Source organism: Azolla caroliniana, unplaced genomic scaffold, assembly GCF_043228905.1.
Source record: "Azolla caroliniana isolate FFs.n. ecotype wild unplaced genomic scaffold, voAzoCaro1.0.p SCAF_4, whole genome shotgun sequence".
Classification (NCBI taxonomy): Eukaryota; Viridiplantae; Streptophyta; class Polypodiopsida; order Salviniales; family Salviniaceae; genus Azolla; species Azolla caroliniana.
The window spans coordinates 6,758,622-6,829,887 of record NW_028230439.1 but is presented as its reverse complement, the minus strand read 5'-3'; the positions used below and the strand labels follow the sequence as shown (position 1 = coordinate 6,829,887).

Sequence of the window (71,266 nt, the reverse complement as noted above, 5' to 3'; positions counted from 1 at the left end):
TAATGGCAAAACTATTTGGATGTATAATGGAATCAAAGATAAGTGTATGAGCAGAAAAAAATGGTAAGAGAGCTTATAGACAAACTGGTTTTCGAAAACACCATAGCACCATTGATAATCTTGTCACTCTTCGAGTATTAATGGAGGAAAGTCGCCTTAGAGGCAAAGGTTTATATTGTTGCTTTGTAGACTTCAAGAAAGCTTTTGATATGGTACCTCGTGAGCATCTTTGGAGGCGGATGGAAGAACTTGAGGTGCCAAGTGAATATATGCTTGTAATTTCCCGAATATATGAGAAGGTTATATGTTGTGTGCGTATGAAAGATAGACTTTTAGATTTTTTCAATAGCACTATTGGTGTTAAGCAAGGATGCCCACTCTCACCAACATTATTTGGTCTATGCATTGATGAATTAGAAGAAATGGTTACCAAGTTTGCAAAGGAAGAATGTGTTAAAGAAGTTGTCATTGGGAATGTTGTGATTATGCTTTTGTTATATATGTGGATGATGTAGTGCTTTTTGCAAATACTTCAGGAGATGCACAAAAGCTTATGAAGGCATTGGAAAAAAAATTGCATGCATACTAGATTAAGTGTCAATAGCTCTAAAACAAAGATTATGCTTGTGAAGAGTCAAAAAAGAGATAAACCATGCATTATGTACAACAATGAGACAGTTGAATGTGTGGAAAGCTTCAAATATCTTGGCCTTAAAGTTCCTTCAAATCATAAATGGAATGAATGTGCTACACGCCGCTTAGAGGTGGGTAAGCGAGCATATTATGCATTTGAGAACACATGCAATCTTCGAGATATTAAGTGTTGGGTCCTCAAGAAATATCTTTTTGACACTTTGGTGACCCCGGTTCTTCTCTATGGGGTGGAAGTATGGGGCGGTAGCATCCCTAAATCTACGTGGAAAGAGTTTGAAAATGTCCAAAAACATTTTCTTACAAAGTTTCTACAAGTTAAGAAACAAACGCCCTACACCCTCCTCCTCCTTAAGACGGGATCGCTTCCTATTGAGGTCATGGCCATGGAAAGGGTTGTTGAATACATGCTTAAGGTTCAAAAAAGCCCCTCACATTGACTTCCTAGAATTGCATGGGCAGCAAGCAAAAAGATCCAAAAAACGCATAAAAGCAAAATTTTGTGTTCCGGTTAGATGCAAGATTTAGGAAAATGGTTTGATAGATGGGATGCAAGACACTTGCTTCATGATGCGTCACTAGATTCCTCTGTAAATGAGGCCTTTTTGCAACGCCAATGTATCATGATATGGGACAAATGTGGTGGCTCACGCTTCACACATTATAGTACAAATGTTGCACCTAACTACAAAACCATATTCTTCGCGGAACGGGGAAGCCGTACACATCGATACATGTTAGAGCCCATCTTGATATCTGCCATTCGAACCATTGCTTCCATGAGACTTAGCTCGCACGCATTGAGATGTGAGACGGGGCGTCGGGTTACAAGTGATGAGAGTGGCCGACTATGCACACTTTGCCCTAAACAAGTTCGAGAGTCTAAGTATCACACTTTGATACAATGCTTTGCCTTTGATCATATTCGACCATGCTTTCCACATCTCTTCGATCAAGCCCAATCCTTGCATGAATTTCTCTCACAACCACGATGTGCACTCTCGATTGCAACATTCATTGGTAAAGTTCTTGAACATCAAGAGTTGCTACTCACCTTCACACGTATCACATGAAATGTAATATTTTTGGTCTCATAGGTCATATTTGACCTCTGAAGACGATAATATAATCTATCTATCTATCTATCTCTTTTGTAAAAGCACTATAATTGTATGTAAAATCCACTTAGTTACAACACTTCGTAATCTCCTCTACCTATGTAATGCCTATGTATGTAGGGAGAGGGACGTCTTGTAATGCTATTAAAAAACTAGAATATATGCATTTGAGGAAATGATCCCCACATGCGCTAACATCCAAAATTTCCACATGAGAATACCTTTCAACTTCTTTATATAGGCTTTCACCCCATGTCTATTATCAAACATGAAAGCATTACACATATTTCAATTGTGTTGTAGACCCCACTAACGTAAAAATTGGAACAATATCTCCATCTCATCATTTGATCCATTTTAAACATATTCAGAAAAAACCCATTGTTGAGATCTCAAACAACAACGGGCTAAAACTTGCCAAATGTCCGATAAGTACTTCCGAATGGTACATGGCGCACGCTATAGGACATTTAATGAACTTATGTGTACTATCCTCCAATGGAACGGTGCAAAAGAAACAAGTGTCGAACCTAATGGGAGCCCACCAATCATGACTCTCCATATGAATACCTTTACACGAAATGGTAGATGGGAATGCCAACCACATTGCAATATTTTCCACCACCTTGCATCTGACTTATATACATTCCACAACTTCGCTACTTTAGGAGGTAGCCAAGATAATGATGGCATCGCATGATGATACAATATATTTGTAGTGACCTATAACAAGCATGTACCATCTTGTAATTGCCAATCCACCCAAGGTGCAAAATTTGTTTTCAATGGCAAAGATCCTTGCAACAATGGTATATCTTGTAATTTCTCCCAAATAAATCCATAATTTGGGGGAATACATAACCATCGCTTGTCATCGTCAAAATCCAACAACCTTTGAGATTCATTATCAACCACATCTTCCAAATGTACAATCCCCAATTGAAATAAACGATTGAATTGAGATCTCAACTTCTCTTTCCCATGCCAAAACAACACTTGAGAAGAAACAAGCAATTTATTTTGTAATGAATTACAATATTCTCGATCACTTGATGGTCCCCATTCAAAAGAGATAATGCATCTTGCCACGATCTTACCAAATGTTGTCCACAGACAGAATGTCGAATCTTTAGAGGAATACTTCTATTGAGTAATGAACACCAGGATGCTTGAATCTTTGTTTTCCTATGCACCAATCCTTCATGCTCAATAAATATTGCATTATAGATATCCATGGTTGATCTCGTTGACATATATCTCGTAATTGTCACGGACACACCAAGCACGGACTAGAGATGATGGGGCTACGAGCGACGGATGAAATTGGAGCTAAATGTGATGAGGCAAGGAACTCTAGATGTTGTGAGCGACATGAGGGCATGAAGATAGAAATAAAGATCAAGGAGACAAAGATGAGGTAAACGGGAATACTAGATTGATGTGTCAATGACTGGTGTTGAATCCCTTCTGGAAGCACCAATCATTGACACATCAATCTAGTATTCCCGTTTCGCCTCATCTTTGTCTCCTTTATCTTTATTTCTGTCTTCATGCCCTCATGTCGCTCACAACATCTAGAGTTCCTAGCCTTGTCACATCTAGCTCCAAGTTCATTCGTCGTTTGTAGCCCCATCATCTGTGCTTCGTCCTAATCCACGCTTGGTGTGACCGTGACAGTAATAATGCAAATCTACGAGCCATCAAATGTCATTTGAACATTCAAAACATTATGCAATATATTTCTACCTGTAATAAAACCATATTGAGATGGATGAATAAGTTGAGGTAAGAACTTCTGAAGTCTATTGGATAATATATTTGCAAACACTTTGTACAACCCTCCCATCAATCAAATAGGCCTCCATTGATGAAATCCGGAGATGGTACCTTTGATATCAATTTGATTAAGCCCACCTTTTAGCTCTAAGGCATGAAACCAGAATCCCAACATTGTTGAAACATTTGTGTCAATGGACTCTTAAGCATGCCAACATACTTCTTAAAAACTTCATTTGTAACACCATCCCAACCAGGGCTTTTACCATTTGGAAGGTGTAACAATACCTTTTCCACCTTACCTTCTTCAAAATCAGCATCCAATTCTTGACAAATATTTGTATTCATGAAACTCCCAATTACATTATAAAACTCTTGTCGTGCTTTCAACACGTCCTCATTTATAATCAACTTTGGCCCAATCAAATTCTTAAAATGAGTAGTACATAACTCAATAACCTTGGTTGGGTCTACAAAAATGACATCCCCTATCTTAATTTGTACCACATTTGAACGAGCATATAGTGGTCTTAATCCTCCCTCTCTCTCTCTCTCTCTCGGGTGAAAACACACAATTATATTAATAAATGTGTGTAAAAAACACTACTTACAATGGTTGTGACCATGAAGTATGGTCACCCACTAACTAAACTACACTACATGGGTAATGGAACATGTTGAATTGCCAATAGGCAAGACGAACATTCCATCGAGGAAAGGATTTCCACTTGCTCCAATAAAGAAAATTGCCACATTAGTACTCCCCTCAACTTTCGTAGATATGCTTTCACTCCATGTCTACCATCAAATACAAAAGCGTTGTGCATATTCCAATTATGACGCAATCCTCAATATCTCAAAAATAGAAAAACAATCTCCGTCTCTAACTTTGGGTTCACTTGTGTAAATTGTGCAAACACCCACCGTCTAGGTGTCAAATAACACCATGATAAAACTTGCCAAATTTGAGAAATGTAACTCCAAATTTGAGAAGCAATCGGGCATTGTATAAATCGATGAGTACTATCTTCCATTTGAACAGTGCTAAAAAAGCAATTACCCATTGTTATTCCACGACGCTTTAGAGCTAATCCCTGTAAAGAATCAAGAGATGGATTCTTGTGAAGCGGAATAGGTGTGAACTGTGTGTGTGTGTGTATAAGATAGAGAGAGAGAGAGAGAGAGAGAGAGAGAGAGAGAGAGAGAGAGAGAGAGAAGAGAAAGAGACACAGAGTATACGCAAGGTTTAGTATATTAACAAAGGAGAAAGACCCGACATGATACAAGGTGGGAGGAGGGGCTTTATGTAGTCACCCTCTCTCTTCATTAACTACAAGACTCATGGAGCATGGGGAATGTGAAAGCTCATAAGTTATGTGTCATAGAATATGATTCTATGACTCACACTAAATGCTAGGATACAAAGTGGTGACATAATGGTGACTCTTGACCGTTGGAGTGTCTATTCACTCTCAAGGTGAGTTCACACACTAGACCAAGTTGAGCTTGATTCTCAACACACACCCTCAAGCCCAAGTCGGGTCGGTTTCAGATGTTATCCGAAATCCGCTTCAACTCACGTTCTTGAGTCCACGTCGACTCGCTTTATGCGGAGTTGCGGAATCCGTGCTCCAGCTTGCGTTGTGCGAAGTTACGAAGTCTATGCTTCAGCTTGCGTGCGTAGTTGCGAAGTTTATGCTTCGGCTTGCGTCTTTCTTTGCGGCTTTGCGCGGTAGATCAGCTCTTCACTGCTTCGTTGCGTGGTTGCGGAATACACACGTTATTGCGTAGTGCGCGGTTGCAGAATCTACGCGTTATTGCGTAGTGTCTTCAGTACTCCCCCTCAAGCTTGGCAGGTCAGGGATCGTCAATTCGAGATCGGTCATGAATTGTCATAGCTTGTCGGCTCCTAAGGCTTTAGTGAAGATGTCGGTCGTTTGAAGATTGGTGCTAATGTGTTGTAGGTCGACATCGCCAGCCAAAACGCGCTCTCGGATGAAGTGATAGTGCACTTCGATGTGCTTTGTCCGCGGGTGGAACACCGGTTCCAAGCCAGATAGATACTGCTCATGTTGTCGTAGTAAAGGGAAGTCGGATCCTTGATGGGTACGCCCAGATCCTTCAAAATCCTCTTGAGCCATACGGCTGCGCCCCTATATTCTGCCTCCGTACTCCCCGGAAGCTGTGGACGGCACCGTTGAAGACAAAGGACCAAGTGTTGTGCGTCTTCAAAGAACTCCACGCGAGAGTGGAAAGGGAATCCGGCAAGAAGCTGAAAGCGATACGAGCGGATAACGGAGGGGAATACCGGGGGCAGTTCAAGGAGTACTGTCGCTCGAAGGGAATCCGGCTCGAGTTTACTGTGCCGAAGACGCCGGAACTGAACGAGTTGGCCGAGAGGATGAACCGGACCATAATGGAGAGGGTCCGGAGTATGCTAGCACATGCGAAATTACCCAAGGGATTTTGGGCTGAGGCAATGTCGACGGCGACATATGTGATAAATAGATCACCCTCAGTACCCCTGGATGGAGACACGCCACAGAAAGTGTGGACCGGTAAGGAAGTGTCCTACCGGCACCTGAAGGTGTTCGGGTGTCTCGCATATGTGCATGTGGCAAACGACCGGAGAGGAAAGCTAGATCCAAAGACCCGGCCATGCATATTCCTCGGTTACGGCGATGACAAGTTCGGCTACCGAGTATGGGACCCGGTCGACAAGAAGATATTCCGGAGTCGTGATATCATCTTCATGGAGGACAAGACACTCGCCGACTGGGAGTCGGAGAAGAAGATGAAGAGCTCCAAGTCGACCGGTGAGGATCAACTCTACGAGGAGCAGTCCCGACCGGCAAGGGACCGGTTAGCACTCGAGGATCCGGCCGAAGACGGTGAAGAAACAGAACCGGCCGAGGAAGATGAAACTGATACTGGAACCGGCCCCGATCCCGAAATGGATTTGGATGAAGAGGAAACGGAGGAGCCGGTTACCGAAGCTCCGGAACAGAGATATCCTCTAAGAGAGAGAAGGGCCCCCCGGAGATTTCCGGAACCAGAGCACGTGCTGCTAACCGACGAGGGGGAGCCGGAGAGTTTTGAAGAAGCAAAGCTTGACACCCATAGCCGCAGGTGGTTAAGTGCCATGCAGGAGGAGATGGATTCCCTGCATGAGAACCACACATATGAACTTGTGGAGTTGCCGAAAGGAAAGCGGGCACTTCGAAACAAGTGGGTGTTCAAGCTGAAACCGGGAGATGCCGGAAACCCCCCGAGATACAAAGCCAGGATCGTGGTGAAGGGGTTCCAGCAGAAGAAGGGCGTCGACTTCGACGAGATATTTGCCCCGGTAGTGAAGATGACCTCCATCCGGACGGTGCTGAGCATAGCGGCAAGCATGGACCTCGAGGTCGAACAGATGGACGTGAAGACGGCATTCCTTCACGGTGACCTCGAAGAAGAGATCTACATGCAGCAACCGGAAGGATTCGAGAAGAAAGGGAAGGAGCACCTGGTATGCCGGTTGAAGAAGAGCCTTTACGGACTGAAGCAGGCTCCCCGGCAGTGGTACCGGAAGTTCGACTCCTTCATGACCGACGAAGGGTACCACAAAACGCAGTCTGATCACTGCGTGTTTGTGAAGAAGTTCGAAGGAGGAGACTTTCTAATACTCCTCCTGTACGTGGACGACATGTTGATCGTCGGACGGGACCAGGTCAAGATACGGATGTTGAAGAAAGCGCTTCACCGAACCTTCTCAATGAAGGACCTGGGTCCGGCGAGGCAAATACTAGGGATGCACATCATCCAGGACCGGAAGAAGAAGCAGTTGTGGTTGTCACAGGAGAAGTACGTGACAAAGGTGCTTCACCGGTTCAACATGTCGGAAGCAAGACCGGTCGGGTCAACCCTCCCGGCAAACTGCAAGTTATCCGGCAAGCAAAGTCCCAAGACAAAAGTTGAAAAGGAGGATATGATGAAGATACCATATGCCTCTGCCGTCGGGAGCTTGATGTACGCAATGGTGTGTACCCGACCGGACATTGGATACGCAGTCGGAGTGGTGAGCCGGTATATGAGTAATCCCGGCAAGGAGCACTGGAACGCGGTCAAATGGATACTCCGATACTTAAAGGGCACTTCGAACATGTGCCTCCGATTCGGCTCCGGTAAGCCCGAACTCGATGGATTTACCGATTCGGACATGTCGGCTGATGCGGATACCAGCCGGTCTACATCTGGGTATGTAATGACATATGCAGGGGGAGCCGTTTCGTGGCAGTCGAGGTTGCAGAAGACGGTTGCGTTGTCAACCACGGAGGCGGAGTACATGGCGGCTGTTGAAGCCGGCAAGGAAATAATATGGATGAAGGACTTCATTAGAGAGCTTGGTATCCGGCAGGAGGAGTACCGGCTCTACTGCGATAGTCAGAGTGCCATCCACCTTGCGAAGAACGCGGCCTACCATTCCCGGACGAAACACATCCAGCGTAGATACCACTGGATCCGGGAAAGGATAGAAGACAAGGAGTTCGTGCTGACGAAGATCCACACGGACGAGAACGGGTCGGATATGCTGACCAAGGTGCTCACACCCGACAAGCTGGAAGCATGCCGGAAGAGGGTCGGACTGGAAAGACATCCCATGCCGAAGTGAAGGGGGAGTTTGTTGGGATTACGGTCCCTCCTGATGGGATGGTCAGATGTCCGGGAATCGGGAATGAAGACCCGAATGAGGAGTACCCGGTATCGGAACCGGATGATGAAGACCCGGTTACGGAACCGGATGATGAAGACCCGGTTACGGAACCGGATGATGAAGACCCGGTTTCGGAACCGGATGATGAAGACCCGGCTACGGAGCCGGATGACGAATGTACCCGGAGAGAGATCCGGATGCGGGGACGTATTTGTGAATATGTTTTCCAAGAGCCCTTTGAAGCTATATTTGTAAATAGTCCGAAAGTCATATGTGTATAAATATGACTTAGGGCAAACTGTTTAGTGCTGCTGGCTGTATGTTGTTACTCATTTTTCTGGTTTTCCACTTAGTGGGAGCTAAGTGAGCAGCCGAGAGAGAGAGAGAGAGAGAGAGAGAGACGAAGAGGTCGTTGCCTCTGTGTATTACCGCCACCTGTGGCGAAGACAGTGAGCTCAAGGTTGTTGCCTTGTAGCTTCACCATTGTACATCTCTGTTTATAGTGATAGTTGGAGTTTGAGGACTCCCGTGGTTTTTCCCACTTAGGGTTTTCCACGTAAAATATCCTGTGTACTCTTCTCTCTATTGTCTTCGTGCATTTTTGTATTTCCTGTTTTTCTGTGATTTGATCCTATTCCTCGGTTGTGGCCGAGCACTGGGTTTAACACTTCGATGTGCTTTGTCCGCGGGTGGAACACCGGGTTCCAAGCCAGATAGATACTGCTCATGTTGTCGTAGTAAAGGGAAGTCGGATCCTTGATGGGTACGCCCAGATCCTTCAAAATCCTCTTGAGCCATACGGCTGCGCCCCTATATTCTGCCTCCGTACTCGAAAGAGTGACGGTAGGCTGCTTCTTGCTACTCCAGGATATTGCTCCACTGCCGAGGGAGAAAACAAATCCGGAGGTTGATCTTCTATCAACTTTATAGTCAGCCCAATCGGCATCTGTGTACCCCTCGAGTCATATTGGCATCGTGGTCTTATAGAGGATGCCGCAATCCATTGTGCCGCTCACGTAGCGTAGAACTCGCTTAGCGCAATCCAAGTGAGTATCACGCGGTGTTTGCATGAATTGGCTAAGGAGACCGACCGGATAACTGAGATCGGATTGTGTGATCGTGAGGTAGATGAGACTCCCGATGAGTTGCCGATATTGAGTCGGCTCACATGCTTTGGTGCCGGAGTTTGCATCTAGTTTGAGATTACGATCGAGTGGGGTTGCCGCGGATTTGCACTCAACCATCCCGAACTTGTATAACAAGTTGAGGATGTAGTGTCATTGAGAGATCATGATTCCGACCGGAGTCCGAATTACCTTGATGCCGAGGTAGTGGAGCTCCTTCATGTCCGTCATCTCGAACTTGTCGGAAAGGAGGGATTTGACTTTATTGATTTCGACGAGATGCTCACCTCCAATGACTAGGTCATCCACATATAAAATGATGATGATCGGACTTGTGGAATCGCTTCGTATGTAGAGGGAGTTGTCCGATTTTGACATACGGAAGTTGATTTGATGAAGATATTGCGTTATCTTCGAATGCCAAGCACGCAGTGCTTGCTTGAGGCCTAAGAGTGGCTTCTTGAGTCGGAAACAGCCTTCAGATGGGTGCTCGAGTTGAAGCCGGGTGGTTGGATCATGTACACCTCCTCTTCTAATTCGCCTTATAGAAAGGTGTTCTTGACGTCCATTTGATGGAGGTGCCACCCTTTCGCCACGACAATCGCAATTACGGTCCGCACCATCGTCATCTTTGCCACTAGGGCAAAGGTCTCTTCGTAGTCGACGCCATGCGTCTGAGCGTATCCTTTCGCTACGAGTCGAGCTTTGTAGCGGTTTACGGAGCCATCGGTGTTATACTTCACCTTGTAGATCCATTTGCATCCGATCGCCTTTTTGTGTGGTGAGGTGGGAACGAGATCCAACGTCTTGTTCTTCCGTAGTGCCTGCATCTCCTCGTTCATTGCTTCAATTCATCGCGGGTCCTTCGCGGCTTCTGAAAAGGTTTCCGGCTCCCGTACTGTCGCTACCTTCATCATAAAGGTGTAATGGTATGCCATATAATCGTTATAGCCAAATCGGCTTACGAGGTTCTTTTCACGAGGATCGGCGGAGCTTTTCATTTGCAGAGATGAGGGCTTTCTTAGCTCCGATTGGTATCTCGAAACCACTGAACTCACTATCGAGTGAGTGAGTCGATTCATCGTCGTCGAAGAGATCGTCTTCATATTCCGCCATTTTCGCCTTGCCTTTGTCCATCTTCGGGCTAGGCCGTGATGTGCTTTGATCGCTCAAAGGCTCTTGTGGTCCGCTCAGTCGGGTTGTGATCAGACTTTCTTCGAATATGCGCATAAGGCAATCTTCATCCTCGATCTCTTGTTCAGCGAATTCTAGGTCGAGCGGTGTCGGAGTTGGAGTTGTCTCTGGTGCATACCAGGATGCAGACTCGTCAAAAACGACGTCTCGACTTACTCGAGATTTTCGAGTTGAGGGGTTGTAGCACTTGTACCCCTTTTGCTCTAATGAGTATCCTACGAGGATACATTTCTCCGACTTCGGGTCAAGCTTTTGACGCTTCTCGTTGGGGATGTGCACGTACGTTATCGTGCCAAAAATCCGGATGTGCGATAAGTCCGGCTTCTTTCCGAAGTATTTTTCGTGCGGAGTGACCTCGTGCATGCCGGATGTTGTGCACCGGTTCATTAGGTAGACGGTCGTATTTGCAGCTTCGGCCCAATATGACTTGGGCATATGCTTCTCATTCATCATGGCCCGCATTACTTCGAGGATGTGCCGATTTTTGCGCTCGGCTACTCCGTTTTGTTGCGGAGTGTGTCGGCAAGTGAATTCTCGCGGAATTCCTTCCTTTCGGAGATACGTCGTGAAATCGTCCGAGAAGTACTCCTTGCCGCCATCCGATCGAAGGCATCGTACATGTCGGCTCGTGGCTTTCTCGACTTCATTCTTGAAATTTTGGAAGTGTCCGAACACTTCGCTCTTTTGCCACATCGGGTAGAGAAGTCGTTGATGAAGAGCACGTAATATCGGCATCCGCCGAATGTAACCGTCTGCACTGGTCCCCATACGTCGGAATGGACTACGTCAAGTAGACCTTTGCTCACGTTCCGCTCTTTCGGGAATGGGTGTCGGTGTTGCTTGCCGAATTGGCACGCTTCGCATACACCTTCAATCTCCTTTTCTTTGAATGTCGGGAGTTCGATGACGACCCCTTTCGATTTCATTGCTTTTAGTTTGTTGAGATTGATGTGGCCGATTCGCTTGTGCCACAACTCTATGTCGGAGTCGGCTTTCATGCCCTTTGCGAACATGGCCGATTTCATCTCGTGTGGGTCGAGAATGAACATTCGGCCCTCTCTTCGTCCGCGTGCAATGAGTCGGCCCTGTTTTTCGATGAAGCGACCGCCTTGATTAAATCGAACTTGCATACCTTGCTCTACAATTTGGCCGACGGAGACCAAATTTTTCGTAATGGTCGGTACATGCAAGACATTTTTAACGTAATTTTTCTTACCTTCTTTTCCGAACGGAACATTGCCGATGTGCCGAATCGGGTGCGTAGTGTCATCTCCGGTTTCGATATAACCGGGTCGCTCCGGCTCTCGAAGTTCTCGGAACCATTCTTGATGTGATGTCATATGGTTCGAGGCACTGGAATCGACGAACCATACGTCTTCCGGACCAGAGGCACTAGTTGAGGTAGCGGCCGACATAGAGTTTGCTCTATGTTTCATCATGAACATTCCGCCACGGTCGGAGTTGTGCGCATACATTCCGCCACGATCTTCGTAGTCAGAGTTGTGCCCGTACATTTTGCCACGGTCGAAGTTGTGTGCATATATTCCGCCACGATCTTCGTAGTCGGAGTTGTGTGTGTAATTCGTGAGTTGTCGGCTTGTGGAAGCCGATTCACGCATCTTCTTTCGGCACTCTTCTTCGTGGTGGCCGAGCTTTCCGCAATATCCGCATTCGGTTGCGTTTTGACGGCTCGGGCTGGATTGGAAGCTCCCCCTTCTTGCGAAGGTTCCTCATTGGCCTCCTTTTTGCGGCCGAAATTGGAAGTTGTTATCGTAGGTCGGACCTCGTCCGCCTTGTCCTTGGCCGAATCGGCTTCTCACTCGTCCGCGTACTCTTCCTCCATTAGAGTGTGTGTAGAGCATGTGGCCTTCCGACTCATTGCTCCTTGTAGGCCCGTGGTTTTCTTCGATCAATAGCATTGATTGGAGCTCGAAGGAGGGAGATTTCTCCAGTGCTAGAACGACGGTTCACATCGTGCCGAACCGTGGTGCAAGGCCGCCGAGGCATATTTGCACCATCTCATCATCATCTATTCTTACACTTATTGAGCCGAGTGAGTTGCAAAGCTCCTTGATCTTCAAGGTGTATGTCGTGATGGACATGTCCCTTTGTTGAATGTTGTTCAACTCTTGGTGGAGTTGAAGCTTCCTCGCGGTCGTGTTGGCGGTGAAAATCTTTCGTAGATTTTCCCACGCTTCCTTTGGTGTCTTGGCTTCTCGAATGTAACCGAGCATGTGGTCGTGAACACATGTTGCCAAACAATACATCACGCGGCTTGCAGCTTGCGGCTTGCGGCTTGCTCCCGTGTCGCATATCCGAGAGCCGCTTCGGCGGGTCGGTCTTCATGCGCTCCTTTGATGTAGCTCCTTTGATGTAGCTCCAACAAGGTATTGGTGCATCTTGTACTCCCAAGATGCAAAGTTGTTTCGATCCAACTTCTCGGTAGGGAGAGCGCTCCCCATTTGAGTATTCATTATGTCGATTCTTCTTCTTCTTCTTCTCTCTTCGAATGCGAGCTATGTAGTGAAGCTACGATAGTTATGAGCCGGTTCTTGGTCGTGGGCGTAGAGCACAACACACGATCACGATGAGGCGAATGGGCTAGATCGAGCTACCAAATCGCTCTGATACCATGTAAAGAATCAAGAGATGGATTCTTGTGAAGCTGAATAGGTGTGAACTCTGTGTGAACTCTGTGTGTGTGTGTGTGTGTGTGTGTGTGTGTGTGTGTGTGTGTGTGTGTGTGTGTGTTTGTGTGTGTGTGTGTGTGTGTGTGTGTGTGTGTGTGTGTGTGTGTGTGTGTGTGTGTGTGTGTAAGATAGAGAGAGAGAGAAAGAAAGAGACACAGAGTATACGCAAGGTTTAGTATATTAACAGAGGAGAAAGACCCGACATGATACAAGGTGGGAGGAGGGGCTTTATGTAGTCACCCTCTCTCTTCATTAACTACAAGACTCATGGAGCATGGGGAATGTGAAAGTTTATAAGTTATGTGTCATAGAATATGATTCTATGACTCACACTAAATGCTAGGATACAAAGTGGTGACATAATGGTGACTCTTGACCATTGGAGTGTCTATTCACTCTCAAGGTGAGTTCACACAATAGACCAAGTTGAGCTTGATTCTCAACAATCCCAAAGGCAATCCTCCAATCAAAACTCTCCAAATGAAGACCTTTGCTACAAGTGGCAATTTAGAATGCCAACTACGTTGTAAGATTTGCCACCACCCATGATCATATTTGTGTAATCTCCATTCTTCTTCAGCCTTAGATGATAACCCCCTAATAACCATCCAAGAGACTCAATAGAGCAATGATACAAAAGATTAGTAGTCACTTGTAACAATGATGTTTGACGCTTTAAACACCAATCAATCCACGATTGTTCTCCTATTTGTAGAGGTAAGGGACCTTGCACCAATGGAATATTTTGTAGTTGTTGCCAAATAAACCCATAATTAGACGAAATGCGTAATAATTGTCGTGCTTCAACAAACTCCAAAATTCTTTGAGATGGACCCTCAACTATATCTCCCACCTCTTTGACCCCCAAACGAAACAAACGATTAAATTGAGAGTGTAATCTCTCCTTTCCTGGCCAACATAATAACCGAGAAGACACAAGTAACTCTTTTTGCAAAGAATTACAATGCTCTCTACTAGATAATGGTTTCCATACACATAACAAGAGTGCTTCTTGCCATGAGGTAACCAAGTGTTGAACACATGTAGAGCCCAGAATCCTAAGTGAAATACATTCATTTAGTAATTGCCACCATGAAGCCTTAATTGTTGTCCTCCCATGTGTTAAACCCTTGTTCTCAATGAAATATTGAACAATAGATATCCATGGTTGTGAGTTTGAACACATGTCTTGTAATAATGAAAATCTACGAGCCATCATATGCTTAGATAAGTTCAATACTCTAGCTCCCCCCAAGCGCTTAGGAGTTGCTAGATGATTCCATGCAACCCAAGTGATTCCCATCTTATCCCTTTTCTTCCACCACAAATATCGAAGAGGTTGCAAAATAGAATACAAAGCCTTCTTTGTCCATAGCAGCAATGGCAAGTAATATAATATCATAGGTTCCATAATACATTGTACAACCTTCAAACATACATGAAATGGCCAAGATTGTGATTTCCAATACATGAACTTATCCCTCAACTTACTAGACATCTGTTCTATCAATTGACCATTTGTAACATTCATTCTTAATGCATAGCCCAAGTGTTGAAAAATAGAGCCTTTCTTCACCATGGATCCTTGCCATCCTAAACATTCCAAATCCCTTTCAGTACATGATATGAGACTATACTTCCTCCAATTAATATGTAATCCGAAAGCCAATGCAAATTGGTTCCACACAAGCATCCCCTTCTCTCTCTCTCTCTCTCTCTCTCTCTCTCTCTCTCTCTCTCTCTCTCTCTCTCTCTCTCTCAAGCATTGAATGCTCTGTTCTCTCCATGTGTGTGTGTGTGTGTGTGTGTGTGTGTGTGTGTGTTTCCTAGTTATGGTTGGCTTGGCTTGGGTGGCCAAAGGACCCCCAAAAGAGCAAAGATATACATATATATTGGCACATCATCATAATCATCATCATCAATATTAGGGTTAGGTTTTACTCAATGATTGGAAACATTTTCAAGCAAAAGATGATGATTATGAGCACCATATGACTCTAGCTTCCTCTACAAATCAAAGACGTTGTGTTCAACAAAACTTCTTCAACGAAGTTGCAGAAAAAGCTAGGACACCTATGTGTCATTGTGTAGTATTAAACTCTTTGGCATACATTTTGTAGAAAGAGTTATTCTAGTTGAAGATGTCGAAAGGGCCTAAATGCACAAGTCACACTCAAATCACCCAACTTCTTGGAATTGAGAGTAAAATTGGTAAGAATATCACTCTATTACTATTTTAATTTGGTTGACAAACCATATAAGACTTTGGCTACCATGGTACTTGTTGCAAAACATAACTCGTGCTTCACTTCCTACGCTCCTCCACACTAAGTTCTCGTTTCGCCACTGCCACTCTTCACTATTAGTCTCGTGTTTCATAAGTATACACTCTCCTCATTTGTAGACTCTTGATTCTCTATTAGGAACTCTCATTTCATAATTATACACTCTCCTCATTTGTAGACTCTTGATTCACTATTAAGAACTATCATATCACTCCAAGATCTCATGGATGGTAGGCCCTAATTTAACCATTAAATCTTGTTATGTGTGGCAACAACAAGAGATAGGTGTTGTCCCACTTCACCAACATGAATGATGATATGCACTATGTACACACTCCATAGAGATATGTGGCATCATCGAAGTAGGTAGTGGGGGCCACCCAAAAGGAAATTTAAAGCAATTACTAAGGCCTCTATATGGTGAGTGAGTGAGTGAGTGAGCAAACAATTATAGTATTACAACCAACTAACCAATTGTCAATGTTACGAATAGGTAAGAATCCCCCCTTATAACAAACCCGCCACCTCAACTGACTAACATGTTCAATATCTAATATCCTAGTTTCAACTAAATGCCATGTGTCCACATTGTGGATGGGATCACAAAGTCTTAAGAGTGTCACAAGAATAAGAAGAACTTGGGAATAAAACCTATTGTTCTTGGTGACCATTAACAATCAAAGAGTCATCAATAATCTAGCATGACAAGGTTAGAGAGCCCCCACTATAGTTAAGTATAAACCCCAAAAAAAAGAAGTCATGTGTCAGTCTGCGACCACAAAGACCAATGTTGGCATTTGAAATGATACTAGAGGAATTAAAACCAAATATGAAATTGGGCAAGAATGCTCTCTTGGTGCTCCATAGAGTCATCACAACGCCTACTCGCATGGATGCCTGTGCGTAGGAGGTGTCCTTGCAATAGTTGGTTTCTTTCACATCACCACACTTATTGTCTATAATGAGGTCAGTACATCATGATGATCCCTAAGTGTTAATAGTGGCTTATAATGGAGGTCTACAACAATGTTGGTCAACTTTGGCCTTTGATTGTAGGAAGGAAGTAGTGATGTTGACTTATTTCAAGGCCGGGAGCGTATGAAATGATTGAAATTGTGAACCAATTGTTGATGAAGTGGTAAACTATTGAGCTAATTACGGGGGAAGGGAAGACATACGGTTAGTATCTTATAAATTTTTGGACTTTTAAGATACCTCATGATATGTGCAATGTTACCTATTCAAAGAGCCTAGTTGTTGCTTTCTTCCTGATTTCGTGTACCTTGGGTAAAGCCTAAAGCAGCAAGCATTGGATGTTCTTTGAGAAAAGCATATAAGATAGAAAGATGAACAACAAAGCAAAGACTTTAGGTCTAGGCCCTTTTTTCCCTTCGTGAGATGGAGTGAAGAAAATCTTGCTTGATTTAAATGGTAGAGTCGTCAAACTATAGTCTATGAGCTTAGGTTTCAATGTGTAACCTAGGCTTACAAAACAAGTTGCATGGGTCGTGCTCAAAGTGTCCATCCACAACTCTGGGTAAAATCGAACACTTAAAAAAATGTGATCGCCCAAGTCTTTGAGGTGTATTTGCCCCCTCTCTCGCTTCGAATCACTGAATGGGAGACACAAGAGAAGCTATATAGTTTATGAAAATTTTCATAAAAATTGTGATCGCCCAAGTCTTTGAGGTGTATTTGCCCCCTCTCTCGCTTCGAATCACTGAATGGGAGACACAAGAGAAGCTATATAGTTTATGAAAATTTTCATAAAAATTGTGATCGCCCAAGTCTTTGAGGTGTATTTGCCCCCTCTCTCGCTTCGAATCACTGAATGGGAGACACAAGAGAAGCTATATAGTTTATGAAAATTTTCATGTTGAGTGGGGGAATCTCATCTAAGATTTGAAACTTACTGAATGAAGGGCCATGAGCTGAGGGAGTTATATAAAGCGTCAATCTCTGTGGTCATCTGAAAATTTTCATCTTCAGTGGGGAAATCTCATCAAAAGCTTCAAATAACTGAATGAAGGTCATGAGGTGCGGGAGTTGTTATATAAAGCTTCCATCTCTGTGGTGGCCATGGTCATCTCTTCCAAAACTAAATCTTTCTCATTTAGCTCTATCGAAACCAAAGGAAAGCGTCACACATTCTCGGCGAAGCAATCACATTCTTTTCTGCTCCAATACAAAGATATATACATATCAAATCTGCATCGTGAAAGGATCGATTTACCTTGTCACGGAGAAAGGATGTGATGGAATTTAATCCTCATCCTCAGCAAGAAGCTGGAACTTCACGCGAAATTACCCGTTAATTGTGTGGCATTTTGTATGGTTATGGATGTATGATGTATCATAGTTGGGTCAGGGATGGTTGTAGGTATACCATGGATGCATCATAGATGGGCCTGGTTAAACATGTGATCTTGATGGTCGTGGCAGAAATATCCATATCCTTATATTGTTGAAATATCCTATCAAGTCTAAATATCACTGTATTTCATTGCTTTTATTAATTTTAATTAGTAAGAAATCGCTGTTTAACATCCTCTGTATGCATTTGCTTTGGAGGTGGATATGTATTATGTATATGATTACACAGGTCATAGAAGACAACTTGTAGAATAATAATTAGAACAGAAAATTATTGTATAAAAGACTGAATGCAGCGGAGAGACAGAGTGATGGGAGTGATAAATGGAAGAAAAGCAAGTGATGTGAATTATAAAGAACAAAGAGGAGAAGAAAGAGCCAGTAATACTAGCCAGAGGGATGATGACACTATTATTGGGCGTACTTTGGTAGCATCACTCAAGGATTGTGCTAACAGAAAAGATATCCACAAAGGCATCCAAATACATGCTGATATCCATAAAAAAGGTCTTCTCCAAAACAACATCTTTGTTGGTAACTCATTGATCAATATGTATGCGAAATGTGGCGAGCTTTCGAAAGCACGCGATGTCTTTGATGAGTTGAAAGTTCGGACCCTCGTTTCTTGGTCTACACTAATCGCTGGATATTCCCACCATGGATATGGTGAGGAAGCTCTTGTGTCTTTCGAAAAGATGCAAAGAGATGGTTTTTCTCCTAGTGCGATTACTTTTGTGTGTATACTGAAAGCTTGTGGAAACATAGGAGCATTTGATAAGGGCCGAGAGATACACTCCATGATACTCAAAGAGGGTTTGTTGCAAAAGAACAATATAATCGGTAATGCATTGGTAGATATGTATGCTAAATGTGGCGTCCTTGAGAAAGCACAAGAGGTATTTGACGAACTCCCGATGTTGGATGTGATCTCATGGACAGCTCTCATTTCAGGATATGCCATCCACGGACACAACGAGGCAGCATTGAAGTGTTTTTCTCAGATGCAAGATAAAGGCTTCTCTCCGAATGCAGTTACATTTGCATGTGTCTTGAAAGCATGCGGGGCCTCTGGAGATGTTGATAAGGGAGAAGACATCCATGCCAAGGTTGTTAGAGATGGATTATTGGCCAAAAGTAGTATACTTGGCAATGCATTGGTAGACATGTATGCTAAGTGTGGCCTCCTTGGAAAAGCACAACAACTATTTGATACCTTGCCAGACCGAGATGTGGTCTCATGGAATGTGCTCATTTCAGGTTATATCCGGCATGGGCATTCCATGGTGGCATTGAAGTATTTTGTTCAAATGCAATCTGAGGGAGTGTCCCCAGATACAGGCACATATTCATGTAGCTTGAAAGCATGTGGCAACATAGGAGCAACTGAGAAAGGAAGAGAAATACATGGAGAGATTATCAGAAAGCGTCTCACTGGACATATCATGATTGGCACTGCATTGGTGGACATGTATGCAAAAAGTGGAATACTTTCAAAAGCACAAGAGGTGTTTGATGAGCTTCCACTTCGGGATGTTGTCGTGTGGAGTGTGCTTATTTCTGGATATGCTAACCATGCATATGGTGAAGAAGCACTCAATTGTTTTGATCAAATGCTACATGATGGCTTCTCTCCCGATGAAGCAACCTTGATTTCCATCTTGAAAGCATGTGGTAACCTAGGAGCTTCCGACAAAGGCAAAGAAGTACACGCGAGCATTATCAAGGATGGTATGCTAGAAGAAGGTACTGTGATTGGAAATGCATTGATAGACATGTATGCAAATTTTGGAATGTCTGAAGAAGCACAAAGTGTGTTTGATAAGCTGTCAGTGCAGGATTTGGTCTCGTGGACGGCATTAATTGCTGGCTATGCTCTCCTTGGGATGGATACAACCGTTTTTTACATGTTTCACAGAATGATGGAACAAGGTAAGGAGCCAGACATGGTCACACTCACACTTGTTCTTAATGCATGCAATCATTCTGGCTTATTAGATAAAGGTCAGATGTACTTCGAGATAATGAGCACATGCTATGGTGTTATTCGCACTTTCGGGCATCACACATGTATGGTTGATCTCCTGGGGCGAGCAGGACAAGTTGAAAAGGCAATGATGTTAATTGAAGAAATGCCATATTGCGGTAGCCTTACAATATGGCACATTATATTAGGTGCTTGTCAAAAGGGCCTAAATCTAAAGATTGGAAGGTTAGCCTTTGAAAATGCTATACAGTTGGATGAAAAGGATGCGGCAGCCTATGTTTGTATGAGTAATATTTATGTGAGCGCCGGCATGCAAGAAGAGGCCGAAGAGGTAGAAGCTCTAAGAGTCAAGAAAGGTGCATGGAATTCAATGCTTTGATAAAGCAAAAGAGTTTTGGTTTTAGCTTTTGCCTTCATGAAGCCAAACTCATGGAATGTGGTGCTTTGACAATGTAACTTTTACTTTGCCAAACACATTCTCAAAATGTGGTGGAAACTTGATTTTGTTTGCTTATTTTATGAGACTATAGAGATTGGCAATCAACGTGAACTTCTACCCGGGCCTTGGCAATTAAGGTAAACTTCTATTGAATCTTAACAAAGATTCAATTGTTTGTTGTTACTCCCTAATTCTGTTTTGGGGGATGAGGGGGGCTACTGCAAGAGGGAGTCAAATTCCCTACCTGTGGCTTACAAAGAAAGTGACTGAACCAGAAACAGTGGCCAACGTCCCCATCCCAATGCAAACAATTATTGGTTTTCGTATATTATTCCAATACAAGAACCACACCATGGATGGAAACAGCTGCTTGCAAATTATTATCGATCTCATGAGGATGATGGGTATTCATTCTATTAGTAGTAGTCATAGTGGAAACAGGGGAAACAGGGCCATGGCTAATTATACTCCCACCATTATTATTATTGTTGTTGCCATCATCTAATACCCTGGCGTCACTTGCATGGACAATCATGAAGTTTGGGATCAAACTTTGCCGGGCATGTCATACAAATTAAAGCTGTAATGTGTTATTTGTTAAGTTGAGTCCTGTGGTTGAATGCCTCCCCATCTATGGCTTTTAAGTCAAATTTGGTTTTCTTAGATGTCCAGCTTTCTTTCATTTAAGAAATTCAAAATTCAAATTTTTGGGCTTAAGCAACAGTCATGCTGAAGCCCACAAATTTGAAAATTGAGTCCATATAGTTATCATAATTTCCATGATTCAAATCATGATGATGCTTTTTGTTCTAAATGTTAATCCTTCTAGAAGGTATAATTGTACATACATGATACCGCTGATTTCGGCTCCAATTGCTTCTTTTCTTTAGTGTCAACAAGATATAGTTACAGGTTCAAGAATTTAACCACCAATATTGGTAGTTTTTCAAAAGATCTATGCCTATATAACTTCATACTATTGTTCAAAACAAATGCCTGAAAGAAAACACCCTTCATTACGCATAATTCTATATATCTGTAAGGTAATATAAAAAATGATATGATCTAATATCAAGAGTTAGAAAGAAATAGCTTATAAATTTAGTTTCTCCTTTCGTTTAATAGAGGTGCATGGTAAGAGATGGATAGGTCATGGACATGGAAATGGGCAGGAACACAACCAAATGGAGAATGGACTTGGACATGGACATGGTACCACATACAGACAACCCATTTCATCTTCTCAGAAACGAAGATCATTTAGTCATATGCATGCACACAGTATGTTCCAAAATTCCACCACATAAGAAAGAAGAGGAAAAGCAATCTTAAATTGTCTTTTGTTGTCCTGAGTGAAAGAGAAAGAAGAGGAAAAACAATTAGCAGAAACCAAATAACTGTTACAAGTGACCCTTGCTTTCCTTTACATTCTTCTTCCTTCTTCCTTTCATGGATCTGCTGTGTATCCAATCCTAGAACTATGTACATACATGAAGAAACCATTGATTTGGAGATTTTCATCTGTTTGAAGATTTATACACATGAGAAAAACATCACAAGAGAACTGTTGCATTTCGAGAGAGTGCATGGTACCATGTGAAGACCATGGCCTTCTCTTACTGTGCTGAGAGTGCCAAAATCAATCCGATACGATCCGAGTCAGAATTAAGATAAGGGGACGGCGAAGATTATATTAGCAGGATCTGCGGATAACAGCATTAAGGTAGTATAACCTAATATTAGTGTCCAGAAGAAGGTAATTTGTCCTAGAAATCATGTTTCTTGGAGTTCAGGAACAGAAACGCATTTGGAAGACAATGACTTTATCATCTTGTTATTGTGAAGAAGCTGGCTATGGTTCATTTGGTAATCAGGTTGATGAAACTTCACATGCAATTTCGTGCCTGGTTTTCTTGGAGGATAAGAATGGTGGTGGTGATGATGATGATTCTCTTCTTCTTCATCATCAGCATCATCATTATCATCATCTTGAGAATTTTTGCAACTCATAATGTTACCGCTGTTCTTCCTTGATCCTCCTGTTTTGCGTCTCTTTGCCTTCATATTAAATGGATTCTCAGGTTTCGCCAGATCAGCTATGGAAGCAGCACGGCTCATGCAAGAAAATGACTGAGATTTTCCAGAGAAATAGCGAGATAATCCTCTCCTGCAAAGAGGCAAATTATACAAGAAAGTGAAAGCAAATCAGTAATTAATACAGCGCACACAGATCGGTTGCTTCCAAATTAAACTTGCATATGGTCTAGTCAATGCCTGAGTCCCGAGTGAAATGGGATCCGGTAAAAATTTCATCTGATTCAATCACGGTATCATTTAATTAATATCTGAATCAAGAAAACGGCTGCTTGGTACCATCAAGTTCCAGATGAACTGATTGCGATTGCAAAATTGATTAATGAAACTAAAAACGTTGCGCATAAGATTCAAGATTATATAATGCCTCAAAAATGGCAGAATGAGGGTTTGAACCAGAGGACTCACTTGATAGGAAGCGCAGAAGAGAGAGAGTTGAGATTCTCTAGAGGTTCATTCTGATTCTGCTGGGACGGGCATGGAGGAGGAAGGGTTTGTGAAGACGATGACGATATTTCGTCTTCTTCCGAGTCATCATTGGAGATGGAAGACTCGAAACCAGAAGAAGAAGAAGACTCAAACGAGGATGATTCGAAGTTTCGATGATGAATGATGCCAGATAAGGCTGCTGAAGACATAGACTTGAAACCAGAAGACTCGAAACCAGAAGAAGAAGAAGACTCAAACGAGGATGATTCGAAGGTCTGGTGATGAACGATGCCAGATAAGGCTGCTGAAGACATGGACTTGGCAGGTGAAGAATCATGAGGACCTTGGGCATTAATACAGCAGAAGCTAGGAGGAAGGTCATCAGAAGAAGAAGAAGAAGAAGAAGAAGAAGAAGAAGGAAATGATGATGATGATGGAGGAGGAGGAGGTAAGGTGTTGGTGAGAGGGAGAGATCCAAAAGAAGAAGAAGAGGAGGAGGAGGGATGGAGGGATTGAAGAGGAGGAGTGGGAGTGGGAGGGTGGGAGGGATATATGAGGAGGAGGCGGCGTTGCTGAAGCTGCGGGGGGAGGTGTGTGTAGAAGGAATCTGTGGATCTATGATGGCGGCCCTGAAGAGCGGAGGAAGCCATGGGAGCTGGAGACGAAGAAGCAGAAGCAGAAGCAGAAGCAGATGAAGAAGACGAAGCAGGAACAGAAGCAGAGGCAGGAGGCGATGGTGTCATGGGAGCTGTGCGGGCGGCATGGTGAGGGTGAGTATGATAGAAGCCGCCATCGCCATCGCCATCGCCATGGGATGGATGGATGGATGGATGGATGAAGCCTTGCAAGACACAGACAGCACAGAGAAGGGGAGCTGAAGCGAACGCAAGAACAGAAGAAGAGAAAGAGAGAAGAAGAGGAGAAGAAAACCCAACCCCAACGGAATCGCTGTATTAGTTAATGATAGGACACACTCACAATGTATATAATTAATTGTATTAATGTATAATGTATATATATATATATATATATACATACATCTGTATGTATGTATGTAGGCATGCATTTATGCCTGCCATGCCTCCCCCCCCCCCCCCCCCCCCCCCTCCTGTATGTGTATGTGTATGTGTATGTGTATGTGTATGTGTATGTGTATGTGTATGTGTATGTGTATGTGTATGTGTATGTGTATGTGTATGTGTATGTGTATGTGTATGTGTCATGCGTCATGCGTCATGTGTATGGGTCATGTGTCTGTGTCTGTGGAGATAACGTGACTGACGCAAGAAGTTTAGGATAAACTCTTATCCATTTCTTCTTCTTCTTCTTTCATGATGATGATGATGATGATCCACCGTCATCATATCGCCTTATCCAAAACGCGCCCCCAAAGTTCAAACCCACCTCTCTCCATCCACTCCCTCCCTCCCTCCCGATAGTACCGTACCTAACCTATATGTATGTATGTATGTATGTATGTACGTATGTATGTATGTATGTAAGTGCATATAATGGATGGGCGAATGTGCATGTGTGCGCGTGCCTCCTCCCTCCATGTTGGCCCTCGTGCTCGCGCCCATTCTTCATATCAGTCTTTGCGTGTGTCCTTCCGTCCCTGGGCCCGGACCCGTCCTCATGTGAACAAACTCACTCTCCCCCTCCCCGCCCCCCCCAATGACGCCATCAAAGTCTCGCCACACGAGAGGAAAACTTACAACACCACCATCGACAACAAAAAAAACTTGAAGAGTTTTGATGGTTGCTTGCTTCATTTTAATGGTTTGACTTGAACATGTGTGCGCATTTTGCACGCAATATGATGTATACGCACCCATGCCCTTACCTAGCTAGGTAGACAAAAATAGAGAAGCATTCTCGTGAAGTGCTTCCTCCCATTTCATCTCCTCTTCCTCTTGTTTAGCTTACAAAAAAATAACTCCATCTTTGTCATGGTTGGTCTTCATCTACCACTACCTTCACACTTGCACACACCCAAATTCTAGTCTGGATGTATTCGTCTTGTGTGCGTGTGCGTGTGTTGGGGTGGGGGGGTCTCACCTTTCCCTTCTCCTTGGGGTCAATTAAATGTTCTTGTGCTTCGAGCATATACAAAGAGGTTGCAACTTTCATTTCATTGTTCTCATAATACTCACGTGAATTTGCAAACACGGATGTTTTGTGAAGCAAGTCGATGCTATGGAGAAAAGACATAGCATAGCGTCTAGGGGATTACTCATCTTTAAGTTCACCCAAAACTAGGTCAACAATTTGTGCAAAATGTAGGACAGTTGTTCAAAAAGATGTTTGTCAGGTGAAGTTTAACCTTCTCGAGAGTGTACATAATACAAACGCTACATAATGTGTCTATCACTATAAAAATTTCCCCAAACTGTTTTGGTCCCACTCCCAAATAAAGTTTCTACATCTCCGTCTAAGTTAAGGGAATCTTTACTCCATCCCTCCTAGTTGCAAGTCAACTTTCAGGCCCCAAGTTGTAATCCCATCCCTCCTTGTAAACCACGACATTTTCAATCACTCCTAGTCACTTGAATCCATGAGGTTTAACACCATTTTCTAATCTCAAAAGCATGTTCTTTTGCTCCTCTGTGTCCCTCCTAGTTGTTGGTTCCCAAGTTGCAATCCCATCCCTTCTTTCCTCCTTGAAGAGTTATCAGTGGAGAAAGCCCACTGTTGATGTCAAGAGACAAACACATGTATATTAAAATAAAGCTCAAATGACATTAAACACGTATGAAATTATCCAAAAATGCATGTTACGGAAAAGTAAAGATGCATGTGTCTTGAACAACACTCATAATGACATATGTTTTCTCTTGCCCCCACGAGAAAAAACAATTGAATTCCTTGAGTGAACCAACTCATCTCTCAAATTTAAAACAATAGAATCTCGTACTTATGATGCCATAAAGTTGTCGACCATAAGCTTCGTACAAAGGTTGTAATGGAAATTGTAAACATGACAAATCCTTCATTCCTAGTGGTTTTCAAACATTATAAACTATGGTGTGTTTTAAGCATGAAACAACAAATGTTTGTTGATTTACAAAATACATATAAAATAAGAAGCAACTTATTTCTCTCCCCTATACGATGATGCAAAAATGTAATGTGTGTGTATATCCATATATTAAGGAAACACATAAAAAGTACCCAAGTTGTTTATGTTATTTCAAAAATACGACAAAAAATTGTTCATGTATTCATTCGTGTTTATACCGAAGCCAGTTTCAAGCTATCCTATTTCATTTGCCTTTTTGCTCTTAAAATAAAGAAAACGTTAGTTGGAATAGTTCGGATTAGAGCAAACAACCTTTCTAACGTGTGCAAGTTCAAGAATGCCCTCCATAAAAGCAACATTGGTTTATAATTTAGTTAACATATATATCTTTTTCAAAACCATGTCGTTTTTATGGTTAAGTCATTGAAGATTATGTCTCCTAAATGTGTTTTACGACATGGTGTCCCTGGAAATATAGTACTTCCTATCATCCTATGTATACCATCTTCCATACCATTTCCGCTTAATGATTTGGTGCTAAACTAGAAATTTTGTTGGAGCTTTCTTGTTTCCACTAAATATTGAAAAAGATTGTGAATGGTAAAATGTCGCCTCCCTTTGGGTTGTTTAGAAATAATGTGAGAAATATGGAAAAGAAACAAGTCAAGGAGTTACTAACAATGAGGACATGGCTTCCTCCACATATGTCGAAAAACATGCCGTAGTTACTTAGGTGAACTAACTGGTTACTCTAATTAGGTTGTGACATTGAATTAGTTTGACACAATTAAGTTGCTTTATCGAGTTGCATTAGAATTAAGCTCAATCTAATAAGGATGCATCATAACTGACCAAGTTGTATTATAAGTAATTAGATTGATCTAATCAAGATGTGTTATAATCTTAATAGGTTATTGTTATTTGTTTTATTATAATCATAGATATCTCACAATAATCACTTGCTAGCATTACATGTATTTTATCCTTTTTATTAAGTTATAGGCCCATTTCTCTACTCCGCAAAATAGGAGGGATATTATTGATAGTACCCCCCCCCCCCCACCCCCCCCATATACAAGTTGTTTCACTTTTATTAAAAGAGTGTTAGTTTCATGACTCCACTTGTATAAAGTTGCCGCATCAATGCATGCATAAATGATAAGGGGGCAATCGTAATTGACTGTGAGGAAATGCTACAACTTGAGCACTTACTTTGTAGTGCGAAGGTAAGGAGAGGTAAAAATGTAGGCACACCTTATATTCATGGAGTGCATGTTGAAGTACTATCGGATTTCATGAACACGAAGGACATCCTAGAGCCTTACCGGAATCATTAAATGAGTTTTTTTTCTTTGGCCAAAAGGTATTTGGGTCCAAATATTGGAAATTTCAATAAAACATGGAGATGTGTCCATGTCCAAGCTATCTGACCAAATGGGCGAGAATAGAAAGGCTTGTTAAAAACCTACAAAGTAATCATGTGAAATGGGTGAGAGTAAGAAAGATGATGAAACAATAAGAGGAGGCACACATGTGCAATCACTCTTAGGTAATACGAACATGGGAGAATAAATACAAAAGTGATTGGTGTGTAAGCAAGAACACGTGTAGTTTATGGGGAAGAGGCACACGTTCCCTTGAGATTTTCTCCACAACATGAATAATCATGTCATATTATATAGAAGTGTTGATTTGGAGATTGTGGCAAAATTGCTATATTTACAATGTTGCATCCTAAATTCATTGAAAAAATGTATACAACAGGTGCAAAACCCATAGAACATATATGTCGCAACCATGCAACATTTTGTTAGTAAAGCAAATAGATAACTTTATCATAGAATTAAATAAGGTCAAGCCTAATCCTTCGATCCACGTCTCCTTCTTATCTTTTTATTCCAAACTCTTATCCATTTCCACCTTTTTCCTTTTTACAAACCTCAAGACCCCATCCAATGAGGTTGACACTATACCTTATTCACTTTCCTCCACCATAATCATCCCTATAGACATGGATTAACATCTTATGTATGACATATATGTGTGATTCCTCAACCACAACAATACAATAAGACTAGGCATCCCATGTGCATTTGGGATGGGTGAAGTTAGCCAATCTTGCCTTCTTGGTTTAGTATAAGATATATAATTTAGGGTTTGCTAGTTTCATTTATGTGACAAGCAAACAAACTATAAGATGTGTAACATTTGGCCTCATATATGGCATTTGCCTCTTTAGAGGTGCTAATAGCCTTCTTCTTCCCCCTCCCTTTTCTAGTCATTATACCACCCAAGCTCAACAAGTTAAATCCTAATCCCAAACTTTTTCTTTTATCTGAGTTTTGGTTCTTTGAACCATCAATAATCACACTTATCTCACTAGATTGTGAATGTGACAAATGGCTTCATTCTTTAATTCTCTAGTTCCAACTATATTTTGTTCACCTTATAGGGGAGGTGGCAAGGGATATTATTAAATCAACCATATTGTGTTTTTAAATAGAGAAAGGGATATCTACTTCACTAGATCGTAAATGCAAACATTGTACTACCACTAAGATATTGATGCACCAATGCAATGAATGCTAAAATGAAGTCCTCTGATACTTATCACACCATTGAGAGATAATGCATTAAGCAAATAATAATCTTTTTTCATATGACCCTACCATTTCATATTGAACCCTGGGTAGAAAGCAACATCAAAGAATGTAAAAGGAAGAGGATTTAATAGAAAGCGGATTGAAGTTTATGACGAAGGTAAGATAATTTAATGGCATACTCCCCAACATTTTCTTTTACATTTTCACATTCCCATCATAATAGCTTTATTTCGTTTTATAACTTGGTGAGGTTTGTTATTGTGGCTTGTCAAAGATGACATTCATTTTGCTATCTTCCAAACGATGCTGACTCAAAACTTATTCAGCCCCCTCCCACTATCTTCATTGCCTAGCTTGTTATGATTTTTACACTATATAAATATACGACCACATACATTTTATTGTATACATCACTTTCTACTAGCACCACCTCCATACGACTTGAGAGGCTTGAGTTTGGAATGTTTTCGTAAAGATTACGTGTCAGGATATGAAAGTGGAGTTTAATTGAGGTTTTTCTTGCTTCACTTTTCAAGTCTCGAAATAGGAAGATTTTTGGATACCAAGCTTAATAATCACGATTCACATATTTGTAAATTGTAATAGTCTTATCAATGTCAATTCATTGATACATTTACAAACAAGAGGTCACTCTCCATGTTGTCTTTGCACGTGGTGTCTTGTTTGTATAGGCTATATTTGTGAGTGCTACTTGTTTTCCTTCACTATTCTCGAATCGAATGAGATAAACCAATGTCAAAATGGTGCGAAACAAAATCATGATTATATCTATTCGGAAGAAGTGGTTGGCATGCTCATGAGCATATCAAAATAATGATAACCAATTCAATTATTTTCATATCCATAACTCTTTAGGGCACCTTAAAGATTATAAAGATGATCACATTGATCACGATATATATATAGAGAGAGAGAGAAAGAGAGAGGTAGTTTGATCCAGAACTCCTCGGAAATATGTTAATATATTTTATGTATGTGCCTAAAATAGTGTCCCCTAAAAGGATATTCCCAATGTTATATGTTTTGTCGCTGAGAAGAGAAGGGGTTGCACCGTTGGTTGGAACTTTGACATTTAATAACGATTTCAAGATAGTCTCATATTACATAATTAGAAGTATATATATTTATGTTCATTATTAAACTTGTGTCATCCTATGTCTATTGAAAATAGCTCCTTTCAAGTAGTTTGATAGTCTCCATAGGTAACAACATCTTTACCCATCGTTATAAGTTAACATTTTATATAACACACTAAATAGCCTCGTTTTGTAGCCTTACCTAATCTTTAATTGATTACTCAATCCAACTCTTTCAGTTTTTCTCGACTTTTGTTCTATTCACACTTGCTCCTCTACTGTTTTATATTATCCTACTAAGTCATAAATTTTGGTACGGTTTACGTATAATATATGAGTGGCATGGAGGGCGAAATGAAATGAAATAGAAAAAGGAAAGAAGGTGTTAAACAATCATGACAAGACTGAAATCTAGTCTAAGAATTTCGAAAGTAACATAGTATTTGATATTTGATATCTCCACATTTCACTCTCCTTCCTCCCCTAATTTGAAAACATTGCATTTGAAAATCGTTCATTCCTAGATTGTAGAACAATTGTATTTAAGCAAGTCTTTATGGTTCATAGACTGCAAACATATAATAATTGTCACCCTTTTTATAGCAACATTAGCTTGTTTCCTTGTGTTGACATGGGGTGTTTAATGTGCACCATATTCCCAGATAGACATGTAGTGAAGGTTGCCTCACAATGCAATGTACCAGGATGGCATGTAACATCCTCTTTGGTTTCTTGTTCAAAAACGTACTGCGAGATGAACCTTGGGGTGTTGTTTCTTATGCTCAATTTATGGTTGTCATGGGTATACCAAGTTGCATTATGAAGATAATCATCTTGTAAAAGCCCATACCTATCTATCTGTTTATCTATCTACATTATCATATGATATATCCTTCCTACCCAAATGGTGGTGCCATTTAGGATTTGTTAAGCTGGTAATAAAAATGGAATTTGTGATTCTCACTTCTTTCTTTTTCTGAAGGAAAGATGAATTTCTAATCTCCTTTTTTTTGTTTGGATATCGATGTAATGATATCGGTTGCTTGTGGGTTTGCTCTATCTCCTCATTTTGAGGGATTGTGTTTCCTTTGCTTTATTACGTGTCCATTTATGTTAGGAAGAAAATAATACCATGGAGGAAAATTTTCGTAGATTGTAACTCAATCGTGTCAGATCTTAGTATTATGCAATTTGGACACATGATAAGAAATAAAATCTTCTTACACATTTTTTTTACATAATTTGTCCCCATTAATGCACCCCACTATAGATAGGAGACATCCAATGATGTTATGGAATCTTGATTAGCGGTTTATATAATAGGTCTAGATATCACTAACAATCTATGAATTCCTTTCTATGTCACACACATGCCTATGTGCACCGAATCAAAGAGAGTCCAAGGGGTTCCTATGTAAGAGTTAGCCTCCAAGTGATGATTTGTCACCCAAGGACGTATGTTTTATTTAGAATATAAGATTCTTGACGAAAAAATCATGATCTTTCTCTTCCTCTGTTACTGTTTCCATGTTTGTTGACACTATCGTCATCATCATCATTTATTTAAATTACCTCCTTATTTCCACAAGGGAAAAGTAACAGGATACCCCTGGAAGTTCGTCTATTTACCAGAATGCCCTTGGAAGTTCCAAATTTACCAAACTACCCCTATGTCCAAAAAAATACACTTTATAAAGTAATTATACACTCAAATCTACAAGCCCTATTTACTAGAATACCCTTAAACCTAAACTTATTTACCATAATGCCACTATATATGTACCTATTTGGACCAATTTTTACCACTTTTATTTTTCAAAATACATCATAAATCAAACTAAATTATCAAAATTATATTATATATCAGATATTTCAATTGAAAGGTCACCTTAAAATCCAATTCTATGAATTTACACCGAGTTATACTGGTTTAATCCCATAAAACCAAAATTTGTGATTGAAGTGACCAAAATTTAATCTTAAAACCAAAACATTTGATCGCACACCAAATTTTACCATTGGGATGCCATTTTGAAGCCAAAATCCATGAATTTGCGAATTCACAAACACTCGACAATCACCCGACCCGACATCAGTTATTCGGTTGGCGTGGTCAGCCAATATATGCAGAAGCCGACCGTGGAGCACCTTTCGTGTGCGCATCGAATTTTGCGATATGTGAGCGGCACAAAGGACTGATGATTGTTATACTGGCATGGTATAACCGAAGAGCTAGTCGGCTACACCGATGCCGACTAGGCCGACGATGCATCGGATCACCGATCCACCTTCGGCTATATGTTTTCCCTTGGTAGCGTGGTTGTTGCTTGGAGTAGCAAAAAACAGCCCATAGTGGCCCTTTTGAGCACTGAGGTTGAATATCGGGGCACTACCGTTGCCACCTGTGAAACCATTTGGCTTCGACAACTGTTGCAAGACTTGCGGATCGAGGTGCCGACCTCGATCCTGATCTACTGTGACAACATAAGCAGCATGCAGCTCGCCAAGAACCCCATATTCCATGCTCGCACAAAGCACATAGAAGTGCACTATCACTTCGTGCGTGAGCGTGTCCTGAGCGGTGAAGTCGAACTTTGGTATGTTCATACGTATCGGCAAGTTGCCGACATCTTCACCAAACTGCTCGGATCAGACAAGTTGCAACACTTCATCGAAATGCTTGGTGTTCAACATCTCGATGTGCCACACTTGAGGGGGAGAACGGGCAAAGTCAAAGAAACTGTTGATTGCGCCGGTGAGGGAAGAACCGATAAAGGGAGAGACAAGAAGAAGGAAGGAGCCGAGTCGACAAAGGAAGTTGACACATCCGAACAAGTCGGAACAAGCGGAAGTGGTGGTAGAGTCAAGAAGGGCAGAGTCGATCGAAAGAAGAAGGCCAAGACCCGGACATGGTCCGATGTGGTGAAGGGCCTGGAACCGGAAGACGAATCGGGAGCGATTGGTTTAGACAAGAGCTGGAACGAATCAGAGACAATTGATTCGGTTCAACAGACGGATTCGGAGGAACCAGATCAATTCAAGGCCGAAAGGACGAGAAGGCAGCAAAAGTTGACGCCAACACGAAGGAATCGGCGAATCGACAAGCGCCAAAGTCACGACAGCGAGGGAGCTGATTTGGGCATGTTGAGCAGACAAGCCGACTGAGGAGGTTGAAGTGCGTAGAAATAGAAGGGTCACAACAAACGGGACGGGATGGGACGGGACGAGGAGCGCGACCGAGGCGGAGTGACACCAGAAGCAACTGGGTGGAAGGATCGGCTGCCATGGAGACTGACACTACGATCCGACCTCAAGTTGAGCTTGAGGGGGAGTGTTGAGCTACAAGATCAACCGGATCCGGATCGGTGAGCCGGTGAGCAAATGAGCCGGTTAGTTGGATCCATAAGTAACCGGAAGCCTAGTAGCAGCCTAGACTACTAGGTAGTTAATGTCTCATAGTTAGTGTCAGACGCTTGTGTGAGCATTGAAGTACACCGTACTTCTGTAAGTCTGTATGGACTTGTATAAAAGTGTTCACTGAACAGATACATGTACAGATTGAGTATTATTTTGAATTGAGTTTCTGCGTGCTCTCTCTCTCTCTCTCTCCCGCGTACTGTGTATATCCTAAGCTCGCCATTAAACCTACGTTTCTGTGTTCGGTTTTCTATTGCTTCCGCACGCTATTGTTTTACAACACCAATGATTAAATAGTCACTTCCTTCTTTACGAATGTAAAGATTTGGCTCGGCTTGAAGACGCCAAAAATTAATAGACATAAGAAATGTATGGAGCTTGTGGTGCCACATTCGTGGAGATTGTTTCAAACCATACAATGACTTATGAAGCTTACAAACATACTTTGGGAATTTTGAATCTTCAAAAAACGACGGTTGTTGCATGAAAATTTCTTCATTTAAGTCACCATGTAAAAATGTGGTTTCAATATCCAAGTGGTGAAGTTCGAGATTAAATCCGATCGAAAAAGCAAGCATGGTTCGTAATGGAACCTTTTTAGTGTCAGAGCAAATGTTTCTTTAAAATCCACGCTAGGAATTTGTGAAAAACCATGAGCAACGACATGAGCTTTATATCTCGTCACTACACCATGTGCATCCTTCTTCTTTGTAAGCACCCACTTACTAGATATGACATTGCGATTCTTCAGTTGTGGCACCAAAGTCCATGTTCCATTTCACATGAGTGCATCCATCTCCGTTTGCATTGCTGACTTCCACATTTCACTCTTGGGACCATTAAGGGTTGCTTTTGGAGTGAGATTTATGTCTTCAAGTGGAATATCACCGTCATCATCTTCAAACTCGTCAATAGGCTCCAGTCCCAAGTTGGCCATAAGTGCTTCGAATGGACGTGTGGCTTCCATAATTTCGTAAATATTACGAAATCTTTGCTTGATTGGTTGCGGTTGATCATCAAAATCTTCATTTGTTGGGAAAGTATCGAGTGGAGAAGAGGATATATTGATATTAGGTGATGCTTCTAGTGTGAAACCTATATGTGGGTGACTTAAAGTTAGTTGAGAACTATTAGTTACACTTTGTCTTGTGTTAATAGGTATGAATTGAATAGGTATGAATGGGTTAGAAGGTGTTAAAGAATGACGTTGAGCAACGAGTTGCGCAACTGAATTGGAGAAGCGGGAAGAGTTGGCGTGCTCCAAAACCGTGTCTTCAGCTATAAAAGGACTCACTCCACCTCTCGAGTCCTTGCTCCTTCTCTGCGATGGCATTTCCTTTTTGCTCCAACGCTTTGTCGCCACCGCCATCTTGTTGCAAATCGAGCTTCTCCTGTTGTTGACTGTGCCTCTCCTGCTGCTGATCGTGATGTCGATGGCCACGATGTTGCAACATATTCTCCTATTTATCACGAGGTTGCTGATCCTCTTGCTGATAATGCTTCTGATCATGAGGATGTTGATTGTGTTGTTGATTATGTTGATGATTGCGCGGCTGATTGTGTTGCTGATCGTGCTACTGATCGTGTTGCTGATAATGAGGTTGTTGATGGCCGTGCTGATGGACAAAGGGGCTTGCACCCCTATGTATCTACCCTTTTGTAACTATTTAACCCCTTATGGGGTGTTAAGAATTAGGTAAGTAATTAAGTATGGGTTAATTAGTGCCTAATTATGTGATTAAGTTAAGCGGAAGATTATGTGATGTGTGGGTGAGAGGAAGATATATATATATACTTATGAACAACACAAGATGGGGGATGAGTAAACTAGAGTGTATATCATAAAACATCATCAAATACAAAAATACCCACAATGAGGTATATATACATCTCATGTGCAAAGGTGCACATGTGTGAGTAGAATATAGGTACTAATGTATAAGTCCTATATTAAATGTACTTAGGATTTGAGGATCTAGAATATCCCACTTAAGTACAAGGTCCTATTTAAGGCGTTATAGTCAACACTTCTAACTAGATTCTATCTAGGTAACTACGAAGTTACATTGTTGACTAACTAACTAAACTAAGTTGAGCTTGATCTCTCAACACACCCCCTCAAGCTCAAGTGTGAGGCGTTCGACATCCGGCGTTGTCCGGCTTTCGATGTCGGCTTCTGTGTGGCTTCCGTCCGACCTTCGGCTTTCTTCGTTGTGGCAATCTCGGTTCCTCCCCCTCAAGCCAGTGACAAAGGCTTGTAGTGTGTGGGTGAAGGTCGACTACTTCCACCCATCGTGGGTTACAAGCCACTTTGGTGGAGCTCTTGGGCTCTTGTTCGGACGCTACCTTCATCGCGAAGGCGTAATGATGGGCCATGTACTCGTTGTAGCTGTGCTGAGTGACAGGGTTCTTTGCTCTAGATGAGCGTCGAAGTTTTTTGCTCGCCGATGTGAGCGCCTTCTTTACTCCGGGTGTAGGCATGATGAGTGCACCAAACTCACTGTCTAGTGAGGGAGCCGATCTATCCGAATCATTGTTGTCGGGGTGATTGACTTCGTATTCGGGCATCTTACCTTTGCCTTTGTCCAAGTTTGTACTTGGCTGCGACGTGCTTGGGTCGCGTGGGGGCTCTTGTGGCTCACTAGGCTTTGCCGTAATCGGACTTTCTTCGAACATGTGTTCAAAGCGATCTCCATCTTCTACCTCTTGTTCGGCGGATTCCGGGTCGAGCAGAGTCAGAGTCGTAGTTGTCTCTGGTGCGTACCAGGATGCGGACTCGTCGAAGACTACGTCTCGACCTACGCGAACTTCTCGCGTCGACGGGTTGTAGCACTTGTACGCCTTCTTCTCAGATGAGTATCCTACGAGAATACATCTCTCTGACTTTGGGTCAGGCTTCTGTCGTTGTTTGTTCCGGATGCGTACATTCGCAATGCTTCTGAACACCTTGAGGTGCGACAGGATCGGCTTCCTTCCAATGAGGAACTCATATGGAGTTAGCTCATGGACTCCATTGGTGGTGCACTGGTTCATGAGATAGACGGCCGTGGATGCCGCTTCGGCCCAATAGAAATTCGGCATGTGCTTCTCATGCATCATGGCACGTGCTACCTCAAGTATTTGCCGATTCTTCCTTTCGGCGACTCCATTTTGTTGGGGTGTGTGTCGGCATGAGAATTCTCTACGGATGCCTTCACTTTGGAGGTAGGAGGTGAATTCGTCGGAGAAGTACTCCTTTCCTCCATTCGATCGTAGGCATTGAATTTGCCGACCGGTTTCTTTTTTGACTTGCCCCTTGAGCTTTTGGAAGTGGGAGAACACTTCGCTCTTCTTCTTCATCGGGTAGATCCACGCGTAACGCGAGTAGTCGTCGATGAAGGTTACGTAGTATCGGCATCCGCCGATCATCAGCGTTTGAGCCTGTCCCCATACATCCGAGTGTATGACGTCGAGGAGGCCTTTGCTTGCGTGGCTCTCCTTCGGGAATGGGAGTTGATGTTGTTTGCTGAGTTGACACGCTTCGCATACTCGGTCAACTCGTTTCGACTCGAATGTCGAAAGTCCGATGACGACTCGCTTTGTTTGCATAGCTCGGAGCCGTTGGAGGTTGATGTGGCCGATTCTTTTGTGCCACAACTCGATGTTCGTCTTGTTTTTGAGACCTTTAGCGTACATTGCCGATTTCACCTCGTTCGAATCGAGGATGAACATTCGGCCTTCTCTCCGCCCCTTAGCTATGACTCGACCATCTTTCTTGATGAAGCATCCTTCTTTTGTGAAGCGGACTTGCATGCCTTGCTCCACGATTTGGCCGACCGAGACCAAATTCTTTGTTATTGTGGGTACGTGCAAGACATTCTTGATGCAAGTTTGCTCGCCTTCTTTCCCAAATGGGACATTGCCGATGTGCCGAATGGGATGCGTGGTGTCGTTTCCCGTCTCTATAAAGCCGGGTCGATCCGGCGTTCGTAAATCGTGAAACCACTCTTCGTGGGATGTCATGTGATGTGAGGCGCTGGAATCTACGAACCACACGTCTTCCGGATTGGAGATGCTTGCGGAATCGGAAGCCGTCATAGAGTTCGCTTTATGCCGCATTACGAATAGTTCGCCGTAATCCTTGTATTCGGAGTTGTTGACGTAGTTTGTGAGTTGTCGGCTTGTCGACGCCGACTCGCTTCTTTTCTTCCGACACTTCGCCTCATAGTGGCCGATTTTGCCGCAATAATTGCAAGTTGTGGGCCTCATTTGCCGACCTTGTTCGGCTTGGAAGCTCCCCCTTCTTTCGAAGGTTCCTCGATGGCTTCCTCTTCTACCGCCACGACCTCTTCCTCGACCACCGTCCGAATTCGAGAAGAACATTTCTCCTTCTGGTGCCTTGCTTTTGGTTCGGACATGGTTTTCTTCAACCAATAACATCGATTGGAGGTCGAAGAACGAATGAGGGTTTTCTCTCGCCAAGATTGTCGTCCGTAGTGGATCAAATCGTTGTGTCAGGCCGCCCAAGCATACTTGAACTATCTCGTCTTCGTCGACGTTGATGTTGATGGAGCCAAGCGAGTCACAAATGCTCTTGATTTTGGCGGTGTAGTCCGACACAGACATGTCTTTTTGCCGAATGTTATTCAACTCTTGCCAGAGTTGAAGTTTGCGGGCGGTTGTGTTGGTGGCGAACATTTTCTTTAAGTTCTCCCACGCCTCTTTAGGCATCTTGGCGTCTCGAATGTGGCTAAGCATATGGTCGTGGACACATGTTGCCAAGCAATACATTACCCGAATCGCTCCTTGCTCCCACGTTGGGTAGTTGGCGTTTGTGTTGTCGGGCTTGTCCTCGAGTGCGTCGTTGATGTAGCTCCAATACCCTTGGCTGACGAGGTATTGGGTCATCTTGTACTCCTAAGATGAATAATTGCTCTGGTCTAGCTTTTCGCTAGGGAGCGAGCTACCCATTTGTGTGTTCATGTTGATTGTGTTTTCTCTTCTTTTGTTTTTCTTCCTTCGATCACGTGTACGTGCTACGTAGCGGCACTATGGTAGCCGATAGCCGGATTTTGTCATCGGCGTCTCGAACACACAATCACGAAGTCTCGGGTGGGCTTAGTGGATATGCTAAACCACACGCTCTGATACCATGTTAAGGATTAGGTAATTAATTAAGGAATAATTATTACCTAATTATGTGATTAAGTTAGGAGATTACGTAGCGGAAGATTAAGTGATATGTGTGTGTATGTGTGTGAGAGGAAGATATATATATATACTTATGAACAACACAAGATGGGGGATGAGTAAACTAGAGTGTATATCATAAAACATCATCAAATACAAAAATACCCACAATGAGGTATATATACATCTCATGTGCAAAGGTGCACATGTGTGAGTAGAATATAGGTACTAATGTATAAGTCCTATATTAAATGTACTTAGGATTTGAGGATCTAGAATATCCCACTTAAGTACAAGGTCCTATTTAAGGCGTTATAGTCAACACTTCTAACTAGATTCTATCTAGGTAACTACGAAGTTACATTGTTGACTAACTAACTAAACTAAGTTGAGCTTGATCTCTCAACATGGGGAATGAATGAAACAAGGAAGATTTCTCTCTCTGTCTTTTCATCTCTCTTTCTCTCTCTCTCTTCCCTTACGTTGAACCCCCTTGGGAGGTGGGTGGAGCCATTCTAGCCACCATCCTCCACCCCACAATGCTTCTCAATGCACATAATGCTATCACCCTGTAATGCTTCTCAATGCTCATCCCCACAATATCTCCATCACCATATACATTCATCGTCAATCCATCATTGCGGACTCAAGACGACACCGACGACGTTCCAGAGGATTATCATGGAAATATTTGGAGAGTACAACTCGACGTTTATGTAGGTCTTTTTGGACAATTTTGCAGTCTATAGCCGAAAGTAATACGTTAGGGATTGGCAACATGTTGGGTGAAATTGATGGCTTGAGATCTCTAATCTATCGTCACGTTATGAACTTCAAACCAAGGTAATTTGTAGATAATAAGGTAGTGAGAGAATCAAAACAATTACGAGTAATCTCCGCCTGATGTGAGTTGACCCGGGTAACCAATTGATTCATCTCTCTAGGAATCTTGCCAAAGTCGATAGGTCTCCCATCAAACACCTCAACCAAAATAGGAACTTGCTCTCTATAAGAGACATCGATGAAGCAAGATGTTGCAATTGAGTCAATCAATGTGTTACTACAAAGGATCTGGCTATTGTCCTCTACTGAAATAGGAACGTGAAACTTGGCATAGATTAGGATGTAGGGGTGACAACCTTGACAAAGGTGCATCTAGTGTTATCTAGTTGCATGGATCCTATTAATAACAACCAAACAAGGTCACTTTTGGATTGGTTGATTGGATGCATCACCACCACTTGTTGTCAAACCCCATTGACTAGTCAAGAGTGAACCATATGGCTTAGCGTGGCGCAATAGAGGAAGATTATTCATGCATGCGACAATGTTGTCATTGGGCATTTTCCAATGGTTTGAAGCAGGTTTTCTTGACCTTTGTTGAGTTGGCTGGAGGGAAAAAATTAGTCTTACATCAAACATGGTTGGGCGAACAAGAGGCTCATTTTTCTTGGTGGAATTACTTGAATAGTTGGTCGTTGCACTGTGTTGCCTGTTATCTCTTCACTTAGGGTGCCCGACTTAGACAAAATCAATAAGAGGTTCTTAATATCGCCATGAAATCCTCACTAAAATTATCCAAGGAGGGCTTATTCACCCAAATGGACATCACATGCCAACAATGGAAACTCTCATGCATACACCAAGTTTGGTGGTCCCTTGTTTGTCTACGAGGTCTCATCAACTAATTCTAGCTTATCATTTGTCTCCAACCCTAGTGGTACCCTAACAATATCAAGTTGGTGGATCTTATTGTCACTCTCCTAGTGGGGCCAATGGGCTTGGTCTTATCCTTTGATGGTAGAGTCATCATCGTTGTTGGAAGGCTCCTTGTCTTTTTGTTGGAGCTAGAAGCTACTTTCAGTCAAATGGACAAACGGTGGACTACAGTCAATAAACTCTACCACTCTATCACAATATGCACTCTTAATGCTAAGGATTCTTGAATAAAATGCTTTTAGTGATTGAGATGCATCCTAACTAATACCCAACCAACATTGGTCAAGTTGGATACTCAAAGCTTTGTTAACATTTGTAATGGTTCATCTGCCTACTAGTGTCTTGATCTTCTCCTTGGTGTTGATAATCCAGATTCTTGAACTAAACAAGTTCAAGAATGCAAAATTCTAAAAGACCAGATCGAGTTGTGCTTGTTCAATCACAGAATTATTGGACAATAGGGAAATTTTCGCAAAACATGTCAAGCTACAGAAACACATCTACTCTTAAACGTTATGTGAATATAGATCCTTCCATGGATACATAGTTGGGCTACACTTGCAAAACGTATCAGTAAATTCCGATATTGCCCCTACCACAAGCCAGGGGTATATTGGTAAAATTTCTCTGCACATTTCTTTACTAGAAGAAAAATACCCCCCTCACTACGAAACCTTATCTGAGTCCGTTAATGGTTCATTGATCGCCATGGCTGTGCTTCTGTCCTCTGCAGTAACGACTTCTGGGTATGTTCTCTCTCTCTCTCTCATACACACACACAGAATTCTGACATATCTTAAGAGCGGAAAAATCATTTCATTAGCTGGTTTTTTACGTGAGTTCACTCTGTGGGCTCTGATTTTAACCCCTTTCTCAGTCTTCCACTTTTAATTTGAAAAGAGAACCCATTTCAATGTATTTCTTGAAACTTCCGTAGCATTCTGGGAAGATTACATTGAATCATGAAGGAAGAGTGTGGATTGTGTTTGAATGGTTACATGTACAGAGGTAAGTGTTACTCGTATATACGCCAAATCTAGCCTTTTGTTAATAGAGTGAAATAGACAAGAGAGATATGCTCACTGTTAGCTCTTGGATGGCTATTCAAAAAATCACAGTAATGTATGCATAGCTAAGGTTTGGAAACAGGCCTCAGGTTAATTGGTCTTCAAAGGGCCCATATGAACGGAGTTAATTAGAGAAGAGAGAGACCCATTACTTCCTGGACAAATATAGTGTGAATTTCTATGGTATGGACATAGACCTCTGGATAATTTGTATGCAAAGGACTAGTGTAACGTATTACGATCATCCTCTTGGTGACACCTCAACCTGGTATAGCATGACCATGCTTTCCCTCTGTGAAAGAACTCGGGCCTAGCTACTTATAGAACCGCGATGTTCCCTCTATGGGATAGGTGTCGGCACTTGCTACTCATAAAATGAGTGACTGTGTGTCGTGCCGTAAATCTTGGGTCCTTGTTATGTGCCCATATCCTCATAAACTCGATCATGGTTGATATGTCCTTGAGTGATTGGCTCATGAACCTTGCTAGTTTACTGTTAGACGCTCCCATGCCCCTCTTATGGATGTTACTACTAGCTACACTTTACTAATATTTTGTTTATTGATCATTAAGTGAAGTGTAGTTAGTTAGAAGCTCTGATGCATTCATCGTAAATATGCAGCATAATAGGGGAAAACTGTACGCTTATGAAGTACAATATGCTCTAATTTTAATGGTCATCTACTTGGGCTGTCTTTTGTTACCAGTGATCTAAGAAGCACTTTCAGTGGGGAGCGTATCTCATTAAATGCTGGAAATGCGGAATTCAATGGATGGGTCCCAAATGCCGGGTTTCTAAAAATAGAGTGTAAGGAGTCTCGGATTGGGAAGAAACCAGTAACTATTCTCAAAGGAGTGACAGTTACCTTGGACAACCAAACCTTAACTGTAAAGGGACCCCTTGGAGAGCTGACACAAAATTACCCCCGTGAAATCAAGCTTCAATATGACCCCTCTGGAATCATTACTGTCTCTAGAGCCATGGAAACTCGGCGGGCTCAACAAATGCATGGTCTCTTCAGGTCAGGATGTTTTTCCTTTCTTATGTATAACAATTGCATATAATTTTACGCTCTTTTGTTACATCAATAACTTCAAACTACACTTATCACTGGACACATTATGTGGGGAGACGGGGTCTTTGGCATTGCATGAAAGATGTTTTGAGCGTAATGTTCATAACTACAATACAGGGTTTTTAACTATTTTGATGTAATTAAATACAGATGTGTGTTTATATCAGTAATGTATGGTAGATAACTCATGATTCATGATTTCTTGCTCTTATGCTAAATCTATAACTTGAAACTATAATTAAATTTTATAGCCACTTCTGGGAACTGAGGTCAAGTGCCACGTTGTATGGTCTTTACCAATTACTATTCTCATGAAGGGACATAAACTGATACACAAGGGAGTTATAGTGAATTGTATGTTTATATGTTTGATGGATATGCTGATTGATAAGGTTCACGTACAATGCCTTTTGGAGAGCAGATCTTTGACTGACAACATGGTGGTAGGAGTTTCAAAGGGTTTCGAAAAGAAGCTACAATTGATTGGAGTGGGTTATCGTGCGGCAATTGAGAAAAATGAACTAGTCATGAATCTTGGGTTTTCGCACCAAGTTCGCGTACCAATTCCTGAAGGCATTACAGTTAAAGTCGAAGAGAACACAAAATTAACGGTCATGGGAAGAGACAAATGTGCTGTCGGTGATTTCTCAGCTTCTGTCAGGAAGTGGCGCCCTCCGGAACCTTATAAGGGTAAGGGTATCAAATATGCCGATGAGGTTATTCGTCGCAAAGAGGGTAAAGCAGGCAAAAAGAAGTGATCTGTGTATTCTAGCCTCATTCCAGATGATACATTCTCTTGTATTTTGTTTTCCCCGGTTTTTGTGAGCTTCGGTCTCAATGTTTGTACTTACCGGATAATGTATTGATGAACAAGGAAAAGCCAACAATTTGGCTGAATTTAAAGAACCCTTCTTACCAGCAAGCATTTTTCTGTTTAGAGTCGGTGATTCTGGTTTTTTTTGCTCATTTTTAAAGACAAGTGGGCAAAGTGATTCAATTGTTTACTTCTGGCATTGCAAATGGTTGAAGATCATTTTTTGATAGCAAGCTTCTCTAGTGGTTTGATAACTTCATTCATCTCATTGGCAGCAAAGGATGGGCAAGAATGTTCATGATGTGGATTCTTGAACTAGTTTCTGGGGCAATGTGGGAGTAAAGTAAACTTTGGCATTTAAATTTACCATAATAAATAAACAGAAAATAACCTACACAGTGGTGATGCTTAACAAGTAGCAATTGGCAAGAAATGGGTAATGATTCAACAATAGCATTTGATGATGGAATTAGCTACATTAGCATCTTGTTCAGATATGTGTAGGTTAGCATTTCATTATGATTTGCATTCATTATTAAGAGCTGCTGTTAAATCAATGTAGAGCTTGCAAAATTTCATTTACAGGAGAGAAGGGCGCGCAAATACTGGACATACTGTGTTTTGTAACTGCCTAAAAAATTTGGCAATCCAAAATCTTCACACTCAAAAGAATGTGGTGCGTAAAGTAATGGCATTCCAGAATAAATATTCGTAGTTGGAGTACAAGATTGAGCTCTGGACAGAGAAGAAAGACAAATTTTGTTTGCAAATATTGAATCCACTTATTTCGGAATAGTGTGAGACCTTAACCGAAGTGTATGTCTCTACCATCAGTCACTATTGCCCATCTCAAGGCCTATCTACACGTTAGACGCACTGTCATGAACCTTACTCATTGAACATGATCAAAGTGCTAACAATGATGATTAAGATTCTTTGACGAGATTAACAAGACATTACAAGCTAAAGATGATTGTGAGAGTGTTACCCGTCATTTTATCCATAATAAAATTATAACAAAATTAGATTTACAAGTGTGATGCTCTAAAGTTATTTTAACAGGGAAGCCCCGACTCTAGATGTTCAAACATTGCCCTCACTTTTGGAAGTTGCACACATTTTGCGTATGTAAGGCATTTTCGGGCATATATCCTGCCAAAGTGTATGAGTAAAGAAATAAGGATTCATCTTATGTCAAGCAATTATCCACTAAACCCCAACTAAATATGATTTGTCAACAATAGTGCTACAATCAATGAGGTTACGCTCTTATTATTACAAATGCAATCGATGAGTGCTTCCAAACCCCGAGCATGTCTATTCTAAAGAGGAGCAATTAAGCGCGGGGTCTTCTTTGGCCTTCGGGCACGTGTATCGTACGAGGGAAGGGGTGTGGGTGGCAGATGTGCGGCACGAACGGACGGATATGGATGGACGCACATAGACAAGCGAATGGACACAGGCATACGAACGAACGGACACATGGACAGATGGACACACACACAAAGATATGCACATGGACGGGCATACGGGACAAACGGAGAGAAGGACGGGTTGACAGACAAACGGACGGACAAACGGACGGACATATGGACGGACAAAGACACCTGACACCCCCGGCTCCGCGTGATGGGGGGACCGTGGCGATTCGGACCAACCAGAGTCTGCCACGTCCGGCACAGGAGGAGGGATGGATCAATACAGAGTCTAGTCTCCTCCGTCTGCCTGCCCAAGCTCATAATTTTCTAGGGTTTTTCTGCAGACCATGACTCCTGACAGGACTACCCTGGAAGCTCGCAGGTCCCTTCCTCCTCCTGCTCCCGCCACCAAGTCCTTCCTTCTGCAGCAAACTCTGAGGCAGCAGAAGTCACAAGCAACTGAAGAGAAAGAAGGTCTCCTCCTTCGTTTCGGTAACTCCTCTTCCTTTTCCTCTTCTACTTCTTCTCCTCCTCCCTTTGATCTCCTCTGGAAGCTCGCTACCTCCGCCATCGGCGTGAAACCTCCAGATGATGATCGACCTCCCACTAGTTTAGTCAGAGATAATGATCCCTTTCGCATTCATAGAAGCCAGGGGAAAACAAAGAACGAACGAATACGACATGTATTTACATCGGTACCTGCAGTCGCCAATTCTTCTTATGGATTCACGAATAGCTCTTCAAAATTCATCGATGATCTATCATCATTGTCCTCTACAGTTCGGCCGGAGAATTTTGCTACATTTCGCTGGCTCAAATCAGGTCCTTTCGCTGAAGGTTTAGCTCCAGAAATTAGTGTTCCCAGGCCTTCTTACTTTCTGGCAGAAGAAAGCTTGAAACCACAGACGGATATGGTTTTCTTAGAAGGTTCTGCCATACGGACAAACATGAAAGGATGGGAGATAGTCAAGGCAGGAATGGATCACGTTTTTGGTCGTTCTATAGTTCCTAAAACAAATCATAAATGTTTAGCAGCCACGTTTGGTCAATCGAAGAACAAATTGCGAAGTAGAGATGGTCCTGACAGAAGAAATACTCTCTTACCTACCATAATTCATCAAAATGTAGTCGATTCTAACAATGAAAACAAGACTTCAGATATTCCTGCCAAACCAGAGAAACAGAAAGGATATATGAAGCCATCCTTGTCTCAACACAACGCAGTTGCTGGGGCCATGGCAGGAACTTGTGTCAGCATTTGTCTGCATCCAATCGATACTGTTAAGACTGTGATTCAAGCTCAAACTTTTGGACAAAGATCTCTTCTTCACACAGTTTTTAATATAACCTCGAACAGAGGTACGGAGGATGTGACTGTTGATACTAATATGTACTTTAACATACTTCATTGCTTGCAAGATTCCTGACATCTTGGAAGTTCGTTTAGAGAGTTGTTTCTACCCTGAACTTTGATATGTAATATTGGCTTGCAATGTTAACCGAAGTATATTTTGCATCAGGTTTTTTTGGCCTATATAGAGGATTTGCAAGCAATCTTGCTTCTTCGGCACCAATCTCAGCAATATATACCTTCACGTATGAAACGGTGAAAGCAGCATTGCTTCCTCATTTACCCAAAGTATGGAATTTATTTTTACATTTTGGTAGTCATTATCCTTTGCAGAGCATTTTTTTCCTGAATTAGTTGCTTGAATTAGAAGTACATTAAGCATCTTACAACTAGATCCAGTTTTATATGCCTGATGTGTGGGACCAAGAATTGATTTATTGTGAAGGATGCTCAATAATTGCCTTTCCCTACATAGAGCTATTTGCATTTTAGTTTTAGGAATCATTAACTTTCCTTGAAAATCTTGGTGTTGCCAAGGTGGAACTTAAAAGCCCTTTTAAGTCCTCATTTTCACAAAGTAAAGAATTTACATTGGATTTCAATCATTGTTATCGATATGAAGAACTTTGTATCTCCGAATGAGTGCGCAACTTAAAAGTCTATTAAGTGTACAATCACATCTATTTTTAGATGTTCGCTGTATGGAATGAAGAATTGGTCTATTGTTAAGGGAGCTCTATACTCAAAATTTTCTTTGCTTAATTTTAGAGTGCGACTTTTTTCGTTCTCCATTGATATGTTCAGATTTCTCTTGTTTTCGGTCTATAAAGGAGTATCATGCTATAGCACACTGTACTGCTGGTGGCTGTGCAAGTATAGCTACATCGATTGTTTATACTCCTAGTGAATGTGTGAAGCAGAGGATGCAAATTGGTGCCTTGTATCGTAATAGCTGGTAGTAAGTAGCAACCAAATTCACATACTGATGTTTGTTGATTTACAATTACAAGATTGAAAAACCAGAAAGAAGCCTCTGAATTTGTACTTCTCACTAATTGCTATATTATGAGGTTTCAGGCAAGCTTTTCTAGGAATATTGAAAACAGGAGGATTGTCTGTTTTGTATTCTGGATGGCGGGCTGTGCTTTGCCGTAATGTGCCTCAATCTATTATCAAGGTGATATGGATATGTTGAGCCGCAAAAATTAGACTTAAAATGCGTGTAGTTTTTGTTGGAGAAACTCCAAATATCAGAGATTTCAGCCATTTCCAAGATAACCTCAAGCAATTATATATGATATTTTACAAAATATAGGGTCAATTCATCCATTTTTCTCCCTCTCTTGGTTTAACCAGAGGCATTTAAGGAAGTAACAAACATTTATGGGTTTTAAAGTATTCATATTAAACTAAAATTGTTTTTGTGTCATTGGCATGCAGTTCTATACGTATGAAGGCTTGAAACACTATGCTCTGGATGGAACTGTCGCTGGCACACCACTTAGCACATGGCAAATGGTGAGCCTTATCATATTCACTTCAAATGAGTATCGTAGAAAAAGGATCAAATTTGTGGTATATCTCACATATGTGCATACAAAGTAAATTTCGGGTAGTCTGGGTACTGTGACAGTCTTATTTCTTCTGTCTGGTTGACAAGTTTCTGTTGGCAGTTGATAATTTTGTTTTACTTTAGTTGATATGGCAATTCTCATGGTAGATAATGTTCTTAAGCTTTCCCTAGACAATACGTTTGATTTGATATTGGACTAAAACCTATATTATGTTTTCTTTTTTTGTTCGCAGCTTGCATTTGGTGGCATAGCTGGATCAACTGCTGCACTATTTACAACACCATTTGATGTGATTAAAACTAGGCTACAAACACAAGTAAGTGGTGTTTATTAATTTCACAGGGAAACAAATAGTAGACCTGAAACAACTTTATTTGCTATACTCTTGGCAGGTAGCAGGCTCAATCCTCCATCAAAGAGGTGTCCTACGTACATTTCAATGTATTGCTGCAACCGAGGGTCTTTGTGGACTTTATCGGTGAGAATTTGACGTAAAGGAGAATATTCAAATATATTTTTGAATTTCTTGGATTTAATCTAGTTTAGATTTGTTATATAGATGGATTTATAAAGAAAATCATTCATGAATTTGTACATCGACACCCTCCACTTTGTTTTATCGTAGTCCATCATGCTTGGCTATTTTATCTGGTGAGAATTTTCCCAGATAGTTTCAGCACAGTTGGAAGGGAAGGTTGTGGGGCAGAGACCACAAGGTCATGTTTAACCCAGATGCATGGGTTAAATTAAAAACCTTGTTTACCACTAGGGTATAGATAGCCTTGTGTGTGTGTGTGTGTGTGTCAGAGAGAGAGAGAGAGAGAGAGAGAGAGAGAGAGAGAGAAGTGAGAAATCTGGGTTTCAAACCCAAGATGTAGTGCTAGTAGTGTAAACGACTTCACACTAGGGTAAGCTAATTACGAAGAGAGAGAGAGAGTTCTTGTTTTCACACACAGGGGCTTGATTCCTAGGCTGATAATATATATGTCACAAGGAGCAATTTTTTTTACATCGTATGAGTTTTTCAAGCAACTTCTTCTAATGGAGGCCCAAAAAGTGGTTAATGCTGATCGTCAAACCATGCTTCCCCAAGGTGAAGCTATAGGGTCAACATAGATGTATCGGATCTATGAGTTATGAGAAGTCATTCTCTCTTTGTACCTTGTGCCATATCTGTATGGATCATGGAGATTGCTGATGCTGGCATCCATTATTTTGTTTTGGTAGCCTCTTTACTGTAAGTTGTTTTCATTACAACTGTAAGCCGAGTTGGTTCATTATTTTTTTGTGAGAACAATAAGATTTATAAGCCTGCTTCCTCAGTTCCCCCAAATCTTTGTAGAGATTGGTGATTAATTACTAATGGAAATATTTGTTTCGCAGTCATATGATAATGATGTGTGGTGAGAGGAATTTCAATCCTGCCATTGTTGGATGATGATAATTGTCAGAGTAGCAAACTTTACTTATCTAATGTTGCCATTTTCTGTAAGGATTATTATAGACAGTCATGTGGCAAATGACAAAAACTATATAGGTAATGAATGCTTATTCCAAACACCTATTATCCATGCATTCTCTCTTTCAACTTCCTATCATTCATTAGATGGAAGATGTAGAAAAGCATTATCTTTTGACTTGGTACAAAGACTTATCGATTTGTCCTTGCTAGCATATTGAATTTTGATTGGACGATGTGCTTGTGAAAATGAGCTACTCTACAAGAACCTCATTGTGGATTACAAATGGTTAAAAGGGTAAATAGGACATAAATACTTTGCTTGAGGGCATGAGAAAGGAATGGTTAAAGGCTAACCATGAAATAACCCATATGGATCTGTCCCCCCCCCCCCCCCCCCCGGTTGTGAATTTGCTATTGATCTTAATATCAAGTTGATGTTAAAAAGGGCTCAAGGTCTTTGGTAAAAAGCCAAACAATCAGAAGAGCTTCTAGAACAAGGGAGAAGGGAATCTACATACACATAACTGTTATTCACATTTCTAATGGTTGTTGTTCCTACCAAGAATGCATGTATAGAATCATGTTTCAAACAACTTTATGGAAGACTTATGATTAGTTAAGGATGAGAAAAATATTCAACTCTTCTGTGAAGTTGACTCCCCATTGCTCAATGGTTTTGATTTGTCACATCAATAATTTCGCTTACATCTACGTGGCCCAACCAATCATTGAAGACTTTTGATAGTCCAGAACGTCAACAAGCTAGTAGGATCTACTTGTGGTTTTTGTGCCTACATTCATGTTAAGATAGTAGGACAATGCTTTGTACATTTTTATTTGGTTCTTCTAGTCATGTTTTTAGTTGCATTGGAAAGAAAGAAAGAAATATTAACGTCTTCTAAGGCCAAAATTGGCCCATGAGACAATTGGTTTACAACAAAATGAGTATTTATCCAGTCAACATAACTAAAATAAAATGAAGTAAACATAGAACTTAAGCTAAAAGAGTTCTAGTAGTGTACAATACGTGGTATACTCGATAAAGGAAGTGACTTTACACTAAGCCTAATTTTATTTCCACCCAAGCCTCTCGAAAAGAAGTGGGGGGTCAAAGGGTTTTGATGTGGGTGTGACCCGTGGTTTCAATGTAGAGAGTGCCCTAGCCATGGCTTCTAGGCGGTGTAGCTCACGTTCCCTTATTTTCATTATTGTTTCCACACCACGTCGAGTTGCTTCAAAACTCGGCACCCGAGGACATCTGGTTCTTCTTTCGTTTTCTGCCTCATCGAGGGAAAGGCTGAGTGGTGCAGGTGTGTCGACATTCGTTGTCTCCCCCTGTTCCTGAAAAACTTCATTTGTTACATGTTGGTGAACATTAGCAACATTTTGTAACTTATTCTCTCTATGTTGTTTTAGTTCTAGAATGTATTTGCCTAATTTCTTTATATTTTGAGTATCTAATAGTTTGGGGAGGGTGGGAGAGGAACCAAGTATGTCTTGGTATTTTGTCCTTATCTCGGCGTAGGTTGGGCACTTGCATGTAAAGTGATACTCATCCTCTATCTCTATGTGACATAACCTACATATCCTTTCCTCCCTAGGGACTCCATTAGTACGACCATTCTCAATCTCAAGTTGGTGAGATAATATTCTAAGTTGTCCAATGGCAACCCTTAGTGCATGTGGTAAGAATACATCTAGATATTTTGACTGCGTGATAAAACCTAACTCAGAGAAGTGCATGAAGTGTTCGTTATAGTACAACATTTTAGATGGGAGTGGCTCTCATGGGGTGATCCATTTATACCGAGTGTAAATTTGCCATATTTCTTGGCGTATTACTTTATTGCGGTCCTCATGAGAGATTAAATTGTTATCAATCGTGTGGTTGTACCTAAGGGGAGGTAGGTTATTAATGTCTAGACCATTCGCAAGAAGCCAACTCACCATCATGCCATACCATGAGCTAGTATAGCCAAACTCATACTATGATCGAGAGGCCTTAAAGGCTTGATGAGATATTCTATCATGTGGTTGGCTATGTATCCTATGAATAAAGACTACAAGTTGGAAAAGTGTCTCTACTAACATTGGGGGTAACATGAACTCAACCCTAATAATGTCATGTGGTACTGTCGATTTGCTTCGGAGTTGGCGTGATAACATCATCACCAATGGTCTCTCTAATTGCGTCCACATAAAAGATGGTAATCTTGGAGCCCAAACCGTTGATGCATACATGAGGGAGGGGGTCACTAATGAGTCAAAGAGCCACCCTTTAGTCCATGGCTCTTGAAAGTATGCTTGGTGGCATTGTCTCTCTAGGAGTGAGAGGGGATGCATGTCCTCTTGTAAGTCTATCATTCACTACATGTGTCATCGAAAATTTACCTGAGCGAGCACTGAAAGTGAATCTGAGATAGATGTATGATCCAATCACCTCAACTGGGCTATGGGAGATAGTTAGGTGACACTTAGCTCTAACTTGGGCCAATGTGTGGAAGATAAGGACTTTAGTTTTCCCTAGATTCACTACCAATCCTTGTTGTGCACAAAAGTCCTCTAAGGCATTAAGGTGCCTTTGTAGGTCGTGTTCGGATTTAGAGAGCAAAACTATGTCATCCGCATAGAGCAAGATACGAACCTGCGTATCCCCAAGGACTACTCCGTTGCCTCCCTTACGAGCAATAAAATCTGTGATCTCATCAATGTAGATCCCAAAAAGTGTCGGTGATAGGGAGCAACCTTGTTTTACACCAATAGTACTAGTGAAACAATTGGATTGGCCACCTGGGCATCGGACACACTCAGACACTTGTTCATATAGTGCGTAGATGGCCCAGACCATGTCATCTGGTATCCTCAAGCTTTTAAGCCTATCAAACAACGGCTCTCTAGGGACTGTGTCAAAGGCCTTGCGGAAGTCCACAAAACAACAATATAATTTCTTCTTGCGAGCCTTAGTTTGGTCAAGTAAGCATCTAAGTGTGAATATATGATCAATGGTGGAGAAGGCTCGTCTAAAGCCAACTTGTTCAGGTGCACGAAAATTTAGGGTCTCCATATAATCACTAAGTTTTGCTTCCATTACTGCACCATATAATTTAGCAAGGGTATGACCTATCATAATGGTCCTATATGTATTTGGGTTCATGGGGTCCCCCCCTTTATGTATGGGGGCCACTGTGTTCATAGTCCACTGTGGTGGAAAACCCTCTGCAAGGGCACGATTGAAGATTAGAGTTAGCAAGGGAGCTAGGCACTCTCTCGCATATATAATGTGTTCTACTTGCAATCTTGTGTGGTCCATGGACTTCCTATGTTGTAATTTCTTTATGACCTTCGCGACCCTAGAGGTCGTGAAAAGTGTCCTCGTGGTAGGTTGGGGTGTGGAAGGCATTGGAATGGGTGGCTGGTTTGGGATTTGGTAAAGTCTCTCTGTATATGTGTGCCAGGTTTCGGGATCTTCGATGGGTGTTTGTGGTCTTGGCTCTCGTAGTCTCTTCCATGCCGTGGCGCAATCGATACTCATGAGCATATGGTAGAGTTCCCAATATTGGGATGCCTACCACGCTCGTCTCTTACGACGTGTCATCTTGCGCATTTCTTTGCGAGCTTGTATTGAGGTAATACTACCATTGAGTTGTGATACTGTAAGTTGTCTATGTAAGTCCCTACAATCCTCATCATACCATTTATTTTGTGGCATAGATCCAGATCTACCTTGATTTGAGTGTTTTGTATATGGGAAACTGCTAGCTGTTGTGGAGTGAAGGATGTGTGTGAGTTTCGTACTAAGGCTTTCTAAAGGTAGGGAGGGATCAAGGGAGGAGAGATGGGTCTGAACATATTGAGAGTATATGTCAGAGAGCTCATGTGTGAAATGTATTGTGGTGTGATGACGTGGTTGACTAGAGTTGGTGACCATAGAGATATCACATTTTAGCTCGAAGTATAAGAAACTATGGTCTACGCCAATAGGGCATGGGGCCACCCGAAAGGAGTTAATCATGCGGGTAACTTCAGGGCGTCCTATTAGATAATCAACTGTGCTTTCCCCTCCTCCATGTGGGAAACATGTGAGCTCTTCCGAGCCCGGCCACTTGGCTAAACCATTATATATGACCATCCGGTGCCGATTGCCAAGTTCGAGTAGATGATGGCCAAAGCTCGTGGCATCCGCACCTTGATCCTTTGATCTACGTGTGGTGCCTAGTATGTCTTTTCTATTCATATGAAATATTGTGCATTGTCGGGATTGGGTTCTCACATTGAAGTCTCCTACAAGGAATACTTCTCCTTGGGAAGAATATTGGATTATGTCATCCGATAGAGATTTGTATGGGGAAGGCCCATGTGGCATTCCTTCATCGACTAATCTCGCCAAGCCAGCAATATAATAACGGGATCCTTTTGGGGGAAAGTAACAAATGGCGAAAAATACTACCTGGTCCTTGCTTGTGGAGACTTTCACCCACGTAAAATGAGCTTTTGGGTTTGTCCTCAGTATTTCTATCCTATTATGTAGCTCTCTACGAAACAATATCGCGACACCTCCAAATCCCCTAGTAGTGTGTCGACGTGAGGTTTGTCTAAAAGCGAACTCCCAACAGAATCATTCGACCCGTGGGAGTCCTCTATTTGGGCTTTGGTGTGTTTCTACCAAGAAAAGTATATCTTATACCTTTAATATCTCCTCTAGGCGGTCAGGGTGTGTCCAGAGTGCATCGTTACAATTCCATAAGATCATCCTAAGTGCATTTTTTGTCACATGGGCCACACGTCGTCAATTAGTAGTGCGATCATTTATGATCACTCGCCCGTCTCGATAAAAGGCGCGATGCCCTTCTTTACGAGGTTGCATAACTCGTGGCATACAACTCTTGCGATGCTCAATTTGCATCTTAGTGAGGTCTTCATCAAGCGCATAACTCGTGGCATACAACTCTTGCGATGTTCAATTTGCATCTTAGTGAGGTCTTCTGGGTCATATTTAACCTCTAGGGACAATTGCAAAACCCATTCATCTATCACTTACTCATTTACCTATTATGCATGTGTCATATATCTGAGGGAGACATGGGTGGTGTTAGGGGGTATTGTGTATATTGTAGAATTGGGTGAAATATTTTATATCTTCAGCATTCAAGTAATGTAGGCATTTGGAAACATCCCCCTCTCCTCCCCCAACCAAAAAGGAACCACGAAACTTATATATAAGTGACACATTTCTCTTGTCAAATGAATGCATGGTAGAAAGTTTATATTTAGTGGTTCTAGTATACTGATAGAAATTTGACCCCTGGTGGTTGTAGTTTAGTGGTTAGAATTCCATGTTGTGGCCATGGAGACGTGGGCTCGAATCCCAGCAACCACACCAAATATATGTTGTATATTGACTAGTGAAATTTGTTCTAATTGATGTCCTTGGATCTCTAAAAAAACAAACCGAAGATCTCGAACCGATCACGAACAACTCTTCTACGTGGGCGCATATGTTTTCATTTCACTTAGGGTATGTGCGAGTGTGGTATACATAGTAGTGGGGATATTTCGGGTAAACAGTCAGGGAAAAGGAAGTGGAAGAATAGAAGAGGGAGGAGTTCTTTAAAGCATGTCATTTGAAAGAAGCATATTATTAGTATTATGTAATGGAATGGGTAAAATAAATATGGTGTAGAAGGAAGGGTGTCGTTTTATGAGAAAACACATACAAGGTAGAGGTAGGGAAACGTCATATTGGGGCCAAATGACAAAGGAACAAGAAGAAGAAAGATAAGACAGAGAGGAAGAAGACGGAATTGGAATTGGAATTGGAATTGGAATGGGGAGTGAGAGGAGGAATAGCAGTGGTTGGTACACAGAAGCAGAAGTGGCGGAGCATTGCTCGCACTCCGATTGTTGGCTCATTGTGTTGGCCAATGTCCTCGACATCTCTCAACTCCTCACCACCGCCAATTACCCGCCCCATCTAGCCCAGGTTTACAAATTCATTCAGATCCTTTACACCACACATCTTCTCTTTCTCTTTCTCTTGATTTTGATTTTGATTTTGATGGTGGCATTTTAGGAACCTATGATTTTGATGATGGCATTATAGGAATCCATGATTTTGATGATGGCATTTTAGAGACCCATGAATTTGACGATGGCATTTTAGGGACAACATGATTTTGATTCATGATGGCATTATAGGAACCCATGATTTTGATGTTGGCATTTTAGGGACCCATGATTTTGATGATGGCATTTTAGGGACAACATGATTTTGATGATGGCATTTTAGGGACCCATTATTTTGATGTTGGCATTCTGGGAATCCATTATTTTGATTGATGATGGTATTTTAGGGAAAACATGATTTTGATCATGGCATTTTAAGAACCCATGATTTTGATTGATGATGGTATTTTAGGGAAAACATGATTTTGATTAGGCATTTTAGGAACCCATGATTTTGATGATGGCATTATTGGAACCCATGATTTTGATTGATGATGGCATTATTGGAACCCATGATTTTGATTGATGATGGCATTATTGGAACCCATGATTTTGATTGATGATGGCATTATTGGAACCCACGATTTTGATTAAGGCATTTTAGGGACCCGTGATTTTGATGATGGCATTTTAGGAACCCATGATTTTGATGATGGCATTTTAAGGACAACATGATTTTGATGGTGCCATTTTAGGGACCCATGATTTTGATGTTGGCATTCTGGGAATCCATTATTTTGATTGATGATGGTATTTTAGGGAAAACATGATTTTGATGATGGCATTTAAGAACCCATGATTTTGATTGATTGATGATGGTATTTTAGGGAAAACATGATTTTGATGAGGCATTTTAGGAACCCATGATTTTGATGATGGCATTTTAGAGACAACATGATTTTGATGATGGCATTATAGGAACCCATGATTTTGATTGATGATGGCATTATAGGAACCCACGATTTTGATTAAGGTATTTTAGGGACCCGTGATTTTGATGATGGCATTTTAGGAACCCATGATTTTGATGATGGCATTTTAGGGACAACATGATTTTGATGGTGCCATTTTAGGAACCCATGATTTTGATGATGGCATTTTAGGAACCCATGATTTTGATGATGGCATTATAGGAACCCCATGATTTTGTTATTAGCATTTTAGGAACCCATGATTTTGAGGATGGCATTGTAGGAACCCATGATTTTGATGATGGCATTTTAGGAACCCATGATTTTGATGATGGCATTTTAGGAACCCATGATTTTGTTGATGGCATTTTAGGAACCCATGATTTTGATGATGGGTGTACCCGAAGATCTATAATATTTACTTCTTTTATGTTCATAGCCACTTCTCGTAGAAGCCGGTGGAAATATCAGTCATTGGTTCGATGCGACGACCCAAGATGTTAAATCTTCCATCGATCCTGTAACCAAACTTCCCACATATGATACTCCTCAGGTGTGCATTCATAGGAGTTTAAAAAAACATATGGCACCCTTAACAATGTAAGTCTTAAGTTAACTGGATTGCTGAGGAAAAACATGTGCTGATATATTTCTTTATTGTGAGTCGAGACCAAAGCTAGATGATTCTATGAATTAATAAGAATGCCCCACTACGCATACAACACTTGGAAACACTCAAGACCATCTCAAGCATTCAAAGCATGTATCGCAATGTATTGATTCTTACATAAATTTATGATTTCTTTTGTGGTTAGGGTAGGTTCATACACATACCACCACCAAGAACTCCACGTACAGATTGGGATTGTAGTTATGAAGTTCCATGGTGGAAGGACAATAAATATTGTATTGGAAAGCTTAGTAGAAAGACACGGTTTGTACGAATAAAGAATGTGTTGACGGGCTTGGAAGCTCCTCTTGAGGTAAACTACATTTCCTTGAGCATCATTCTTAGATGTGCATTGCTCATATTCAGAAGACCCATTAATGGCTCACATCAACATAAGTTCTCTTTACATAAAAGATTACCACTGGTCCTTTTAAACAAATCTCGTTTTCTTGTTGGATGTATAGTTCCTACATATGGCAACAAGCTAACATTGATTCATACATGAAACATATAGGTGCCGAGTGAGGAAACTATTCGAGAAATACTTGAGCGTTATTTAAACCGAAATTCTCATGCAAAAAGTTATACTTGGAAAGGAATTGTTGTCACTCATGAAAAGGTTTTCACTAACTTGAATATGGACAAGACCTTAGAAGATAACGGAATCCCAGATGAATCAGACACCTTTGTATCACTTGGATTGACCCCCGATTACCATCTACCTCTCATACATATCTATTACAATGATGACCTCACATCATCTTCATAGAATTCTTGAAATTTTGTAAATAAATGTCGTGGATTCCCATGAAAAAGTTGGCCATATTAGGAAAAATAGACAGTGAGACAAATTTTTACAAGCAAGTGGACACACAAGCTTTAAAACTTCGGAAAATGTTGATCCAAGTGGAAGAAATTTGGCTTCAAATGTAATTATGACCATACAGTTGGTCTAGGTATAAGGATTGCGAATTGAATTTCCATTTTCTGTGGACCCAACTATCAAAAACATGTAAAAGACCTATGAATCATCAAACTTGAAATTTCAAAAGTTTGTTATATGTTTTTTAAACTTCTAAAACGAAAAGATAATCTTTTTCTATATCCGCAAACTAACTTCAAAAAACATATGGTATTGTGACACTAATAGTATCAATTATTGTTATTAGCATGTACATTTCTTATGTGGACATATCAAACCTTGCAAGTATGCATCTATGTATGTATTTTGCCCATCAAATGAAACTTGAGACGTGAGCAAGACCATCGAGAACCTAAACCAAGGAAGATGGGTTTGACAATTGAGTTGATGTTTGGAGTGGGCATGATTAATTTGTGTAAGTGAAAGGGTGCAAGTACTTGTATATGTGTGCGGATTTTATTATGTCTAAGCATATGAGAATACTTATGAAATTGCCTAGTATTAAGTACACATATAAATGTCTTTGTATATGTTAATGTGTAGGATGAATAAATGTGTTTGTGTGGGAGTATGTATATGGTCAGGTGTAGGTGAAAGTTGAAATGTGTTTGTAAATAGGTCGTTATGTATATATGATGTTTCATGGATTTGGGTGCCGACTCTAAATTGAAGTGGTGTTCTCGTGCTTTTGAAAGGGCACGGATGCCTTGATTGGGCTCTCATTTATTGTCGAAAGCTCGAAAATTCAAACCAATTTTTTTGTTTCAAACCGTCTCACAATGTTTTTGGTGATGATGATGTACCCATCAGATTATTTGGGCTGAAATTTCACCTCTTACAAAAAAAAAATCTTCAAATAGATTTTCGCTCAGAAATCAGAATTTTGAACTTAAATTTTCTTGGTGATCTTAGAGTAAATGCAAATTTTGAAACAATCTATAATCTACAAATTGCATTATTCAACCAAAACAAAGTAAATTCTCTAATACATCAAATCAAATTTGTTTGCACTCAACTCACATTAGCACTCACTTTTACAATGATCAACCCTATTACATAGGGAGTATGAAATAAAGAAGATGAAAATCCAGTAGACATTGTGTCGAAACAATCCTTGAGTTGCATATAGAGTCTATGATCGATGACCACGTTGCCTGTTGTCATCGTACTTCTTACACACCCTTGTGATTCTCTTCCCCATGTCAATCCAAATTTTGGGAAAGCTGCCACCTTGAATCCAATTTTGTCCTTGATTCCTAAGCCTTTGGACAAAACATATTAGGGCCTACAACATATGGTGGTTTTAGAGCATAAGGAGTTAGGATACCTATATAAAGGGGAAAACTAACTACCCCCTTTGTTACAACTTATTGAGATACCATCAAGACTCAATTGATGATATAAAATGTCATATTTTTTCGGATTATCTCAACATCTAAGGTATAACATAAGGTAATAGTTGAGGGGGGAAAGTTGGGCATCTTGTATGAGTGAGGTATCGTTTTTGAAGACTATAACGAACCAAATAACTCAAAGGAAGGATCGTCCTAACAAACAATCATATGCCACTTGGTTTGTCGACCTTGTGACAATGAAGGTAAGGTAGAATTATTGGGTCAAAACTAGGAATTTGTGGTTCTCTAGTACCATTACCTCTTGCCTTTGGATGCAACCATCTACCATCCACAATTCAATTTTCAGAGTATTTTAGGGCTCGCCCACTTCTGTCAACAATCATAATTAATGATGCTAACTCCAACATCCATGTTTATTATAGTGGACACTATAGTAACATTTAGCAATGGGTTCGGGTTCGGTTCGGTTCGGTTTCAAGGCAAAGAAACCGAACTGAACCGAAACCGAACCGTTTATTTAAAACAAAAACCAAACCAAACCGTTTATGAACTCGCAGTATTGAACCAAACCATTTAAAACCAAACCGAACCATTTAATAAAAAATTTAAACCTAACCACTTAAATTAAACTAATTAAACATCTAAATAAACAAAAATACATTAAACTAAATAAGCATTTAAGTTAAATTTGTTAAATCAATAAAAGAAATTTTAATTAAACCATTAAATTAAATAAACATTTCAGTTAAATTAATTAAATCAATAAAAAACCATTAAATCAATAAACTATTAAGGTAAACAAAAGTTAACCAAAAACCTATAAACCTTTAAACCAAACCTATAAACCTATAAACCCGAGTTTTAAAACCGAACCGAACCGTTTATCAAAAATCCAAACCAACGCAAACCATTATAATTTTTTGGAACCAATAAACCGTTAAACCATTGCTTAACGGTTCGGTTCGGTTTGAGCCGAAACTGTGCCCATTGCTAGTGACATTCACGGCTACAGGGACCATGAAGTTAGTATTATCAATTTCAAATTGTCCTCCTAAGGTGTCTATCAGATCTTGCTCATTGTAGTGATCATTGACAACCTAGATGCCTTTCAACATAGCCATCACAAGTTCATTGTACCCGATAGATTGGTGTGTAATTAACTTTTGTGCATGTGAAAGCTTAGTGGAACCACTAGGGACTCAAACCAACAACCGTTCAAAGATATTAGTCTTAATATTTACCCACTTTTTGTATTTCTAATGATGTATGTCCATATATGGGTATAATGCCTATGTGTTTATGTGTGTGTTTAGTTGTTTGCAATTAAGTGTTTGTGTACTTGTTTATTATTTACTTGTAAGTTTGCATGTCCAAATAAAGGCAATATATATAATTATATGTATATATGTTTCTACATAAGAGTGTGAATGTGCAAGTAAGTTGTTGAAATTTATGTGCAACGGTTCATGAATGTTTGTATGAATATGTTAGGATGTGGGTGTATGTGTGTATGTAGGAGAATGGATGTTTTTAATCATAATATGTATATGAGGAAGTGTGCATGCACATGTCCATGGTAAGAACTACAACAAAGTTGATGGTAAACATGGAAATATGAATGAAAGTAAGAACTTTGCCAAATTTGCACATTATGTTGACCACATCGCAAGTTACAATCGCATGTAAAAAGAGTATATTTGTTTTAGAAGGTTTATCATAGCAATGTATCTCAACTTGTCTCCCATGATTTCACAAGGACAATGTCAATTTCATCTCTAGGCTAATATGAATCAAGTGACAAATCATGGTTTCACTTATGGCTTAACCTAAGGTACACTATCTTATTTTCCCATTGCGCTTCATCTTGGAATAAAGTTATAACACGAACAAAATCAATTCTTACAATTGCACAATATTAAGTGTAATATTTGTACTTTGTGATGGCGTCGTCGTTTGTATGGTATGTCGATAGTTTCGCTTGGAAATTTTCAAACCCCATGGTTATACACAACATAATTAAAAAGTGAGTTATGTGGACCCATCCTTTAAATAAAGATTCTACTATCCCTTAATTAAATACAAGCAAATGAATTTATGTTTTATTAAGATTTTTCAGATCCTTCCTTTCATTAAACATAGAACCAATGCTTGTTAATAAGCTAACATGTTTTAATTTCAACATGTATGTATAACCCTTGAACCATTCACAAATAAACATAATAAAGCACAACAATGAGACATACAATGGTACTTGCTAATGATCCAACATACAATAAAGCAAATGAGTTTATGTTTTATTAAGATTCTTACAATCCTTCCTTTCACCAAAAATAGAACCAATGCTTGGTATAAGCTCACATGTTTTAACTACAATATATATGAACCATGCACCATTAACAAATAAACATAATAAAGCACAACAATGAGCCTATACAATGGTACTTGCTAATGATCAACATAAAATAGGACAAAGAAGGCTATTACTAGGAGCAATTGTTACTTAGAAAGTAAAAACTCAAGGTTCAACAACAAGGCTTGCATGAATAACATGACAAACCTCAAATACCAAAATCAAATTGCACAAACACCTCTAATTGCAATTAAAATCCATAAAAGTATCTGTATTGCCATAAAACACTTTCATATTGCATTTCTTGTTTATTATATCTGAAAACTCTTGGGATTTACCATATTGAATGTCTAGAAACAAAAAATCCTCGTCAATGAATCATAAACTTTTTCAACGCAGGTAGAAAATGTTAGTTTGCTCTTCTGCCGCAGAATATTGTTAACAATTATCAAAATATGACTAAACCAGAATGCTTGAAGATAAAAAAAGAATTTCTTAATTGGCAGAAAAACATAGGAAGTCTCGAATTGTCATGATCCAGGGGGAACAAAATTCATGTACACATTCTAGGCACTGCTGATATATGGTTACCCTCTCATATAATTTTTCTTTTGGCATTATTTGGCCTACATTAAGCCCATGAATTGACCACTACATTGACCTCAACTATAACTTTAACTGTATGAGGAAAAGAGTCCTATTCTGAGAGTTTGGAAAGAGCAATAACACTGAAGTTAACAGCATTGGGGTTTTTCTTCATGAAGGATTTGATTACTTCCACAGTATCCTGCAACACCCAAAAACTCTCATCGTAAGATTGCATTCATACCAAATACAAACCTTACAATATCAAAAAACATAACCATACATTGGATCCAGGTATTTTAAATAAAAAGCAATGAAAGCACTTATACAGTAAGCAGAGTTTGTGGAGTAGAGTTTCCATGATAGATTGGTTCAGGTCGTCTTCCATCAAGCTCATAGAGGCTACCTGAATGAATCATCCATCCACGTGAAATAAGTTAATGAAAAACTCTGAAGTGAATCAAAATCATGATTGCCCTATCTTCTCACACCAAATATAATATAGTTACCTTCTACACAGACAAAGCACACGAAGTGTAGATCGACAGAAGTACTGAGATCTGGAGGCTGAAATTTCCAATTCACAATTTTTTTAGGAAACTATATCAAAACTTTAAGACATTAATTGCCCAAAGCTTCAAGTTCATACAAGGAATCTAATCTTTGAAGAAATATAGCTACCGCTTGCCAGAATAAATTTGACATGGCCTCTTCTGGTACTTTTAGTATCCAAAGCTTCATGTAAAGAAACAAATCTTTGAAGGAATATAGTCACATTCTTTTATTGAGGCCTCAATAGCCTCATTCCAACTTCAAGTGCTTGATGTATGCAAAGCTTCATGCAAGGAATCTAACCTTCAAAGAAATAAAGGCGTAATTTGATTGGAAATTCTTTTCAGGGTGTGCAATGGATGTGCGTGGTTATAAGTTGATGCCAGATAAAAAAGAGTTTGGTTCAGCTTCCTTTGTGACAGTCCAGACAAGGGCAGAATATGTGACATTTCGACTTGTGACCCATAAACCTTTAAATGCTTCGAGTATGCAAAGCATGTCCTGTTTATCTGATGATGATTCTAAGTTCTAACACACTTAAAAACTTTAGGTTCTAGAATCTCATGTGTATTTACGTCATATATATAGACAGCATATTTATGTATTTACGTGTAGAAAAATAGCATAGTTATGATTCCACACATAACCTCATGTACAGCGTCAAATCTCAGTTAACCAAAAACGTCAAAAAAAGGAGAAGAAAACATGCTTTCCTATTCAAATGCATTATATTACTTGTGGGAACCTCAATACAAGGTGAAAACACACCCAAAATTGACATAAATACACGCAGCCTTAAGAGTTTCATGCATATGACTTTAGAGAGAAGTTGAATCCTTACAACGGTATCACCTCCACTTGCAGCAACCGAATGCACACCTTCAATTTTATCATCTTTTTCAAGTGCTGCAGCTCTCTGCACAGGAATTCAAAGATCTCAAATGACCAATATAGCTATCATTCAGACAATGAAGTCACATAATTCAATTTACCTCATCAGGTGTCATATTTGCTGCAGCTTCATAAAAACTCTTGAAGTAAGATCCATCATCTGTCCAATTTGAATTTCACTTTCTAAGGTTGTGATAGAATATAACACGTTGCAATAATGCACAAAACATGTAATTGAACTAAAAATTTGACAATAGAAAGCCCCTATTTTACAAGCATAGATTATTGGTCGCATCATAACAAGAACTGCTTCAAAAGGATACCCCAAGCAAGCTTCTTTTATGCGTCTGTTTCTAAATTGAAAGTAAGTTAAAGAATCACAATGGCGACCATACCAAAGGTCACTTCGACTGGATATATATAGCCATAATTCTCACCCATCCGTAGCAAGAAAATAAATCCACAGAACATTGTTTTCTCCTTTACAACCTATCTGATTTGACAATCACAGATTCTCTAGTCACTTTTAGTTTTATTTACTTATTTACACAATCAAAACAACATTTTAAGATGTAATCTCTTCTCTAGCTTATAGGCCACTTTAGCCTCTTAAAAGACTTTAATATTTCTTTCTTTCTTTCGTATTCGTTTTTCAGTTTCTCATAAGAAAAACACTCTCCTATTTGAGAGACGGGTACTTTGGCTCTAGGACATTTCTTCAGGTGACAGTGGTCTTAGGTTGTACATCATTAAATATGGGTTGTGAGTGTGAATTGGATCTTTTCTTTGTCATAGAGTAATTTTTCTGCTGCTCTCCAGCAGTGGATGTAGGCTTATCACCAGACCAAGTTAAATCCTCTGTGCCTATTTTGGCAGTATCTTTTACCATAATCATGCACATTTATTTTTACTTTTTGTGAAACACGCCATTTTTTCACCACTTTGTAAGTTTGATGCATGGGTAATATATACATTACTCAGAGAAACACTCAATACAAATATTTGAAGGAATGCATGATTTGGAGAAACATTTAATACTAGCTTGGATGCCTTAAATACATGTCGGGTGGACATTTATCAAGATTCTATTTATTGATCATCTGAGAACAGTAAATGGTGCCTGTTTACAATATACAGATTGGGTACATGTTACTTATTTGCTGTAATCCACACACCACAGAAATGATATTTTGAAATCAAGATGTCATTAATCACACACGCTGAATTATCATACAGTTTCACACACTATAACAATCGAATTTGACCTCTTACTCAGTTGTATGGAGGAAAGATTGTTGCCTACAGCATGAAGAAGTGCAACTGTGCCACACGCATTACCAACAGTTTGCTTCATGAAGAAAGCTTTGTCACTAATCTGAATGGAAAGAAACACAAAAGATTTTCAAATGTAGTGTGAGATGCAGTTCTCCTAGTCCTAGTTAATTGGAAATATCCACCGACTTGTTAAGTGCTAGAAATGAGGCTAAAGAAACTGAAGTTTACATTTGTTGTGTAAGACTTGTATAAATAATTATTCGATTCTCTAAAGTCAATTGAGATTGAAACGGTTTTGATAACCGAGACTATGACAAGGACTAGGATCACAAAAAAAGGGGGAATTATGAAAATATACTCTTGAAACCTCACATACCAAAAAAAATACGCTTGCGATTTGTAATTTCGTATACATACAAAAATAAACATCAGGCGTGTTTTCGTAATATCAGAGACGTAGAAAATTTTCCCAAAAATATGACCAAAGAAAGTTGCAGACTGGCTTACTTTATGATCTTTATTGTGCCTTATCTGCTCAGCTTGAGATGCTGCTTCAATCTGCAGTTCCACCATAACGGAATATACTGAAATTTTAACTATCACATAGCATCTCATTTCTTAAAAAACTTTAAATTTGAGTGAGTTTGAACAAAACTCTACATAGCATTGAAACAGATTATCTTTTACACACCTCCTTTGTTAAAGGAAACAGAAAGAGGACAGCCAATACTGGAGAAGGAACCATAGCAAGTAGGTCATCATCAAATCCATAAACATCAACAAATCCCACATCATGAGGTACACCAAGCCCCTGTACAAACTGCATTGTTCCAGTATATTATCATGTGGGACTGGAATATGTGTGAAACCACAACACATAAAAGAGATAGATGCAACTTAAAATTCTCCATGTCATGTTGCTTAATACTTAGAACCTTAAATATCATCTTACAAGATTCTATATCCTAAACCATCTTATACACTCCAACACCATATCATTCACCTAATTTACTTGCAGAAAGGCTTGAACTAACATCATTTTCAGTGAACCACCATTGGCAATCATGTCTGCACTTTTTGGCTGCAGAGAATCTACAAATTATTTTCTTTGCATATTTATTTGGTGTTTTTATGTGGCATTTTCATGCATTAACTCCTGGTGGTATTTTCTAGAAGAATTACCGATTACTGATTTTTTACGCTGAGTTTCATAAGTGTTTATTGTTAGCATTGATTATTTTATTGGTGCAGCATAGACACAAAAGAACGCCTGATTTTTTGTTATGTTCATTACCTTGTATTAGTGTTTATTTTAGCCATCTTCGAATCTTGCTGTGAGTGTAACTCAAGTTATGCTCGATCGATATTTGTGAGAATCTATCTATCCTTTATAAATGCAGTAAGATTTTCTTATCATATCTCGCTAACCTTTCTTAAAGGTTTTTTTGTTTCGTGCTAGTATTCGTTCTACGTTTAGGCTTACATCGTTTCTATGCATGTGTGTGTGTGTACATGTATATGTAGATTACTACTCCTCCGGAGACATTCTTGAAGACTCTAATTGTGTGTATATGTATCATATATACATCTGATCAATCTTTTTATATGGATTGCTCCTCCATGTCTATATTTGTGAGAATCTATCTATGCTTTATAAATGCAGTAAGATTTTCTTATCATATCTCACTAACCTTTCTTAAAGGTTTTTTTGTTTCGTGCTAGTATTCGTTCTACTTTTAGGCTTACATCGTTTCTATGCATATGTGTATATGTACAGTACTACTTCTCCGGAGACATTCTTGAAGACTCTATTTGTGTGTATATGTATCATATATACATCTGATCAATCTTTTTATATGAATTTTTATCTTCCATGTTTCTCTATCTCTCGCCCTCCCTCTCCTCATCTCTCTCTCTCTCTCTCTCTCTCTCTCTCTCTCTCTCTCTCTCTTCTATTGGTGGTACCTGATTCATAACATCGGGATTGGACTCGAGAGGTAGCCATCGCTTGGCAGAAGGACGCTCATCAGGGGAAGCCATGGACGTCGGCAGCAGCAGCGGGAAGGAGAAGAACGTGAAGACACTGTACTGTGTGCTCTTTTAGTATGAAGTCAGAGAGGCGGCTAGAAACCTAAGAAGACATATAAGTATGTATGTATGTATGTATGTATCGACGTGTCTATTATGATCCAAATCATTAATAGGGTTGTCGAGGGAATCGCGGCCACAAACGGTGCAGGTCGCTCGAAGCATGGCACGCTCGATCTGCACCGTCCGATTTGGATAATAAAAAAACGCGCGACCAAAAATGTTGTCAGAGGTCTCGCCCAACTCTGAATCCTTGGTCGCCTAACTACCTATTGTGGTCACCCAACCTACATATTCTGGTTGCCCAACCTACCTATTGTGCTCGCCCAACCTGCCATTTCAGTTTGGTCGCCCAACCGAGTTAAAATGTGGTTGCCCCAACTGAGTTTTAATGTGGCCATGTGGTCGCCCAACCTTTTCATCGACGACTATAAAACCCTAAAACCTGTCATTATCTCTCAATTTTTCAAACAAGATTGACGGGGTTTTTTTCCAGGAAAGCAATTTTTCTTCAGGAGGCTTGCAATCGACATTCCCAACAATCACTTCTGCAATCGATGCCTTACTATTTCCCAAGTATGTGTTTGTGTTTGTCTCTACATTTTCTGATATTTTTTTTTTGATGTGGTTGGCTTTTTCATGTCAAGGGATTAGGGTTTGGGAGAAGGTTTTGGTTGTGTTGAGAATCAAGCTCAACCTAACATGGTGTGTGAATACACCCTTTGAGAATCTATGAGCACTCAAAGGTCACGAGTGACATCACTCTCTACACATTAACTATGTGCCATAGAATCATATTCTATGACACATAACTAATTAGTTCCATATTCCCCTTGACTAATGAGTCTTCACATTCCTCAAGGTTCTAGAGAGAGAGAATGGACGTTGTAGTGAGTTAATGAAGAAAGAGGGTGACCTTATATAAAGCACCCTCCTCCTACTTCATATAGTGTGAGTTGTGACTTCTTGTAATGCTACATTTTTGTATCTCATATTCTCCCTGTGAATATATACTTTTTTCTTGAGTACTTCATTTCCTCTTTTATCTATCTTGTGTTTTTCTCTTCTCTCCCCTCTTTTCTCTCACACACATAACATACATCTCTTCCGTTGCAAAAGAATCATATCCGATTCTTTACATGGTATTAGAGTAGTTTGGTAGCTCGATCTAGCCCATCCACGTGTGTCGTGTTTTACGCTGACGTTCAAGAAGAACCGCTTCATTGTTATTGTAGTGCAATTACATAGCTCGTGTTCGAGAAAGAAGGAAAAGAAGAATGAGATCTTCATCGACAATGAATACTCAAATGGGGAGCGCCCTCCCTAGAGACAAGTTGGATAGAAACAACTTTGCATCTTGGGAGTACAATATGCACCAATACCTTGTCGGCAAAGGCTATTGGAGCTACATCAAAGGAGCACAAGAAAATCAACCCGACCCGAAAGATGTCGACTACTCAACATGGGAGCAAGCGGCAAGCTGAGTGATGTATTGCTTTGCGACATGTGTTCATGACCACATGCTCAGCTACATTTGAGAAGCTGAGACGCTGAAGGAAGCATGGGAGAATCTCAAGACGATATTCGTCGCCAACACGACGGCATGAAAGCTTCAACTCGACCAAGAGCTGAACAACATCCAACAAAAGGATGTGTCCATCACAAGCTACACCTTGAAGATCAAGGAGCTTTATGACTCGCTCGACTCAATAAGCGTCAACGTGGAGGATGATGAGATGGTGCAAATATGCCTCGGCAGCCTTGCACCACAGTTCGGTGCGATGAGGACCGTCGTACTAGCACGAGAGAATCCTCCCTCTTTCTTCGATCTTCAATCCATGTTGTTGGTTGAAGAAAACCATGTTCAAAGAAGGAGCAACGCCTCGAAAGGCCACATGCTCTACACACATTCGAACGAAGGAAGAGGACGTGACCGAGCAAGAGGTCGATTTGGCCAAGGACGAGGCGGACGAGGTCCGACTTACAAAAACAACTTCCAATTTCGGCAACAAGACGAAAGCCATCGAGGAACCTTCGAAAGAAGGGGAGCTTCCATTCCGGTCTGAGACGACAACCCTCAATCAAATGCAGGTATTGCGCCAAAATCAGCCACCATGAAGAAGAGTGCCGAAAGAAGAAGCGCGAGTTTGCTTCCACAAGCCGACAACTCACCAATTATGCCACCAACTCCGACTATGACGATCATGGTAGAATGTTCGTGATGAGACATAGAGCAAATTCTGTGTTGGCTTCTACTGCGAATATTGCCTCTAGTTCGGAAGATGTATGGTTTGTCAACTCTCGGTGCCTTGAACCGTATGACATCTCATCAAGAATGGTTATGAGAACTTCGAGAGCCATATCGACCCAACTATATCGCGTGATGAGACATAGAGCAAATTCTATGTTGGCTTCTACTGCGAATATTGCCTCTAGTTCGGAAGATGTATGGTTCGTCAACTCTCGGTGCCTCGAACCATATGATGTCTCATCAAGAATGGTTATGAGAACTTCGAGAGCCATATCGAGCCAACTATGTCGAAACCGGAGATGACACTACTCATCCGATTCGGCACATCGACAATGTTCCATTCGGTAGAGAAGGTAACCAAACATACAAAAGAATGTCTTGCATGTACCTACCATTACGAAGATTTTGGTCTGCATTGGTCAAATTGTTGAGCACAAGATGCAAGTTCGATTTAATCAAGACGGTTGCTTCATCGAGAAAGAGGGTCGACTCATCGCTCGTGGATGAAGAGAGGGCCGAAAGTTCATTCTCGCATTGCATACGTGCACATCCCCGACGAGAAGTGACAAAAGCTTGACCTGAAGTCTGAGAAATGTATCCTCGTAGGATACTCACTGGAACAAAAGGGGTACAAGTGCTATAACCCCTCGACTCGGAAGGTTCGTGTGAGTCGAGATGTAGTCTTCGATGAATCGGAATCATGGTACGAACCCAAGATGACTCCTCCTGAATCATTTATAGTCGACCCGAAATCCGTTGAACAAGAGATAGAAGATGGAGATCGACTCAAACACATGTTCGATGAAAGTCTGATTACGACAAGGCTTAGTGATCCACAAGAGTTCCCGAGCGACCAAAGCACATCTCGGCGTAGTTCGAAGATGGACAAAGGCAAGGCAAAAATGCCAGAATATGAAGACGATCACTTTGACGGCAACAAATCAACTCACCCCCTCGACAGTGAGTTCGGTGGCATCGATTTACCTATCATGAGGACACCTGGCATAAAGAAAGCCATTGCCACGACAAACGAAAATTTCTGTCGCTCAACCTGTGAGAAGAATCTTGTTAGTCGATTCGGTTACAACAATTATATGGCATACCATTATGCCTTTATGATGAACCCTAAACCCTAAACCCTAAACCTGTAATCTTAGATAACCCATGTATACGCCCATTACGGGGGAGTGTCGAATACAAGTGTATAATGGACGTATTCACACTATCCCTTTGTATAGATCAAGTTTGGGCCATTTGTGTAATTAGCATAAATGGTAGTTGCCCTAAGTCGGTCACTATATATAGTGACCTTGTAACCTTTTTGTAGGGTGGGTTGTGTTATTGTTTCTATTGAATAGAAAGTCTTTTGTGCCTCCTCTCTCTCTCTCTCTCTCTCTCTCTGTCTCTGTGCACGATCTTGCAAACTGTCATACGCAGGTTCTCAACCCCAATCGAATGCTACTTGATCTTCCGCATCGACACGGCCTTGTCTTCAACAGAAGGTGGCGACAGTTCAAGAACTGGAAAGTTTTTTGGAAGCAGGCAAGGATCCACAATGATTCGAAGAAATGAACGAGGAGATGCAGACACTATGCAAGAACGAGACATGGGATCTCACTCCCCACTCACCGTACAAGAAGGCAATCAATTGCAAATGGATTTAAAAAGTGAAGTATAATGCCGATGGCTCCATAAACTGCTACAAAGCTTGACTAGTAGCGAAAGGATACGCACAAACACATGGAGTCGACTACGAAATGACCTTTGCTCCGGTGACAAAGATGACGATTGTGCGGACCATAATTGCACTTGCTGCAGCGAAAGGGTGGCACCTCCATCAAATGGACGTAAAGAACGCCTTTCTTCAAGGTGAATTAGAAGAGGAAGTGTACATGGTACAACCACCCAGCTTCGAATCGAGCATCCATCCGAAAGCAATCTACCGACTGAAGAAGCCACTCTATGGCCTTAAGCAAGCACCGCGTGCTAGGCACTCGAAGATAACACAATATCTTCATCAAATCAGCTTTCGAATGTCGAAATCCGACAACTCCCTCTACGTATGAAATGGCTCTGACAACCCGATTGTCATCATCCTATATGTGGATGATCTAGTCATTAGAGGTGCAAGTCTAGTTGACATCAACAAGGTCAAGTCCCTCCTCTCTAGAAAATTCGAGATGACGAACATGAAGGAGCTCGATTACTTCCTTGGCATTGAGGTAATTCGGACTCCAACAGGCATTATGATCTCCCAACGACACTACATCCTCAACTTGTTATACAAGTTATGGATGACTGAGTGCAAATATGTGGCAACCCCTCTCAATCGAAACCTCAAACTGGATGTCGACCCTAGCACGAAAGAGTGCGAGCCGACTCAGTATCCACAACTAATCAGGAGTCTCATCTACCTCACGATCACTCGACCCAACCTCAGCTATCCGGTCGGCCAATTCATGCAAACTGTGCAAGAAATCCATTTGGATTGTGCTAAGCGAGTATTACGATACGTGAGCGGCACAATGGATTGTGGCATTCTCTATGAATTAGCCACACCAATTCGACCCAAAGGGTACACAGATGTCGACTAGGCTAGCTACAGAGCCAATCGACCTCCGGATTTGTTTTCTCCCTCAGCAACAAAGCATTTCGTGGAGTAGCAAGAAGCAACCAACTATCGCTCTTTCAAGCACAGAGAACAAATACAAGGGCGTAGCCATGGCTGCATGTGAAACTATATGGCTCAAGAGGATATTGAAGGATCTGGGCGT

The 71,266-nt window shown here is 40.9% G+C and overlaps 6 protein-coding genes across 6 annotated transcripts; 4 read left to right on the top strand and 2 right to left on the bottom strand.

The window, feature by feature from the left end:
- Positions 1–18,218: 18,218 nt before the first annotated feature.
- Positions 18,219–20,270, top strand: LOC147864990 (pentatricopeptide repeat-containing protein DOT4, chloroplastic-like). Its single transcript, XM_087318589.1, has one exon. It carries the CDS (start codon positions 18,219–18,221, stop codon positions 20,268–20,270), a length of 2,052 nt encoding a protein of 683 aa, XP_087174715.1.
- Positions 20,271–21,690: 1,420 nt separating this feature from the next.
- On the bottom strand, positions 21,691–23,611 carry LOC147864989 (uncharacterized). Its single transcript, XM_087317675.1, has 2 exons — positions 22,833–23,611; positions 21,691–22,497 (listed from the first exon to the last, which is right to left on the bottom strand). The coding sequence occupies exons 1-2, from the start codon at positions 23,594–23,596 to the stop codon at positions 22,104–22,106; spliced, it is 1,158 nt and encodes a 385-aa protein (XP_087173801.1). The 5' UTR covers positions 23,597–23,611; the 3' UTR covers positions 21,691–22,103.
- Positions 23,612–40,497: 16,886 nt separating this feature from the next.
- On the top strand, positions 40,498–42,962 carry LOC147864988 (large ribosomal subunit protein uL6c-like). The gene is made up of 3 exons (XM_087317674.1): positions 40,498–40,623; positions 41,652–41,966; positions 42,442–42,962. The coding sequence occupies exons 1-3, from the start codon at positions 40,586–40,588 to the stop codon at positions 42,776–42,778; spliced, it is 690 nt and encodes a 229-aa protein (XP_087173800.1). The 5' UTR covers positions 40,498–40,585; the 3' UTR covers positions 42,779–42,962.
- Positions 42,963–44,584: 1,622 nt separating this feature from the next.
- Positions 44,585–48,561, top strand: LOC147864987 (Mitochondrial substrate carrier family protein). Its single transcript, XM_087317673.1, has 8 exons — positions 44,585–45,611; positions 45,773–45,891; positions 46,434–46,558; positions 46,681–46,780; positions 47,044–47,121; positions 47,410–47,493; positions 47,570–47,655; positions 48,134–48,561. Exons 1-8 carry the CDS (start codon positions 44,600–44,602, stop codon positions 48,291–48,293), a joined length of 1,764 nt encoding a protein of 587 aa, XP_087173799.1. The 5' UTR covers positions 44,585–44,599; the 3' UTR covers positions 48,294–48,561.
- A 5,740-nt stretch (positions 48,562–54,301) lies between these two features.
- Positions 54,302–57,278, top strand: LOC147864986 (uncharacterized). Its single transcript, XM_087317809.1, has 4 exons — positions 54,302–54,619; positions 55,993–56,106; positions 56,369–56,536; positions 56,738–57,278. Exons 1-4 carry the CDS (start codon positions 54,464–54,466, stop codon positions 56,990–56,992), a joined length of 693 nt encoding a protein of 230 aa, XP_087173935.1. The 5' UTR covers positions 54,302–54,463; the 3' UTR covers positions 56,993–57,278.
- Positions 57,279–61,323: 4,045 nt separating this feature from the next.
- UCH3 (ubiquitin C-terminal hydrolase 3) lies at positions 61,324–66,288 on the bottom strand. Its single transcript, XM_087317670.1, has 9 exons — positions 66,119–66,288; positions 64,845–64,973; positions 64,661–64,711; positions 64,151–64,253; positions 62,980–63,038; positions 62,829–62,903; positions 61,945–62,002; positions 61,765–61,841; positions 61,324–61,637 (listed from the first exon to the last, which is right to left on the bottom strand). Exons 1-9 carry the CDS (start codon positions 66,191–66,193, stop codon positions 61,548–61,550), a joined length of 717 nt encoding a protein of 238 aa, XP_087173796.1. The 5' UTR covers positions 66,194–66,288; the 3' UTR covers positions 61,324–61,547.
- Between the last annotated feature and the right edge of the window lie 4,978 nt (positions 66,289–71,266).

Excerpts from the sequence above, each read along its gene's own strand:
- LOC147864990 (XM_087318589.1), top strand. The coding sequence starts at position 18,219 with ATGGGAGTGATAAATGGAAGAAAAGCAAGTGATGTGAATTATAAAGAA.
- LOC147864989 (XM_087317675.1), bottom strand. The coding sequence starts at position 23,596 with ATGACACCATCGCCTCCTGCCTCTGCTTCTGTTCCTGCTTCGTCTTCT. Across the intron at positions 22,498-22,832 it reads TCTTCTGCGCTTCCTATCAA|GAGAGGATTATCTCGCTATT; the intron begins GTGAGTCCTCTG and ends GCCTCTTTGCAG.
- LOC147864988 (XM_087317674.1), top strand. The coding sequence starts at position 40,586 with ATGGCTGTGCTTCTGTCCTCTGCAGTAACGACTTCTGG. Across the intron at positions 40,624-41,651 it reads TCTGCAGTAACGACTTCTGG|TGATCTAAGAAGCACTTTCA; the intron begins GTATGTTCTCTC and ends TTTTGTTACCAG. Across the intron at positions 41,967-42,441 it reads CAAATGCATGGTCTCTTCAG|ATCTTTGACTGACAACATGG; the intron begins GTCAGGATGTTT and ends TTTGGAGAGCAG.
- LOC147864987 (XM_087317673.1), top strand. The coding sequence starts at position 44,600 with ATGACTCCTGACAGGACTACCCTGGAAGCTCGCAGGTCCCTTCCTCCT. Across the intron at positions 45,612-45,772 it reads TAATATAACCTCGAACAGAG|GTTTTTTTGGCCTATATAGA; the intron begins GTACGGAGGATG and ends ATTTTGCATCAG. Across the intron at positions 47,122-47,409 it reads CACTTAGCACATGGCAAATG|CTTGCATTTGGTGGCATAGC; the intron begins GTGAGCCTTATC and ends TTTTGTTCGCAG.
- LOC147864986 (XM_087317809.1), top strand. The coding sequence starts at position 54,464 with ATGGGGAGTGAGAGGAGGAATAGCAGTGGTTGGTACACAGAAGCAGAA. Across the intron at positions 54,620-55,992 it reads ACCCGCCCCATCTAGCCCAG|CCACTTCTCGTAGAAGCCGG; the intron begins GTTTACAAATTC and ends TTATGTTCATAG. Across the intron at positions 56,537-56,737 it reads GCTTGGAAGCTCCTCTTGAG|GTGCCGAGTGAGGAAACTAT; the intron begins GTAAACTACATT and ends TGAAACATATAG.
- UCH3 (XM_087317670.1), bottom strand. The coding sequence starts at position 66,193 with ATGGCTTCCCCTGATGAGCGTCCTTCTGCCAAGCGATGGCTACCTCTC. Across the intron at positions 64,712-64,844 it reads TGTTTCCTTTAACAAAGGAG|ATTGAAGCAGCATCTCAAGC; the intron begins GTGTGTAAAAGA and ends GTGGAACTGCAG. Across the intron at positions 64,254-64,660 it reads GGCACAATAAAGATCATAAA|ATTAGTGACAAAGCTTTCTT; the intron begins GTAAGCCAGTCT and ends CTTTCCATTCAG.